The sequence below is a fragment of the Ammospiza nelsoni genome, chromosome 18, assembly GCF_027579445.1.
Source record: "Ammospiza nelsoni isolate bAmmNel1 chromosome 18, bAmmNel1.pri, whole genome shotgun sequence".
Lineage (NCBI taxonomy): Eukaryota > Metazoa > Chordata > Aves > Passeriformes > Passerellidae > Ammospiza > Ammospiza nelsoni.
In genome coordinates this window covers 1,660,515-1,728,756 of record NC_080650.1, presented here as the reverse complement: position 1 = coordinate 1,728,756, position 68,242 = coordinate 1,660,515, and the positions used below count along the sequence as shown (strand labels likewise).

Here is a 68,242-nt window from a genome sequence, read left to right as displayed (position 1 = left end):
GGTGACCCTGAGTGATGAAAAATTCCCCAGTGCAGAGAGGCCCTGGGGTGTTTTCCAGCCAGCCCCACTCCAGCCCTGGCACAGCAGGAGCAGGATGGCACCAGGCTGGCACTGACCTATAAATATTTTGCGAGCTGTCCTGCTGGCAGGTGGGCACAGAGCTGGCCCCGCCCGGGGTGAACCTGAGCAAAGCCTGAACAGTGATGGGCTTTCAGCACATGAATTACAGACCACGGGGTGAGAACAGCCTGCCTGATGTCCAGCAGGAAATGGAGCTGCACCAGCACAGCAGAAACGCTCCTGCACAGCTCCCCCAACAACTCCGGGAGAGTTTCCAAATTCCTGCACCATTAACATTTAAGGAATCGTCTCTGAACCCTGGCAGTGAAGCAGGGAGGAGAAACAAGACACTGTAAATGGATTTGTTCTGTGGAGGTCAGGCACTGAGGGGCTGCTCTGTTCTGACAGCAAAGCTCTGCCCCAGAGCACTCCAGCATTTCAGATTTTCCACCTGCACTCCAGCATTTCAGGGTTTGCACCTATTCTGTTGCTCTCTGACCACTCTCAGGCCCTGGCAGCACATTATGGTCCGCTGCAGAGTGGAGATGAGGGGACACAGAGCCCCAGGTGAGAGCAGCTGCTGCTTGTGCCCACCCTGAGTGATGGGCAACACATCCCAAATTCCTGGGGGCCACAATCCCCCAATTCCCTGAGGGACCAGAGCCCCCAAAATCCCACCAGGGCTGATGAAGGGGCTGCAAGCAGCAGTGGGGGTGTGGGTAGCACCAGCAGCCCTCACCCCAGCACAGATCCAAAATCAGCACAGCACAAACCCAAAATCCCTGCCTGCCCCTCCCTGGCTCCCCCGATGCTGCTCCAGCAGACACCTCGGTGCTGTGGGCAGGACAATAGTGCTGTGATTTATCTCCCCACACACAGCAGCCTGACATCTTCATTGGTGCCTGCAGCAGGCACAGCTCTGCACGCACAGACCTGGCAGGGAATTGTGCTCCTGCAGCACCCTGAGCATCCCGCACTGGGCAGGAATCACCTCCTGAATCACTCCTGGCCATGCTGCAGGAGCTCCCTGTGCTGGGTGCAGGGCAAGGCTTTCCCCTGGTTTTGTTCTCCAGTGCCCACATTTGAGCTTAGCCTGAGTGGAAGGAGGCAGAAATTGTTCCTTTTCAAACAAACTCCTTGGCCTCAGCGTTTAACACCAGCCCAGAAAATGCAGAGTTCTTCCCTCCCCTCCTTTAGTTAACCTGCCCAATGCTACACAAATGTAATTATAGTTACACATATACATATTATATATGTATATGTGTAACTATCATTATATATACATTATAATATGTCTATATTCATTATATAGACATATTATAATGTATATATAATGAATATATTTTATATATTATATAATATGTATAATGCATATATATTATAATGTATATATATGTTTTTTATATATACATAAAGCTATAATGCAATTATAGTTATAAACTCCTCATTCATTGTCCTCAGTCCCAGACAGAGAACCAGTTCTGCCTCCACTACCCTCTTGAAAATGCATGGATTTGGGGCTCTCAGCTGAAAAATCACATTACAAATGTTTTTTTCTAAGCCTGGGTCTGTCCTGTACAAGCCGGGCAGCACAACCCAGTTACACTCCAAACCATCCCATCACCTAAAAGAGAGTTTTCCACGGCCCCTGCCCCTTCCTACAGGCAGAAAACAAGAGAAAACAGTAAAAAGCTGCCCAAGAAGTGCCCCAGTCCCGGCTGAGCTGCCCCAGCAGGATGCACTGGCCCTGCCCAGCCCCTCTGGCTGCCCAGACACATCTGGGAGCCATTGGAGGGGACCAGGACCACCCAGAGCTTCAAAAGGCAGGATCTGCACCCAAAAGCCCCCGTGCATCCCAGCCCTTGTCCTGACCCAGCTGCTGATGGCCCCTCAGTGCAGAATGCTGCACAAAATGCTGCACAGGAGCACTCACAGCGCCAATAAATTGTAAATTGCTCATCTGGACACAGCCTGCTGCCACAGGGCTTGGAGCACTGTGGTACTGCAAGGAGCCCATGGGTTCAGAGTGTATAATTTTCAAGTTTACAGTAAGTTTAAGAGCATATAATGAGTCAAAATCACCTCCAATTAGTTCTTCTGGGACCACCCTGTGTGTGGGAGAGTTTTGCCCCAGCCTGATGACTCTGCCTCTGCTGCAAAAGGCACAGAATTGTGGAGAGCACGCTGGCAGAGGGGGCTGTCCCCTCTCAGGTGTCACAGACCTGGCCCTGCTCCTGCCAGCAGCAGCAGGAGGTGCCAGGGCAGCCTCAGAAAAACAGATCTGGCATTTGGAGGCAGCACAAAGCCCTTGTGTTCCTCTGCAGCCCAAATGTTTGCTGCATGTGCAATTCTCTCCGCTAACAAACCCAGGAGGGGGGAAAAAATAAATAAATCCTGAAAGAGTTTATGTGCACCCTCCTGGGGCTTGGTTTCAAGTCTAATTGCCACTCACACACATTCAATTCCAAGGGTTGAGCTCACAATTTCTCAGTGCAAACTGAGCACGGGAGGCAGAGGCTGCTCCTCTGTCCAGCCCAGACAGCAGCAGCTCCTGGGTCACACAGGAATGGTTTTCCCAATGCTTTTTGCTCCTGGAATGGTTCTCCCAGCCCTTTTTGCTCCTGGGTCACACAGGAATGACTTTCCCAGCCCTTTTTGGTGCTGAGGCACACAGGAATGGTTCTCCAGCTCTTTTTGCTGCTATATCACCCAGGAACGGTTCTCCCAGCCCTTTTTGCTGCTGTGTCAGTCCAGAATGGTTCTCTCAGCCCTTTTTGGGCACCAGGGATGGGGCTGAGGCTGCCCCTGCTGCAGGACCTGGATCCACTCCCCACATCTGTGAGGAGGGTGTGAGTATTTATACTCAGCACTATTTCAATAAATGCATAAAGCCTGCAAGCTGCTCAGCCCCACTGCTCAGAGGGGACCCCAAAAGTCTTAAAGCAGTGTGAACCAGGACTGGGAGCAGGAGCCCTGCACAGAAAATGAACAAGCAGCTCTCCCACACCCCCAAAACACCCCCTGTCAGGCAGGGCCAACCCTCACAGAGCCCTGCTCACCTCTGGAGGGAAAAATCCCATTTCTGATGCACACCCAGCGCTGCTGGATTTGCGGTTATCTGCTCTCCCAAGGCAAACCCCCCGGTCAGCCCAGCTGGAGCAGAGCCCACAGCTCAGCCCCCCTGGCTCTCTCAGTGATGATGATGCCCTGGCATCAATCACCAGGCACAGGAGCAATAACAGCTCTGGAATATTGTTGTTGCAGGATTGATGCCTCTTGCTGTGAAAACAAACGTCCCAGACCTGCCTCAACGTTCATTTTTGATAAATGATTCGACTTCACCTTGACGCGCCTGCAGCAGCAGGAGACCATTACCCTGAGACAATGTTTTATTCCATTGACATTATCTCTTAATTATAATGTGAGGGATATCAGAGGGAGCAGGAGCCCACCAATCCCTCAGACTGAGTTCCTGGAGTTTCTCCTGTCAGGGTTATCTGGGGGAGGTTTATTCAATGATCTGTCCCAGCCCAGCCTGCAAAGGGGACCCTGCCCCACCTCTGTTAACAAAATCTGTTTTTATCCAGCAGCAAGAGATTGCAGCTCCGCTTTCTTCCTTTTTCCTTTCCCTTTTTTCACATTTCCAGAAGCAAAGAGCTTTTCAGAAAGGCAGAAAGGTCACTTGCATATTTTAAACTGAGATTTTAAGCAAGATTCAAAAGGGATTTGGCATTTACTGTATGTCACTTAACATTCAGATGCGATTTTTGGAAGGGATCACAAACCTTATGCTTCAGGCGTTCTGCCAGTTGCTAACTGCTGGCAGGAGGTGAGTTCTGTGCTCACCTGGGCTATTTTGGGGGGATTTTTCCCCCCAGAGCTCAGCCCATGCCCGGGGCTGGGCTGTCAGCGAGTCTGATTGGCATTAATTGTTCGAAAGGCTTTGTTTTGCAAAAAACAACAACCAAAAAAACCCTTTCCCGACGCAGTGAATAAACAAGAAGGAGGGGAACCAAAGCGCTTCCCTGAATCCCTGAAGCACAGCGAGCATCCCTGCTCCTGTCCCAGAGCCCTGCAGAGCACAGGGAAATAAAATAAAATTTTAAAAAATCCCAGAAACGAACAAAAAAACCCCAAACCAAAAAAAAGACCAAAACCCCCCAAACAAATAAAAAACCAAAACCCTAAACAAGACCCAAAAAACCCCCCAACCCCCGCAAAAACTGTAAAACCCCCCAAAACACCAAAAAAACTCATCCTCCCAAAAAAAAAAAAAAACCACAAGGAAAAAAACCCCAAACCCCCCCAAAAAACCAAAACAAAACACCCTAAACAAAAAAACCCTAAACAAAAAAAAACCCAAAAACCAAAACAAAACACAAAACGTCAAAAAGAAAAAAATTAAAACAAACAAAAAGAAACAAAACAAAAAAACCCAAGAAACCAAAACAAAAAGACCCAAAAAACCAAAAAAAGACAAAAAAACCCCCAAAAAACCAAAAAAGAACACAAACAAAAAAACCAAAACAAAAAATTAACCAAAAAACAAACAAAAAAGACCCCAAAACAAAAAAAAAAAAAAATCACAAAAAAACCCCCAAAAAAACAACAAAAAACCCCCAAATAGATAAACCAAATAAACTAAAATTAAAAAAAACCAAGCCAAAAAAAACCCCAAACAAAAAACAGGCAAAAAAAATCCAAAAACAAAACATCCCAAAAAACCAAACAAAAAACCAAAACACCAAGCAACAAAAAAAAACCCAAACCGGAAACAAACCAACAAAAACCCAAAAACCCCGATCCAGCAAAGAGCATTTTTAATATTTAAAGCCAGGCAAATTAATTAACTTGCACGAGAAAATGACCCGGCCTTTTTTGGGGTGAGGTTTCTCCCCAGCAGGAAAGGTGAAGGTGCCAGCTCCGGCTGCCACAGCACCTGCGGGGCTGGGAGTGCCAGGAGCACTGGGCTGCCAAAATTCACCCAAAAAAAAAAAGAAATGCACCCAAAAGAAAAAGAAACCCACCCAAAAAAAAAAAAAAAAGAGAAACCCACCAGAAATAACATCCACAAAAAATCCACAAAAAAATCCATTAAAAAATCCACCAAAAAAAAAAAAAAAAAATCCACCAAAAATAATATACACAAAAAAAAAAAAAAAAATCCACAATATGGGGCTCCCCCCAACACCTTCACTCCCAGCCCCCAGCAGAGCAATTAGCGGCGCCCTAATGACAGGGCAGGGAGGGGACACCCCGGGCTGGCACTGGGGACATCCCAGGTCCCCGTGGCTCTGTCAGGGGCTCAGGGAGGGACAGAGCCCTGTCCCAGCCCACAGCAGCCCTCACAATCCAGCTGTGCCCTCAGCAGCTGGAAATGGAGCTCGGAGCTCTCCACAGGGAGCGTGTGTTGATTTGTCTCACGATTTCCATTAATTAGCAGGTAAATGAGATCCCTGCACACTCCTTGGGCCTCGTCTGTCGGGGCTCTGGCAGCTGCAGCCGTGAGCGTGCTTCCATCACGCCGCGCCTGGCACAGCATCCCCTCCTGCCTGTCCTCCCCAGCCAGCCCACCTGCTCCATTCCTCATCCTCCCCTGGAACGTGCCCTCAGCAGCTCAAAACCCATCCCAGGGCAGCCAGGGGGGCTCTGAGGCTTCAATTAGCAGGGGAAAGGACCTTGGAGCCTGGAGGTTGGATGAGTTTTTGGGTGAATGACAGCCAGAGGGATGAACTTGGGAGCTGGCACAGGGCTGAGCTGCTGCACACAACTCTGGTGCTTCATATTCCCCCTGGAACCTCTCCTGGAAAGCAAATTAACAGCACCCAGTGCCCTCCCAGCTGCTCTTAATTTGTAATTAAAGTCAGGCCACAGCTGAGCAATAGCAAGCTTTGAGGGGAGGTGATGGGAAAAGGGAATAATGTTTGATTTATTGCAAGGGAGAGAGCCCAGCCTGGCTGCAGGAGGGACTGGTGGCATCACACAGGTAATCCCAGCAGGGCTGGGCAGAGGCAGAGCTCCTCCTCTGTCCCAGGAAATTCCAGGGGTGGAAAAGCAAACTGAGCAGGGCAGGAGATGGCACAGGGCAGCCCCAGTTAATGAGGGAGGTTCTGGGGACACAAGCAGGGGTGAGCTGAGAGCTCTCAGACCGAGGCATGCACAGGCACCTGGAAAACACCAAACCCATCCCCAAACTGCATCAAATCATCTCTTTCATCACGGACCTATTCAGCACCATAGCTTCAGTGAAATTATTGCACACTACTCTCTAGGACAAGGCACGTGGACACAGGACACTCCTCTCCAGGAGAAAACACAATGCCTCAGAGATCCACAAACTGTTTCCACAAGCTCTGCTTCTCTCCTTTTGCAAGATTAGAATTTTACCATCCACATGGTTTTTCATGGCTGCAGAATCACTGCTCTAGTTTTGCAGTTGTATTTATAGCTGAACCCCCAGTCTTTCCTCCAAAGAAATTGAGACTTTTCCGTGAATAAAATCCCTCTTCCCCTCCTGACCCTGCAGCTCCTGCATGAGAGATGACAGCAGTAAAGACTCAGATTTTTTTAAAAGCTTGAGGAGAGCATCTAGCCCCACATGAACACACCCTTGGGGCCAACACACTCCCACCCCAAGCTGCAGCTCTGATTTAACCAGGAAGGATTTTTGGGAGCAAAGGGAGGTTTTGGACGACAGGGAGGGGTGGGATATGCTCTGACCTCACTCATTTACAGCCTGTGACATGCCCCAGTGATTTACAGGCACCAAGAGGGCCTGCAGCCCACTGGGCTCTCAAGGATTGCTTCACACAGGATGAAGGAGATCAAATGCAAATGGGTGCATGGAATGTGAACCTCTCCAGCCAGCCAGGGCTGCTAAACCCTCTGCTTTCTTTCACAGGGCTTTGAAATGGGGAAATGTAGCTTCAGATAATTTATTTGCTAGGGGCACTGAGGAGGGCAGGGCAGTATTTATGAGCTGAAGAAAATCCATAAGGTATGTCTGCAGGAGTGCTGCTCAGGTGGGGAGGGGGAATGTGATCCCTGCCCAGGGACAGGGGTCACTTCTGCAGAGCCCCCAGACCATTCCCTATTCCCATCAGGGCATGGGAATTAACCCTGTGAACATGGGAATTAACCTTGTGAGCACAGCATCACCACAGAGGGGGAAGCACCACCAGGAGCTGTCTGGCAGCTCTCTGCAGGCAGGCAGGGACTGTCCCCTGGTCTGTTTGGTCACCCACATGTGTCTCAGGACTTCCATCTCCAGGAGAAAACACAATTCCTCAGAGATCCACAAACTGTTCTCACAAGCTCTGCTTCCCCCCTCTTGCAAGATTAGAATTTTACCATCCACACGGTTTTTCACGGCTGTGGAATTCCTGCTCAAGTTTTGCAGTTGTGTTTATAGCTGTCCCTCCCAGTCTTTCCTCCAAAGAAATTGAGACTTTTCCATTAATAAGAATCCCTCTTCCCCTCTGTTTGTCACCCTCAGGGGATCCCCCTGCATCTCTCCAGCACATCAGGACCTGGAGCAGCCCTGCCATTGGGGGGGACTGAGTTACCGACACAGCAATTGCTGTTTGCCAAAGCAGAGCTCAAAAACCCTAATCATTAATTATTTTAGCCATCACTGAAGGTGCTTTTCCTGCTCCTCGTGGCATGCAGAGCTCTGGAACCACAACAGTCCCAAGGGAGACAGCTGAGAGAGAGGGGGGCTCAGTGCTGGAGCTGGGGCACGAATGCAGATAAGAGCCACGGGCTGGGAACCTGGGAAACACCAAATTCCAGCCCCGGATGTTCCCAGGGCTCTGCCCTGCTCGGGTTACTGCAGCCCTGGCCCCTCGCCAGAGAATTACTTGGAAAAGCAGAGGAAGCCTGCAGTGAGGGGAGAGGGTAATTCCTTGAAATGCTGTCTTTGGGGAGGGATCTGCAGCTGCTGGAAGTTCCTGCCCTGGAAGCTCAGCTCAGCTCTCTCCCCCTGATGGCCCCGGGCTGGCAGTGGTGGCACTTTGTGACACACCATGCCCAGCTCCTGGGCACCAGGGGAACCCTGTGTGTGTGGCACTGCTGGCTCAGGAGGGAATTTCCTGCAGGAACTGCTCTGGGAGCCAGAGCAGATGGAGGAGACAGAGAGCAGCTGGGTCACCTCGGGAGATGGGGATTTTACAGTGCTGCAAACAGGGTCAGGGAGGCCAGAAATGCAGCTGGACACCCCCAGGAACACTCAGGGGGATGGGAGGGACCACCAGGCTGGGAACCAGGCAGGCAGCCCTTGGGAGGTGCCTGATGAGGATTGTCTCCACCTGAGGAGAACCTGTGGGGCAAAGCCCCTGATGTGGTATCAGCTGCTGGGGATGCTCCCTGGCCCTGCAGAACCCAAAAAGCAGCTGGGCAAGGGCTGGGCACAGCTCTCCAGACACCACACATACCCTCAGCACCAGCTCGGACCATCAGCACCAAACCCGAACCCAGTTTATATCTGGGAAAATCAGAACTTACAAAAGGAGGGAAATAATGAACTTTATAAAAGGAAATTCCTCTAAAATAGCGTTGTGTGCCTCTGTCCCAGCCCCCAGGAACTGCAGGCTGAGGGATCAAACCTTGCTCCCCAAGGGGCTGAGAGCACCATTTGGTATCCATTTTCCATCTGGCTGCTCCTTTTTAGGAATGGTCTGTGGTGCTGCCAAGCACAGGGAGCAGGGACCTGAGCACAGCCTGAAACCCAGGGCCTGGGGTCAGTGGGACCCCCCTGCTGCAGTGGGGCCAATTCATCCCTGGGCGGGGAAGGGAAACAGGGGCTTCACACGGGGCTGCACTCTGGTTTGCCCCAACAGAACCAGGATTTGGGACACAAACATTCATGGTGAGGTGGCACTGGGGTGGCTTGGGAAGCCCTGTGCCCCCAGCAGCAAGGAGGGGGCACCCCAAAGGGATGGGCTGAGCCCCCAGCTCTCACTGCCAGGGCACCTCGGTAAAAACAGCAGCCCAAAGCAACAAGTCCAAGGGGTTTTGTTTCCCTTTTTGAAGGGCAGGAGAGTTTCTGGCAGCCCTGGGTGGAGGAACTTGCACGCAGCCAGGCTGATTCCCAGAAATGGCCCAGCCCTGACTCTGGTGACTGGCAAGGCAATAAAATGAAGCTCCTACATCCTCAAGAACAGGAGGAGGAAGGACATTGGGTCACACTCCTTCAATGAGGCATTAAGCACCGTGAAGTTTAACATCCAACACACCCCTGAGAGCCTCTGTTTGCTCTCTGCCACAAAAACACACCAGGACTCAACGCATGGGGGGATGCCCAGGGCAGGGCTCTCGCTAGGGGCGATGGTGGATCCTGCACCACAGAGAACCTCAGACAGCCTGGGAGCAGGGCCCAGGCTGCTGCACACAGCAGGGGATGGGTTTGGGCCGGATCCTGCACCACAGAGCCCTGGCCAAGGGTTAAACCCACCCAGCACAGGAGCACAAACCCTGCAGTGCCCAACACAGCCCAGGCTCCGCTCCAAAGTCACACGAGCTGCTTGTCCTCCCTCCAGCAACTCTCTCCCAGACAGAGAGGCTCATCGTGGCCAAACACTAGAGAAACCAGGTGCCACAAGTCACTGCAACTCCTCCAGGCACCTCCTGCCTGGATTTTGGTCCTGCAGCCCCACAAACCTGGATACCCTACAGCATCCAGGAAGGAAAACACTTCCCATCAAACACCACCAATAACTGCAACAGCCCCACATTGCTGTTTGGTTGTTTGTTGGTTTTTTTTTAAATAAGAAGAGCCCAAACCCTGCCCCAAGAGACCCAGATGCCCACAACCCCCCCAGCACCAGCCCCACTCACCACTCTGCAGCTCTGTGGGACTTGGTCACTGCTGGAGGAGCCTGTGCAGGAGGGCAGAGCCACAGCTCAGGAACAGCCCTGGCTACCATGGGGAGCAGCAGAGCAGCCACACACCAGAGCAGGAACTCACAGAGCCCAAAACTGAGCCCTGAGTGCCCAGCAGGGTTTAACCCAGCCCAGGTAACAAGGAACACCTGGCAGTGATGGTTTAACCCAGCCCAGGTAACAAGGAACACCTGGCAGTGATGGTTTAACCCAGCCCAGGTAACAAAGAACACCTGGCAGTGATGGTTTAACCCAGCCCAGGTAACAAGGAACACCTGGCAGTGATGGTTTAACCCAGCCCAGGTAACAAGGAACACCTGGCAGTGATGGTTTAACCCAGCCCAGGTAACAAAGAACACCTGGCAGTGATGGTTTAACCCAGCCCAGGTAACAAGGAACACCTGGCAGTGATGGTTTAACCCAGCCCAGGTAACAAAGAACACTTGGCAGTGATGGGCACAGGTGAAGGGGATAACACACAGATTTCTCCTGCTGCAGGTGGGGCACAGGTGAAGGTGATAACACAGATTATTTCTGGTGTAGATGGGCACAGGTGAAGGGGATAACACACAGATTGTCCCTGCTGCAGATGGGGCACAGGTGAAGGGGATACACAGATTTCTCCTGCTGTAGGTGGGGCACAGGTGAAGGGGATAACACACAGATTACTGAAGCTCTGCCCTGTCCCCCTGCAGCCCCCCCAGCCTGGCCCTCCTCTGGGGCTGCAGGAAAGTGAGATAGAGATGGATGCAGAGAATGGGAAATCCTCTGTGCTGCATTTATAAAAGCACCCCAGCCCCAGTGTGGATGGAGGGGGTTGTGTTATCTCTTTCCTCCCTTGCAGACGGGACAGTGGAGCCTCTGTCACACGGTGGGGGAAGTGACACCAAGCCCCGACAGCTCCCCGTGGATGATGAAGTGCCTGGAGGATGGAGATGACTCGCTCATTTCCCATGGCTGTGCCAGGCCGGGTGAAAGGCGGCTCCCACAGTAAATCGAGATTGTTGTGATGATAACTGAGCCTGTGGGGGCCAATTAACATCCTCGGGAGAGGGTGAATGACTCCAGCCTGGCCTGGCACAGGGAGGGGGGGAGTGTGCTGCACCAGGGGCAGCCCTGCACACCCTGTACGGAGGGAATTGGCAAGGGACAGTGACTCGGGCCAGGGACGGACTCAGCGTGTGAGAAGCATTTTAAAACGAGCTGGAGAATTCACAACCAGCCAACAAGGTGACTGAAGTACAGGGGAAAAACAACCTGAGTGCTGCTGCTGCGTGCCCATGGACAGACACACGGCGGGGTTTGGGACAGGGGATCAGTGCTGAGGATCCCTGACCGTGCCCAGGGCCCTCTGTCCCCCAGGATCAGAACCCCTGTCTCCCAGGATGAGACCCCCCTGTTCCACCGGTTACCGAGTCCCTCTGTCCCCCAGGATCAGTCCCTGTGTCCCTGTGTCCTCCAGGATCAGTCCCTGTGTCCCTCTGGCCCCCAGGATCAGTCCCTGTGTCCCTCTGTCCCCCAGGATCAGACCCTGTGTCCCTCTGGCCCCCAGGATCAGACCCTGTGTCCCTCTGTCCCCCAGGATCAGACCCTCTGTCCCCGCATCCGCCGTCCCCCCTCTCCCCGCAGTGTCCGCAGCCCCACAGCGCCCTCCGGTGGCTCCAGGCGGGGCTGCAGCGCTCCCCGAGCCGCGGCCGCAGCGCGCTCAGAGCGCGGAGCTCTGGTACTGCTCCGGTACTGCTCCTGTCCCGCTCCTGTCCCGTTATCTTCTGCAAACCCCCCAGAACACCGCCAGGGCTGCTGCTCAGAGCGCTGTTCCGTGCTTTATTCGTGCCCGGCTGCAGTTGGCACCGCAATGCCATCACAGCCTCCCACAGGAGCCCACCCATGCTGCACCCTCTGGTGTCCCACTCCCGGCTCCTGTGTGAGCCGCCCTTTGCCCATGGATACATCCGGATTCGAGGCCAGAGCGAGCTCACAGCTGCAGTTTAAGGATCACTCTCAGTGAGGATCTGAGCCACGGGGATAACCCGCAGCAGTGGCCACAAAAAGGGCTTGGTCAGTGCTGTCATACCTGCAAGGGACGCTTCAGGCATGGACAAAGTGCCACCTTTCCCTGCTGTGAGCTGGGCTCCATCACTCCATTCCCATGGGCAGGCAGCCCAGGCCCACTGCAGGGCTGGGACACGGCCAGCCAGGAATGCACTGGCCCAGAACTGGGTTTGTGTCCTGTGCTCTTCCTCCCCACTGAGAGGAAGGGAGGTCTAAGAGAAAAGTACTGCTTACCCCACTAGAAAATCACAGGGACAAAGGTTTCCAGACCCCATGAACACCTATGTCACACACAGAGCTACAAATCCTCTGCTCCAAGCCAGAGCAGAGATTCCCCACCTCTGTCTCATCCTTGCCAGATGCTCCAGCACTGCCCCCTTTGGTTTTCCCAAGCTCCTGGCTGGAAGTGGGCAAGGCAGGTGTGGTAGACCACTACAGGCTAGGCATTTTCCAAAAATATTCCTGGGCTTTGGGGTTCCTCCCCACCAAAGTGTGGCCCAAGACCACCCTCCCCCAGGTGAGATCCAGCCCCAGCTCACCCAAACACACCAGTTCAGAAATCTGCAATACTTTAATCAAACCCTACTTAAGGCCATTGTTACTTCCATGATTGCACATATTCCTGCTTCTCAAAAGCACAAATATCTTTATTAACACACCAGGACAGGGCCAAGCCTCCCCCTCCCTGTGGCCAGCCAGGGTGACCAGTGCCCCCCAGTGCCTCCCAGTGCCTCCCAGTGCCCACAGCCAGAGGAGCTGATCCCAGATGGCTGAGCAGGCAGCAGGGACAGTGCCAGGAGCTGAGTGACAGCTCAGATGCACCCTGAGCTCCTGCCAAGGCTCATCTCACACAGGCACCAGAGCCAGGAGAGATGAAGCAGCAGGGCTGAGAGCTGGGGTGGCTGTGGAGCACAAGGTCATGGCACAGAACTGGGGTTCCCAAAGGCACCACTGCTCCCCAAAACAGGCAGAGGCTGCAGCAACCCCAGGCAGGCTCCAGGTACTTTGGGAAGAGACATCACTGGAGTGACAGCCCCCAGAAATGATGTGCAGTACAGCCCAGTGACATCAAGTGGCAATAAAACTGTGAGTGGCTCCAGGACAGCGTGCCCCATTTGGGGAGATGAACAGTGGCTTTTTAAAAGATCACTAAATCCCATCACTGCTACCTATACAAAACTCATTTATTTTAAAGGCTGCCATTAAAGTGCCTGTTATCCCTAGCAGTAGGCAGTTTTAAATTGCAAATAACTTCTCAGATCAGTGAGCAACAATCTTCATTCCTTCATTCCACCGGAGAGAAGGGCAGTGGCTCAGGCTGGCCCTTGGGGACAAAAAGGGTTCTTGAACACTGTGTTGAGGTTTCTGGATGAGCAGGAATGCTGAGCAGCAGGACCATCCCATGGCTGTGCTGTGCTGTGCAGGATCTCTGCCGAGCTGCCCAGGACTTCACCTTCCAGAGGGCTCTGGGGATCTGAAGCAGTGTCACCTGCAGTGTGGTCATGTCCCAGTGGAGAGCTGTCCCGCCAGGAGCTGTGTCAGTGGGAAGGTGTCCCAGTGGGACCAGTGTCCCAGCAGGAAGGTGTCCCAGTGGGATCCATGTCCCAGGCTGGTTCATGCCTGGGCTCCGTGCTGCCTGGGGCTGTTGCTGTCCTGCAGGAGCTGTCCCAGCAGCAGGAAGGTGTCCCAGGCTGGTTCAGCTCCGTGCTGCCCAGGGCTGTCCTGGCTCACGCCTGGGCTCCGTGCTGCCCGGGGCTGTCGCTGTCCTGCAGCAGCGGGGTGCTCTCAGAGGAGGGGGTGGCTCTGGCAGGGGCTCGGGGGCTCTTCTGGGCAGCTCCTCTCTGCAGGGGAGGGACAGAGGTCACAGCCTGGCCACACACAGCAGTGCCACACGTCCCCACCCAGGCCATGCACACCCCAAACCTCCTGCAGTGGCCAAGGACCCATTTCTTCAATGGAACATTTCTGTACTTCCTTTCTGTACCTCTCACCTTACCCAAACCAGATTATCTCCATCCCTGCCCATCTGTACCACCACCCAAGCACCCAGCCTGAAGAGCTGTGGGACAGTCATCCAGATGGAAGGGACAGGGACACTCTGCTGAGGGACACAAGAGCCTGGAGAGCCCTAGGCAGGAGCTGCAGCACACACAGGCAGCCTCCTCCCCAGGATAATGCAGGTGCAGCCTCTGGGGAAGGGGGAAGGTGGTGCCTTCGGGCACCAGGATGGCTCCTCCTCAGCCAAACACACCTACAGAACGGGTTCACCACCCTCAGGGCTGAGCAGGAGCCAGATACACCCTCCAACAGACCACGTGGGCCCTGACCCTAATTAATGCAAGAACCTCAGGAGGAAGCAGCAGGTGACAGGACTGGGTCACTTCCTGCTGCTGGGGACAGGGACACCAACCTGGCCCTCAGCCAGAGCCTACTGCTGGCTGGGGACATGGATTGGGGTGTTGTGGAGGGACTGTGAGGCTTCTCTAACCCTCTGACCATTGCTGCTCCACCAGTGATACCACCAGGCACACCTGGAGACTCTTTGGGCATGGTGGCATTTGGCTGAAGCTTGGATTTGAGAATCCTGGAGGAATTTTCAACCTTATTGAGTCTAAAAGTGTCTACAGACCTCTGGTGAGGGGATGCAGTCAGGGCAGAATGGATGGTTAATATTCAAGAGTCACCTCTTCCAAGTTGAAGAACACTCCACCCTAACGAGGATCCCGAGCCAGGGAAAAATGCCAGCAGGACAACATGGATGAACCAGGCGCTCCAGACACAAATGCAGAAAGCAGGCACGTGGAAGGTGGGAGCAGGGACACAAAACCTGGCAGGAACACAGGGAAACTCTCCCAGCATGCAGGGATGAAGAGAGGAAAGTCAAAACCCAACTGGAACTGAATCCAGCCAAGGATGTCAGACAAGAAAGGCTTCTCTGAGTACCCAGGTAACCAAGGAAAGAGGAGGAACCACAAGGGCCTGAATGAGGCAGGGGACCCCAGAAACCAGGGGCAAGTCCAGAGCAAGGAATTTGAACCCTTGGTGGAAGAGGATGAGGTCAGAGAACATGAAGGAACCAAGACATGCACAAATCCATGGGCCAAGATGGGATGAGTGGGCTCATGTCACAGCAAGGCCATTCCCTGCTGTCTTTGACCAGTCCTGGCTCAAAGACTGAAGGAAAGCAGATCTTGAAAAGGATTAAGAAGGAAAATCTCAGGAGCTACAGAGCAGCCAGCCTCCCTTCATCCTCCAGAAAGTGATGCAGCAGGTAATTCTAGGAACCACTCCCAGCACATGAAGGACAATTAAACCATCAAGTGCAGCCCCTGGGCTTCACCAAGGGGGTGTGCTTGATCACCTGTGATGGAATGAGTGGCTTGGCAGACCAGGGGAGAACAGGGGTGTTGTCTACCTGCACTCCAGGCTTTGGGCACCATCTGCCATCAAAACCTTCCAGGGAAGCTGATGAGGTTGGGATTGTTTGAGCAAGCAGTGAGGGGGACTGAGAACTGGCCAAACATCCAGGCCCAGAGCTGAGTTGGAGGCCAGCAACCATCAGTGTACACCAGGGGTCAATCTGGGTCCAGGCCTGTTGAACATCTTTATTAATGATCTGAAAAACCTGGGGGAGTGGCTGGTACACCAGAGGGCCCTCAGCAGGCTGAGAAAGAGCCTGGAAGGAGCCTCATGAAGTCCAACAAGAGGATGTACAAGGATTTCGCTTGGGATGAACAGCCCCACACAGCAGCACACCCTAAAGGTCGCCAGCTCTGCAGCAGGATGGCAGAAAAGGACCTGAGGGTGAGCTGGGTGGCAAAGGCAGCCAGCTGAATCCTGGGCTGCTCTGAGAGTGTTGCCAGCAGCTCCTGGAGTGGTCCTTGCCCTCTGCTCATCACTGCAGGGGCCACACACGAGCACTGTGTGCAGCTCCGGGCTTCCCAGCACAAGAGAGAGATGGAGCTGCTGGGAAGAGCCCAGCAAAGGAGCACTGGAGTGATTTTGGGACTGGAGACTCTGATGTGAGCAGAGGCTGAGAGAACTGGGCCTGTCCAGCCTCCAAAAGAGAAGGCTCAGGAGACCTCAGCACTGGAAACAAGGTTCTGAAGGGAAGGTGTAAGTACAGAGCCAGGCTCTTCTTGGTGGTGTCCAGGACAAGAGCAAAGGGACACCTAAAGGGGATTCCATCTGCACATTAAGAAATACTTTTTTTTCCTTTTTGTTTTTCCTGTGAAAAGTGTAAAAACGAGAACAGCTGCCCTGGGGAATCTCCACTCCTGAAGACCTTAAGAGACATCTGGAGATGGTGCTGAGCTAGGTGACTCTGCCTGAGCACAGGGATTGGGGATGACCTCCAGAGGCCCCTTCAACCTCAACGACTCAGTGACTTTGTGCTCCTGTAATACAAACCCAGATATTTTATACATCAGAAATTCCCTCCTCTGGTCAGGGGAGGGATGACACCACCAGTGGACTGATCTCTGTTACCCCATTCAAATAAACTTACCTCTGGAGCTCAAACACTCAGAGATGGGGGAAAACAGGCAGGAAAAGTATTTCCCCACACCAATCCTACTGTTCCCCTGATCCCTGCTGACATTATTAGGGCTGCAGATCAGGTACACCAGGAGAAACAATAAGAGCATGTGCTTGAAACCTGGTTAAACACCAGTATTAAGACATCTAAATTGCCCCAAACAAAGCCATGAGACAGCATTGTTCCATCAAAGCTCGCCAGGAGGGCATGGCTGGGAGATGTGGACAGCAAAAGGTTTCATTTGATTGGTTTGGAGTGAAGTTTAATCACATCAGGAGGAGGGAAAAGCATGTTACCTTGACTGGGTACCCACCTACAGTCTGGCTTCCTGCAACACCGTCCCCTTAACTGGAGGCAGCTTTGTGGCAGAGGTGGCCTGATTTGCCTTATTACTGTCTGAGCTCTTTTTATTGCTACTCCAAAATAAAGAGCACTTTTCCTAGAAGACAATCAGTCTGGTTTATGGTTCACTCAGACATGGGTTTCATCAGGGTTCCAATTTTCAGAGGAGATTTGAGAAATCACTGTTCAACTAGAATCTAGTTATTAATGAAGATTTTGAAATTTAGATTAAGCTAAGTCCTATTTAGGATTTTGTTCAGTGTCAAGCCAGTTTTAAAATGGTTCTGTTTGCCTTTTGAAAGTGTCAGCACACATTATGCCACAATGGCAGGGAGCTACAACACCTGGGGGCATTTTACACCCAGATTATGCATTTTTAGAGCTGTGAGTCCAACAGATGCATTTCAAACTGGCTCCACCATAAACTACACTAAGATTTGAGTGTTTCACAGCACCTCATCTGCACTGGCCTCAGAAGCCAGAGGGAGACAGGACAGCCAGGCAGGAGCTGGGTCAGGGAGCCCTTCACGCTGGCAGACACGTGAAGGTGGGGACAATGTCCCTGCTCAGTGTCCCCTCTGACATCGCCTGTGGCTCCGGGAGGCAGAACTGTGCACGATTAGGCAATCAGAGCTAGATCAGCAACACTTCAATCAATCAAATGAGGAACACACCTTGGCTGCAAATCGCTGGCTTCCAGTTTACAACCCCTTATCTGCTCATTAGGTGGAGACGTTCATGTGTCGTTGTGCAGCTTTCTTAGAGATTTGGGAGGTCATTGAGGCTTTTTAGTCACTTTCCAGGTAGCCAGGCACTTCCTGCTGTGGATTTTTAGTTCTAACACTTCATGACTCTTTTGGCTGAGCACAGAAATACAGCTGGCTTATGCCTGGGCTTGGGATATTTCACAAGCAGATATTCAGTTGGCTTCAACGAGTACAAATCCAGCTTTTCTCCCTGACCCTTTCTAGCATGGCTAAACCTCTTTGATAGCAGGAATTAAGACTTGCACAAAGCAGGGTGAGGAAATGCCAGCTCAGGGCTGCACAAGGTGTTAGAAAGAGCTGCCCAGGCCCTTTTCAGAGCCCCTCGGCTCACCAGCAGAGTGCAGCCTGTGTGCCAGCCAACAACCACTGATGTGTGCTGAAGGGGAGCAGTTCACCCCAGAACCATCCTGGCAGCACATTTAGGGCTTGGTGCTGAGCTCTGGGCTCCTCCTGGGCCCTAGCATCACTCCCACCTGCAGGGAAGTGTGCGGAGGAACAAGGGGATTTGGGATCATGTGTTTAAGTCACTTAAGTAATTGTAGATTTGATTAAAATCCAATTAGGTGGAACTCCGAGAACCTGGAACTGTGTGAGGTGGGTTTGCATGGGTGTTCCAGGGAGGGCAGGAAGCAGCTGAGCAGAGGCAGCCCCTCACACAGGCTGCCCTCATCCTGCTCTCATCCCCTCAGACAGGCTGCCCCTCAGCCTGCTCTCATCCCCTCACACAGGCCGCCCCTCAGCCTGCTCTCATCCCCTCAGACAGGCTGCCCTCATCCTGCTCTCATCCCCTCACACAGACCGCCCCTCATCCTACTCTCATCCCCTCACACAGGCCACCCCTCATCCTGCTCTCATCCCTTCACACACGCTGCCCTCATCCCCTCACACACGCCACCCCTCATCCTGCCCCTCAGCCTGCCCTCATCCTGCTCTCATCCCCTCACACAGGCTCCCCTCATCCAGCTCTCATCCCCTCACACAGGCCGCCCCTCATCCTGCTCTCATCCCCTCACACAGGCCGCCCCTCATCCTGCTCTCATCCCCTCACACAGGCCACCCCTCATCCTGCCCTCATCCTGCTCTCATCCCCTCACACAGGCCACCCTCATCCTGCTCTCATCCCCTTACACAGGCCACCCCTCATCCTGCTCTCATCCCCTTACACAGGCCACCCCTCATCCTGCTCTCATCCCCTTACACAGGCCGCCCCTCATCCTGCTCTCATCCCAGAGCTGCCTTTTATCCCCATAACAGCCTCTTCACCTCTGCAGCTTTGGAGCCAGCCTAAGCCACCTGACTGCAGTGCAAAGCTAAACCAGCTTCCTTTGCTATAGGGTTAGGGTAGAAGTTAGATCCCCGCTTCCAGAACTAAAGCTGGCAGAGCTCAGTGTCACCAGATCACTGTGGTGCCAGAGGCACAGATCTGCACTGACTGTTTTGGCTGTTCCATATTCAGTCCTGACAGCTCAGCCTCACCCCACTGCCTGCCTCACAGCCGAGCTCCCAGCAGGCCTCAAAGGTCTTCACTTCTCAGCAAACCCAGACCCACAAAGGGTTTCCCATCTGAGGGTTTCATTTCCAGAGCTCTGTCACAGACATCTTCTATGAAAAATCCTTTCCTTAGGATTTTTCCTCCTGAGAAGCTGGGAGGCCTCAGGAACAAAATGTAAACAATGGTTATCTGCTACTGTGGAATGCAACAGGTGCATCTGGGATTGGGCTTATGTGGTTGTTTCTAATTAATGGCCAATCACAGTCAGCTGACTTGGACTCTCTGTCCGAGCCACAAGCCTTTGTTATCATTCTTTCTTTTTCTATTCTTAGCTAGCCTTCTGATGAAATCCTTTCTTCTAGTATAGTTTTAATATAATATATAATAAAATAATCAATCAGCCTTCTGAAACACGGAGTCAGATCCTCGTCTCTTCCCTCATCCTCAGACCCCTGTGAACACGGTCACAGACTCTTTGGAGCAGTTTGCACAGCAAGGCAGTTCCAAGGAAACACAGAATCTGTGCTGGGCTGAGGAGCAGCCACAGTGGCTCTGTCCCCTCTGCAAGAACACAGCAAGTGCATTTCATTAGCAGGCTGTGTTCAGACAGCTCCATCCTCTGGAGAAGGCTCTGTTCTGACTGGAAAAACGCTGGGAGCCTGCAGAGATGCAACAGCACAGACCTGCTGCTGCCTTCTAGGGAGACTGGCTTGATAAACCAGGATTGTTCCTCCATTAGCTGGGTGAGCTGAGAAATACCTGCTCCTCCAGGCAGCCACGTCCAACACTGCTGTGCACCAAAAACAATAGGAATGCTTCATGTTACCTATCTGCAGCCCAGTTTCTAGATGGCTCAGGAAGCCCTGTTGCTGTCTGCTAGCACCTGGCACCAGCAGGAGATGGTTGGTGGCATCAGCCAGTGTTTCCTCACACAGGTTAGATTGGCAGCCCAAACTGCATCCTCTGATTGAGTGTGATTTGACTGACAGCACTTCCCACAGGCACCTGCAGGGCCTTACCTTCCTCCTTGCCATGAGGAGAGCTGCTGAGACAAGGAGAGGGACACTGAGGCCAAGGAGGATGTACTGCAGGTACTCCAGCACCGAGGGCAGCAGCACCAGGTTGGTGTAAAACTGCTTCAGCACTGAGCCTTCAATGGATCCACTCTGCCCAAAAAAGCAACCTGTCAGTGGCATCTCCCTCCATCCAGGCTGAGGCCAGCTGAATGATTCCCTTCCCACCACCTCCCAGCATAAATTAGGGAAGTTATGCAAGATTCAGCCAGGCTAAAAGCTTTTACTGAATAGCAGGAGTCAGCTGGAGGCTGCACTCCCACGCCCACAGGAGGACAGGGATGCTGGCAGCTCTGTCCAGGGCCCCACTTAACCCCACATCTAGGGCAGAGCCAGAGATTTACCAAGTATAGAGCAGGGTTTGTTCAGCTCAGAGGGATTAATGGCATAGCCAAGTATTGAAAAGCCTTCTGTTGGTGCTTAATTAGTCTGGCTGTCTTAAAGCTTTATGCAAAGTGGAGTTTCCCCAGCACTGGGTGATGGGGACAGAACCAGGCTGAGGAAGGCAGCTCACCTCTGCAAACCACAGCAGCGGCAGGACCACGGGCTTAATCTGCCCTGTTTGACTGGGAGGGAAGAAAATCAAAAAAGAAACACAAGCTTAGGTTTATGGTTGATCAGGTCACAATTAGCAGCACAATTCTTCCTGAGGGGACACATCTGACACACTGACAGTGGCCAGGAAACCATGAGGGGGTGGCAATCCCAAGGTGAGCTGCTCCCACCTTGGGGACCAGGTGCTTCCCATGCAGGAGCAGAGCTTGTGCTTCCATGGGGGTTTAACTGACCAAGGACAGCAGGAAGTGCCATCCCAACACTGGGAGATGAAACTGAGTGCAGCAGAATGCCAAAGTTTCTGTCTCAGTCACCTGGGGGGCACCATGGGGCTGCCTGGGGGTTTGCCTCCCAGCCCAAGCAGCAAGAGCACACTCCCACCCTTGCTGGTATTTAACATCTGGCACCACAGTTTGGTTACAGAGACCTCTTGTTTGCTTTCACAGAGCTGGAAGTGCCTTGTGGACACAGGTTTCACTCTCTACCCCTCAGGCAAAGTGGGTTTTGCCTCATCTGAGAGGCAGCACAGTGGAGGAGAACAAGGTGAACCTCCTGCCCCACCAGGAGGAACAATCCCTCCCTCAGCTGTCTGTGAGGGACAGGGACACTGCCCCAGCTGAGCAAACAGGCAGCCACTCTCTGCACTGCTAAGGGATGAACTTGTGGCCACTGCAATGGATGATGTTTCAACAGGAGCCAGCTGGCTCCAGCAATGGGACAACTGCCCATGGCAAAGCTTTGCAGAGAGTAAACTCTGCAGCAAGCTCAGCACCAGCAGAGCTCCCTGCTCAGGGAGGGCAGATGGACATTTCTGGGAGGTGAGCACTTACATGATACCAGACACGTGCTTTATGTACAGGTTCAGCTGCAGCTTGATGGAGCAGTTCATGGGGATGCCCGTCATCTGCCGGGGAAGAGAACAACCAGTTCATCAGTGACTTCCTGGGACCAACAGACCCTGTCCAGCATTCCAAGCCCATGAAAAACATCACACTTCAAAGCTGGTCATGTTGACACCCATTAAGACATTGGTTTCTCATGACTCTGCAGTTTTGCAACACATTTTTACAAGCAGAGAATTTTTGTTGGACTGTCCCTGTTTGTAGTCAGCAGCCTACAGCTAGATAAAAATGCAGTTAACTGTACTGTTATCAGGAGATGTTTGATACTGTAATAAACTTAATTAGATTTTCATAACTACGATAAAAACACCAGTCAGAACCCAATGTTGAGATAACACACACAGTTTACCTCACCTCAAGAGGGAAACAGGTTTTTTTTTGCTTGAGCAAATATCACAGAACATTTAGAAAAACTGACCTCACACAACACAGGCTGTGGGTGGAAAATCTCAAAGTCCCTTTGCCATCAGCAGCTGGGACAGGGATACCTCAGGACAGCCCAAATCTCCCCTCTGGAGTGGTGACTTCACCCTCACACTGGGGGTACAACAGGAGGGGTGTAACAGCAGCAGTCCAGTGCAAGAGCAGTTCCAGATGGGCAGGCTGAGAGAAGGGAAGAAGCCAGCCCAAAAATGGAGGTGCCAGCCCAAAAATGGAGGTGCCAGCTTGAGGCACAGCGTGCTCCTCAGGCTCTGCCAGCCAGCTCTCATGGCAATGTGCACTGGCAGAGTTGGGGCAGAGCTGGGCTGCTGCCAGATACACCTCCTGGTGTTATAGGCCTGAGTCAGTGGAAAGAGTTTCACTGTGCTTATCAAAACAATTATGTTTATAATTAGTTCTGCAATTCTCCAGGAGCCAGGCTAATTATTCAATTAGTTTATGGCTTTGACATTTTTATCTGCACATGCCCTCGCCAGTCTTTGCACTCTGGAACCTGCTGGGATCAGCGCCACGAGAGCAGAGCGGTGCCAGCACTCGGCTGATGGCAGGGTCCCCCTGGGCTGGGCTGGTCCCTGGGCTCACGGGGGACCCTGGGGGGGCTCACTCACAGGGTGCACATCCAGGAAAAGCCCGTGCTGCTCCTTGCTGGGGTGCAGGCCTTCCACTGCATCCACCAGGGACGGGTCGGCGTTGTAGAAGTGAGGGTGGGAAATGAACATCGGTGCATCTGGAGGAGATTAAAGGCATCTTCAGCTGCTCCACACTCAACTAAAAGCTTTATTTGAGGTCTTTACCGCCTTGCAGTACTTGTTCTGAACACGCTTTTATAATTTCTCCTCCCAGCCAGTAATCTCCTCCCCCTCCTTCGCTGCAGGTTGTTCCACTGATCTGGGAGGGCTCAGGACCACCCACTCTGTCCCACCACCATGCCATGGTAACCCCTGTGCCCAGACACCAGTTAGGGACACGCTGGCCTGTCACACACACACTCAGTGTCCAAAGCTGACATTTAATCTGGGATCTGTGTGGGCTGCCTCCTCCTTGCTCCCCCAGCAGCCCAGGGGATGCAATGCTCCCACTGTACCCCAGGCATTCCCACAAATGCCAGGCTCTCACAGGGCTGGGCACTAAAGATCAGGCACAAAGGGTTTCCCCTCACTGCTGAGAGGTCTGTGGGAGTGCAGAGAGCCCACCAGTACTTCTCAGCACCCCAGCAGGCACTAGAGCTGTTTTTCCAGACAATCAAGCTTCTGCTGCATCTCAAATTTAATATAGGTCCACTGAGGAGAGCCAGGGTGGGGGAAAGGACTTACTGAGCCTGCAGGTGCTGACGTTCTGGATGCCAGACTGCATGCAGGGGCAGAAGCCCTCGTTGGGTGGGTAGTCTGTGCCGTTGGCAAAGAGGGTTTTGGGTGCCACGAAGCGGAAGGTGGGCACACCCTGGAACTGCCCCGACTCCTCGTACACCAGCGTCATGGACCTGCAATGGTTCAGGGGAGAGGGATCAGCATTGGCCAACAGGCTCCCAGCACAGCACCGGCTGCTTATCTTGCCTGGATAAGATGCAGTTGCAATGTAACTTAGACTTTGAGATCAAGATAAACCCTCAGCAGTGCTTCGGGGAATGAGGATTGAAACCTTTTGCTTTCCATGTTTTAAGCACATCTAAAGGGTTGGTCAGGACTAGTCAGGCAGAGAAACCACAGGCTTATAAGAAGTCTGTTTGCTATATCCAGGTGAGATTTGTTTAAAGGCATGCAGTAATCCCCAGGGCTGCTCTCCAAGAGATAATACCCACTTTATGCAAGCCCTGGCTCTGAGGTGCTCCGTTACAGGGCAGGGACACTGCAGAAATCTCTTTTGCAAGCCGACTCCAGCACCAGGACAGTGGAAAATTTCCCTGCATGACACAGCAAGATTTTTTTCTTCCTACTAGAGGCTGTTGATACTGTGCTGCAATATTGCTGGCCAGGTTTGGCCCGAGCTTCCAGGACAAAAATTGGCTCCCTTCACACTTGAGTGAGGCTTGCAGGGATCAGAGAATCACAGAATGGGTCACAGTGGGCTGCCAGGACAGCCTGGGCAGGCCAAGGGGATGCTCATTCCCACAGAGGGATGGTCCCTCCTCGTGCTGGGAGCAAGGACGGGGATTCAGGGCATGTTCAGCAGTTACAGGTGGGCCTCTTGGCTCTGCTCACTTCCCAGTGAAGAGGCAGAGCTCGCTGCAGCCCAGCAGCAGAGCAAAACCTTGGTGGCTGCCTCAGCATCAGCTGCACGGAGAGGCAGCAATGCTCTGAGCCCAACTGATGCGTGTGACTGTCCACAGAGGCTGAGGCAGAGGTCTGGGGAGGAGACACAGCTCTGTCTGAGAGGCTGAGCCACTTCCCCACAGTTCTGTGTGACAGGAAACTCCTGTGCCAGCAAGAAACCAAGCTGGGTTTCCTTCACTTCACTGGGAGCATGCTCTGTTCCAGAGGTTCCTGGAGTCTGACAGGAACAGGAATGTGTTTAAACTTCAGCTACAGGTAAACTTCCATGTAAACTCCTGGCTCCAGGTCACTCTGGTGTTTGCTGATGTCCCTTGTGCAGAGGAATCCCTGTGCTGATCCCAGCTCAGCTGTTTGTTCACTGCTCATTGTTCTCTGTTCACTTGCTTGTTTTGCAGCTCTATCTACAAAGCTGGAATTAGCATTATCTTCCCCAGGGTAGGGACAGGGGTTTTGTGCCTGCTTCCCTCCTTCCAGCCTCAGGGACAGGCACACAGGCCAGCTCTGAGGGGTGCTTTAAGCCCTGGGTGATCAGCTAAGGCAGAGCCTGGAAATGGTGGCATGAGTTTCCTCCCAGACAATTTCTCCAAGGGTTTAGTCAGCTGAAAGAGTTCTGCAGTTCCAGTTGCATTTCCCTCTGACAACCCTTACTTCTCCTTCTGACTGTCCACATCTTATCTAGATCAGATAACCACATCTGGTTCTTTTCTGCTGATTAAAGTGGGCAAGCTGGACATCTCCAGTGATCTGGAAAATATTTATGGACACCACAAGATGCTGACAATGAGACAACTACCCTGTTTGCAAAGCTCAGAGATAATGCAGACCCAAACTGAACTTTAGCTACCAAAAACAATTCATGAGGCCTCTGTGTGTGCAGGATGGGAGCAGCTGTCCTGCCACCCGCACGGGGACAGGCCGGCAGTGTGGCCTCACCTGCAGGCATCAGGGCTGTAGAACTGCAGGGAGGTTGGGGACATGAAGGGTGGCCACATCTCCCCTGCTGTCCCGTTGATCATGTTGCACTGGCTGCTCCTCCAGTAATCCACCTGTGGGACAGGGGGAGAGAGAACTACTCAGAAGGATTCCCTGCATGGAATGTCCACCACCCCACACTGCTTCCACAGCAGCACCAAAGTTCTTTCCCATCTTAGGCATATTTTCCATCCTCCAAGATTCTGTGAACCAAACAATTAATGGACAAGATCCCCCTGCCCCCAGAGCCTGAGTTCTACAGCTGATTTTAGTTAGGAGCACAATTCCACAAGGGAAGAGTAAAGCATCCTTTAACACCTTCAACACAGCCCACAGGAGCCTGAGATTTCAACCAATAGAGGCAACCAGCCCCAACAACACTGCAAGGGAGTGCAAGTGAAAAACCCATGAGGAGATGAATTTACTGCTTCCTGAATAGCCCCTTGCCACATGGCTGCCTCCTGGCAACTTGCTGAAACAGAAATTGCAGCACTTGAAGTCCTGTAGAAACTTTTCTTCACCCCAGAGCTTTCAGATGACCCTGCTTTAATCAGGCACTGCCCATAATTCAAGGTTGGCTGCCAGACTCTCACCTTCTTGAGCCCATTCCATGAATCCACCATGTGAACCTGGCTGATGTTGTTCATGCCCCTGTTTACTGTGAACAGCCCCGAGTTGGAGTTGTTGAACTGCAGAGAGAAAGAAGGAATGATTGTTTAATCTCCTGCACACAACACGTGCCTGACTCTGGGTGCCCCATCAGCTTCTGCTCAGCTCAGTTTCTGAGCTACCCCAAGATCAATATTGCTGGGATTTTCGCATTCCCAACCAACACTTACATCCATGAATAATCCAAACTTCCCCTTGAAAGGGAGCAGGCCAGGAACAATCATATTTATTGCATCTATCAGGGGGTCTTCGTAGCCCCACATGATCTCGCCCACGGTGCGGTTCATGAACGCCTCCTGCTTCAGGCTGGCCAGGGCTCCACTCAGCAAAAGCTTCAACAGGTCTGGCAGTTTTTCCACCATCACAGCTGCTCCCTGAGAAAGGAAACAAATGTCTGCAACGAGAGGCCCATCTTTAGCAAAGATGAAGCATTTTTGGTGTTAACCCAAATTGTTCTGCTGCTCCCATCCATAGCCCCAGAGGAATGCTCTGGACAGACTGAGGTTCTTCATTTGTTCCCAGTTGGGGAAGGAAGCAGTTGTGGGCTCACAGGCTTGATTTCCCCACAGGATGCTCAGATGAGGCTGCAGTTGCAGATCAGCTGCTCTGCACACTCTGGTTTTGGAACAGAGCAGCCTAACAGAACAATTAACACTCACAAAGCAGAAAATTGCATTATATAAGCTTAACCACCTCATTGCTTGATCAGCCCCAAGCCCTACAAGAAAGTGATTCAGTAATTCAATGCTGGCTATCACCACCCTCCCTGCAAGCTCAGAAGGTGGAACCCATCCAGGCAAGAAGCACTTACCATCAGCATGATGTTTGGCACCACAATGTACTCGTCCTCCGTGCCATTGGACAAGTGTGGCTGGAAGAAAAGCTGTCGGTACTCCAGGTAGGAAACGGTGTCGTTGTCATGGAATGTGATATTTGTTTTAACCCTGTACTCCCTGCAAAGAGATGGCAGATCATGGCAACCACCCCCAGGCAGAGCCCCTCAAACAGAATGGGCTGCACAGGCCTGGGCTGGTGCTGGGGGAGACCAAAGCCCAGTGAGGAGCCATTGGGCAGCTGGGGAGGCAGTGAGGGACAGATATAAACCAGATATAAACCCTCCCACCCCAGCCAGGGTTAGGGTCTGCAGTGTAGGAACAGATATAAACCAGATATAAACCCCCCACCCCAAGCAGGGTTAGGGTCTGTCAGGAGAGAGCAGCCCAAGAGCCACGCATCCCCGACAGGTTGGATTCTTGCAGGCACAAAGTGTTCTTTCCCAACTCATTACCCAAGAAATTGAAGGCAAAACAGCAAATCCCCTCTGTTGCTTCACCCACAGTCCCTGTAAAGCCCAGGCACAGCAGAGAGGTGCCCAGGCACGCAGAGCCACAGCACCGACACACCAAACAAGCTGCACACAGGAGAGGAGCGGCCAAGGTGCCCCATGTGCCACCAGGAGTTTGCTCCCAAGCAGATGGGACGGCTCCTGGGCTCAGGGCAGCCCCCACACAGCATCATGGCCCTGCTGCTCCTCAGGGCTTCAGGCCATCCATGTCCTGCACACCGCCTGATGCCTTCCAGCTTGCATGATTTCCACATTCTGTACTGTGTTAGTGTGTATTTCTGAACTCCATATGAAGTGTCAGCAGCTCTCCTCGCAGCTCAGTCCCACAGCACAATCCTTTGCCTCTCCTCAGTCCCACAGAACAATCCTTTTCCTCTCCCCAGTCCCACAGAACAATCCTTTTCCTCTCCTCAGTCCCACAGAACAATCCTTTGCCTCTCCTCAGTCCCACAGAACAATCCTTTTCCTCTCCCCAGTCCCACAGAACAATCCTTTGCCTCTCCTCAGTCCCACAGAACAATCCTTTGCCTCTCCTCAGTCCCACAGAACAATCCTTTGCCTCTCCTCAGTCCCACAGAACAATCCTTTGCCTCTCCTCAGTCACTCTCAATCCTTTTCCAGCCCCAGAACCAAGGACACCACTGCAGCTCCAGCCCCAACAAGTGCAATCAACAGGGAATGGAGAGGAGCAACCTGGGAGGGTGGGACTGCACAACCTGGAGCTGGAATTGGACAGTGAACCTCAATATGGAAATGAACCAAAACTTATAAAAGTGTGAAAACTCATTACATGTCATCCGGCTTGGGTGTAGCCCTGGCTGGGCTCTTGCACTGCCCAAGGTGCATCCTTTGAAGGCCTTTTAATAAATCTCTACTTTATTAATTTAACTCTGTCCAGCCTCTGTTCCAGGGAGCCTCTCAAGGCACCAGCCCAGTGCTCTGGACTTTAGAGCTCACACCACAGGAGCATCCCCAGCCCCATGGCTGCAGGGCTCTGTCCCCAGCATCACAACCCTGTCACTGCTTCTGGAGGAGCTGAAGCTCAGCTCACCAGCAAAAACAAAGTCCTCCACTGTGGAGCCTCTGTTTTACAGCCCACATTAGGGAAGGGCACTAATCTTGCTCAGCAGGAACACAAGGACACTAATAAGCTTTGCCCCTTTGTTTATTCTTATTTACAGCAAGTGAAGCTTTTCCCCAAGCCAACAAAGAGATGCAGTGGAAACATACAGAACCCACAGCGGGGGACCTGGCAAGGCCAGGGCAAACAAGGGCACATACATACTGCAGGTGTCCCCTCACACTGCTCAAACAGCTTTGGATTAACCAGTAAGCTTCCCACATGAGCTTGCTTAGGCTGCTGTTCAACCTCACCCCACTACTGCAGGTACTAATATACTGGAAATCACTGCTCATGGCAAGTTCACGCATTCAACTCAGCATCAATCACTTTGAGGTGCTGAGAACCACCTGGGGCTTCAGGCAGCATCCTCAAACAGGCCCAGCCCTGCTGTGTGTGGGCCTGACCCAGTGCTGGTGCTCCACGCTGGCTCCCATGAGCAGAGCACTCATTTTGGGCATGTTCAGGTATCATGTTAGATAAGGACTTAGGCTGGCCCATAAATTTGATATTTAGGCGACTCCAGCTCAGGAGCTGGGCTCTTCAATGCACAGTGAAGATAAAAGAAGAGCACTCTGAAGACAGGGTCACCCACCACCACACCAACACCCCTCATACCCACATTTGGGCCGTATCAGCCCAGGTCTGCCTGCCCAACAGGCCCCAGAAAAAGGCTGAGCCCCACAACTCAGTGGAGCACCCACCAACCTCCCTGTCTCAGTGGCCAGGGCTCCTGCCTTTGTCTTCAGCAAGATCAGAGCAACTAGAGCACATCTGGGTCCCTCCAAAGTCCAGAGCACATCTGGGTCCCTCCAAAGTCCATTGCCCCTGGGCTCTCAGTGAGGCTGCTGATGCCATGTCCTCCTGCCAGAGGAGCCAGGCAGCAGGCTGGCAGGCAGCACAGGTCAGGCCCGTGCCAGGCTGGGGCACAGGGGCACCTGACCTGTACACGTAGGTCAGACAGACAGAGGCCAGGCCCGTGCCAGGCTGGGGCACAGGGGCACCTGACCTGTACACGTAGGGCCCACGCTGGCTCAGCACTGGCTTCTCTCCCCGCAGGACCTGCTTGGGGTTCAGCACCTCGAAGAAATGCACTGACAAGTAGAAGGGGACAGGGATGTCTTTCCACATCTGGAAGGAGATGCTGCTGGGGTCGATCCTGACGTTCTGTAAGGCAGAAGAAATAAAGGGACACAACATTTGGGCTCTGTGGCTGCAGGTGAACACATCCACCCTCGGCTCAGTGTAAGGCACAGCTGAAGGTGGCAGGCACAGATGCTCTCCAGAGGATCCAGGTGTTTTCGGCAGACAAACCCAGCTAGATATACAGTGAGAAATCCTGTGGGTGCAGAAGCATCAGGTTTATGCTTAGAAGCCAGGATGTCTGCTGGTTTATTTATTCAGGCTTAACTTTCCTAATCCTGCCCACAGGGCTTCCGAGTGTTTGATGTGCTGCAGACTGGGCTCCGAATTATTCACTACTCTGCACGTTTTAGTTGTCTGTCCCAAAGGCCTTTGCTCGTGGCTTTGGCAGCTCCATACAGCTAAGAGCCAGCAGGGAGAAGTGGCACAGCTATCCTCACAGCTGCCTGGGTACCAGCAGGGAGAGCCCACCAGATTGCCAAAAGGAAGATGGAGAACTGGGAGGGCAAAGCAGCACAGCCCAGGACACCCGTGGCTGCTCTCAGCTGCCAGCCTGCATTGACTCACAGCTGATGATGAGGCAGGTCAAAGGCAAGGCACAATCCTGCTCCCATATCACTGTCCTGAGTGCTGGGAAATGCCTGCAGGAGCTCAGAGACACCCTAAGCCCTCCCCAGCCCAGAGCTGCTACAAGGGCACATCTCCTGCACTCCCTCCCTGCCTCCAGGGTGCTGCAGGAGGGCAGGAGCCTGTTCCTTCTTGAACACCCACTTTGGATGGGTTCCACCCTAATCTTTTCTCCTGGGAGCAGAGATCCATGTCCCTGCTTAGGTAACCCAGGCAGATTATGGAAGTGGGGCTGATCCATGAGCAGGAGGAGGGATGTGGGCTTTGTGCTGGTGCAGCTCAGCAGCTCCTGCTCTGGAGCAGCTCCATCTCACTGGGCACAAATTTGCTGACACAGGGGGTTGAGGTGCCAGAGGTTTCCCCACACCACCTCTTCTCTCTTGAGGAATTTTATGGGAAAGCCGAGCTACCTGTGAGCAGCAAGCCCCTGCAAGCCCCTCATCCACCCCAATCCCTGGGAACACATCTCCACAACGCTGTGGAACCCATCTAACCTGGCAAACCCTCCCCACCACCACATGCTGCTCTCATTTTGCCAGCCTCAAGGATTTCAAGGTAGAAAGGAGCAGTAATAGGGCAGATTTTTATTTAGTCTGCTTTACGACCCCAATTCCCAAGCATAAAATGGATTTATGACCAAGAACATCTCATTCCTTTAGTTGCTTGTTCTGTCTCGCACTCCCTTGACCACTTGTTGCAGATGTATTTAGTTTTGTAAGAAGCACCCAGTCAGATGGAGCTACATCCCAGCTCCCTCCCCACCTGGGCTCACCAGCTCAAGGTACTCCTCAGGTGCTCCTAAGATCCCCAAAACGGGGTAAAAGAGCTTAAAATTAAGCTATTTTTAGGTCAAAACAAACACGGTCATATGTCTGAGATAAAAACAGAGTATTTGTCAACCAAATGGCTTGCAAAGGGTCACTGAGTTGTTTGACCCCTCCTGACCAGGCTGATCTTTGTTCCTGGGGAACTGAAAGGAACTGGTTACTGCCCATCAGCTCCAGATGGGGCCAGGACCATGCTGCTCCTGCTCCCAGGACAGCACCTGAGCTCCCAAGGGGAGCAGAGCTCATGCAGCCTCACTCACTGTGTGCAGGTCTGTGCCATTCCAGATGCTCCCAGAAAAGCAAAATTCCCCAGGTTTTGCAGGGCCAGCCCCACAGGCAGCCCAGTGCAGATGGGGCAGGCTCCACGCTCCCTGCTTTCCCTGCAGGCTTCACCCAAAGATATCCTGGTAACAACCACCTGTCCATAGGTAAGTGCTTTTCCATCAGGATTCACCATCCTGACAGAGCTCAGGAGGCCAGGATGGGCAAACCAGCCTTTACCTGCCCAACCCCAGCCCTTCTAGCTCCTCTTACCCACACTGAAGACCAACCCCGGAGTTTCAGCAAGGACCTGAATGTTTCTCATCACCTGTCATCACTCAGTTATTAGGCTGGATGTGAAATGGAAAATAATGAACGGAGGGTAATTTTGTGTCATGTTGAAGATGGGGAGACCAAGGGCTTGAGGTGAAGGGAGGAAAAACAAGGGTTGATCTTTTTTTCATCTTCTGTTCTCATTGCAAATTATTAGAACTTAGCTAATTAGGTTGAAAAAATCAGGATTAGCTAAAAAGAGGGCAGAGAGGCTTTTGCACAAAAAGTGTCATGTCTGTCCTGCAGGGGCCATTCAGCCTTTTATTTGCAGGTACCAGTTCCTGATGTGCTGAAGCTGAACAAAGGCTTTGTGCTGTTTAATGCACAGGGCTGTGGGCTCTGCCCTTGCGAGGGGTGAGTTTAAGTAGGTCATTTTCGGCACAGCCTTTGCGCCACACGCGGCGCCAGCCATTGGCTACGAGCTGTTTGTTCACCTCTTTCATCAGAAGCAAATTTTCAGGGGCTGACCTGGGTAGGTGGAAGCTTGGAGAAAGGCCAAGGCACGGAGCACATCTGCCTTGGACAGGGAGAAAAAGGTTTGGCTAAATGTGGGGATGAGCTCTACATTACAGCAGGTGGGACAGGAGTGCTGCTTCATAAAACTGTGCAGAGTTACTGAGCAGGGCAACAACTCCATCCACAGCCCCACATTCTGGGGACAAACCCTCTTCAACCTCAGGACCTCTCCTGTGGATAAAACAGGTGTTCAGAGAAGCAACTCTTCAGGATTTCAGTCTAAAGGACTTCTTTCTGAAGGAGAGAGGATAACTGGGAGTTTGCTCCATGCACAGGGATCCTCTGGAGAGCTCCTGTTTCCAGCCGGGAAAGCATCTCACGTGTAGCCCGGCAGTGTGCTCATCTACTTATGAAAGGAATGACTGGTGCTGCAGGTAGAGGCAGGAGGGAAGGGGAAGTGTCGGTGCTCAGGGTGATGCTCTGCCAAGCATCCCCAGCTAATCTCAGCGATGCAAAGCTACCCAGGGCTGCTTCACCTGCTCACTGCGGGCATATTTGCTGCCACCAAGGGTGGAACACCCCAAACCGCATTTGCCCAGAGGCTGCTCGGAGCTGCAGCAGCGACGCTGCCTCTTCCAGCGCTCGGCTCTCCGGAGCACACTGCACAAGGGAAAGGCTCAGCAGCCCCAGCCCGCAGCGCACCGGCCCCGGCCACCGACAGCACCGCCCCGAGCCCCGCACCGCACCGCACCCCTCTGGGCCCCTGCACCGACCCCGCTCCGCACCGCATGCCGCACCGAGCCGAGCCGAGCCCCGCAGCGCACACGGCCTCCAGCGCACCCTCCAGCCGCACTTCAGCGACCCCGCACCGCCCGCACCGAGCGGAGCCCCCGCCGCGCCCCCGCGCCCCGCTGACCTTGATGACCTGCTGCCGGACGATGAGCGGCCCCAGGAGCAGCAGGCAGCCCCCCAGGAGCGCGCAGGCCAGCCCGGCGAGCCCCAGCCCCACGGACAGCCTGCGGTGGGCCACGGCCATGGCGGGGCGGAGCCGGTACCGGGAGCGGAGCGGGCCCCGCCGCTTTATGGATGGCCCCGCGGCCCGGCCCGGCCCGGCCCGGACGAGGGGGCGGGGCCGCGCCGGACGGGGCGGGGCTGGCGATTGAGGCCACGCCCACAGCCACGCCCCCCCCGGCGGGAGGCGCGACGGGAAAGGGAAGGCGAGCGTCAATGTAAACCCGTGTGGGAGCACGGGAAAACGGGCACAACGGTAAAATACTGAGAGGAAATGTATAAATAAATACATAGACAGATAAAATATCGCTCAGTCATGCAACTGTAGAATAGAGTGGTTTGCGTTGGACGGGACTTTAAAGATCATCTCGTGGGCAGGGACACCTTCCACTGTCCCAGGCTGCTCCAACCCCATCCAACCTGGGCTTGGGCACTGCCAGGGATCCAGGGGCAGCCACAGCTTCTCTGGGAAATATGTCCCTGTGCCTCACCATCACCACAGTAAAGATTTTTATCCTAATATCTGATCTAAACCTATTTTTTACAGTTTATAAGCCATTCCTTCTTGTTCTGTCATTACATGCTAGACAAAAAATACATAAAAGTGCTTGTGTTCATGTGTATATATATATATATATATTTCAGTTTGAAGTCATTCCTTCTTGTTGTCACTAGACAAAAAAAAAGACATAAACCATGTTTCTATTCATGTGTATATGTATATATATGTATGTCTTGCCTGAGGAGTAAGCATCCATCACCCATTAACCTGCCTCTGTTTTTCTGTGTAACCCAACTCTGCTTTTCCAAAAAAACTGAGTCTTTTTTCCATCTTCTGCATCTGAACATGGCCTGGAATAAAAACCTTGCTGAGACTCATCCCCAGAGGCATCCAGAAGGCAGCAGAAAATAAAGAGTCCAGTTTGTGACAGCCCGTTTTAAATCAATGATGTACAACATCCCATTGTCCCAGCTGAGCAAACACATCTGGCAGCTGGAGTGGTTCCACCTGCCACACTCTGTCCTGCACAGAGAGGGGACAATCTCATGGCTGCCACCAGGCAGGGCCCAGCACAGCACAGGACCTGTCTCCTGCCATGGCCCCCACCTCGGTGGAACATTTCCATTTGTATCTTTACACTGAATTGGGTCTTTTTTTTTTTTTCCCTTCTAAACCTTTTACCCTGATAGTTGCCAGTTTAATTACCAGATCAATTAACCAATGTCTCTGTTCAATCCTGGCTGGTCTCTGGTGTGGGATGGGCCCCCTCTCCCAGCAGCAATGCCTTCAGAACAGCACAAAGTAGGCACTGGATTTACTTTTACTTTTTTAAGACTTTTTTTTTACAAAGAAACACAGTGAAAGGGATTTTTTTTTAAATCCCCAGTTTTCCCCATAAAATCCAGGAGATTCCCTGAGGCGCTGCAGAGAAACACGACTGTGAGATCATCTCTGGGAACGGCGTGTTCTGCCGTGGTTTGAACAAAACACCCTTAAAGCTGACAACAGGCTTTGCTGTTCTCATCAGATTTTGCTGTTGCATGGTTGATCCCACCCCAGCTGTGGTCTCTGCTCACGGGTGCTGCCTCTGGAGCGCTGGCACTGCCACACTGAGCCCTGAGGTTCCTCAAACCCTGCAGAGGTCACAGAACTGTAGAATGTGCTGGGCTGGAAGGGAGCCACGAGCCAAAAACCTGCACAGACCAGCTCCAAAATCCCACCATGGGCCTGAGAGTGTTGTCCAAACTCATCCTGGAGTGTGGCAGCCTGGTGCTGTGGCCAGCCCCAGGATGTTCAGCCCTCCCTTTGTGGGAGAACTTTTCCCTAACACCCATTCCAACCCTCCTGGCACATCTTCCCACCATTCCTGAGTGCTCAGCAGAGCTGACCCTGCTCACGAGGCCACAGCACAGGCTTCTCCTCCAGGCTTGCTGCTCTGCCTGCTGCAGCCTGCTCCAGGCCGTTACAGCATTGGGTTTTTAAATAGGACATTGTAAAGGTTTGTTACTGAGACATTGAAAATAAAAGGATTTCCTAAAGCACGGCTATGTAGTCATTAGTGGAGGCTTTGACATTATCAAACACCCTGTGTCCTCCTGCAGCTCTCCCCAGGGGCAGTCAGGTGCCTTCAAATCAGAACCACGTGCAGTTATGCTCCCTGCATTCCAGACAGGCTCCCCTGCACTCGTGTTTCAGATGCTCACTTTGGGGATTCTGCTGCCCACATATGGCCAGCTGCTCCCTGCAGTTGTTGGGGCTCAGCCCAGGAGCCAGGGCAGCGTGGGCAGAGCCCGGGGCACTCCTGTGGGGGAGAACAGGATGTCCAGGATGGCACAGCACCAGCTCCCACCCACACGGGATTCGGCTCTTTAGCATTCAAATGTTTCCTCCAGCACAGCACAGACCTTAGTGCTCTGAATTTGCTCTGTACAGGCCGGACTAGCGAAAGGAACTGGTGTTACTGGAGCCACACCCTGCTACCCCACCCAGGCAGTGCAAGATCCCTTTGGGATCCCTTTGGGTCCCCTGAACCAGCCACCAGCTAAGACCCTTCAGCTCCCACCGCATCCCCTTCCACAGGTGAGCCCGTGTCACCACTCCTGGAAAGAGCATTTCTGTGTCACTCTCCCTTTCCCTCTCCACACACCCAGCACAGCCATGGTTAACTCATCAGCCCTGCTGCAACCCCCACAAATACTTCAGAGGCAACTTCCTTTTTGCCAGGGCTTCTGCAGCACAGGAACTGCTGTGACAGCTCAGCTCAGCAGCATTTCCATTTGGGGCACAGCTGGAATGAAGCACATTCACGTTTCCAGTAGGTACATCTGAAACTACTGCTTGCTTAATGCCATTAAGCTTGACAAAAAAACAAGTCCACCCCGTACCTGATGAGATCAGCACTTCCCACCCCACGGGCTGCAGGACCATCCTGTCACCGAGCTGGAGCTGCGGGATCACCCTTTGATGTTCCTCCACTAATCCCAAAATAAGGGCAGTTGCTGGGCAACCAAGAGCTATCTCAAAGCCCTCTGACTGGGGAGCATGCACAGCTCCCCAGTGCACATCCCTGCTTACACAACACCACAGCTGCACAACATCTGCAGGCGGGCACTGAGCTGCAGCCAGGTATCAGAGCACTTACACAACCCCAGGAAAAGCACGGCCGAGGGATTAGCTACAATCACCAAGAATGTGGAAGCCTTGCTTGCATAAGGCAGTTTTGCAACCCCTTTGTCTGTGGAAAGCTACGTAATTATTGTTTATTAGAAATCTGGGGTTGGGCAATGTCACGAACGACTGCTCGTGTAACATGGGACACAGACTTTTACAGATGCAACAGCTTTATTGGAATGAACAAGTGCAGGGAACCTTTAATTGGAACAACTGCCGGTTCAGTTCCCACCCCGCAGGCGCAGGACAAGGTGCAGAGTTGACTCCTTCTGGATGTTGTAGTCAGACAGGGTGCGGCCATCTTCCAGCTGCTTGCCAGCAAAGATCAGCCTCTGCTGGTCAGGAGGGATGCCTTCCTTGTCCTGGATCTTGGCCTTGACATTTTCAATAGTGTCACTGGGCTCGACTTCAAGGGTGATGGTCTTGCCCGTCAGGGTCTTGACAAAGATCTGCATCCCACCGCGCAGGCGCAGCACGAGGTGCAGGGTAGATTCCTTCTGGATGTTGTAGTCGGACAGGGTACGGCCATCCTCGAGCTGCTTCCCTGCGAAGATCAGCCTCTGCTGGTCAGGGGGAATGCCCTCCTTGTCCTGGATCTTGGCCTTGACATTTTCAATGGTGTCACTGGGCTCAACTTCAAGGGTGATGGTCTTGCCCGTCAGGGTCTTGACAAAGATCTGCATCCCACCGCGCAGGCGCAGCACAAGGTGCAGGGTAGATTCCTTCTGGATGTTGTAGTCGGACAGGGTACGGCCATCTTCCAGCTGCTTCCCTGCGAAGATCAGCCTCTGCTGGTCTGGGGGAATGCCCTCCTTGTCCTGGATCTTGGCCTTGACATTTTCAATGGTGTCGCTGGGCTCGACCTCAAGGGTGATGGTCTTGCCAGTCAGGGTCTTGACGAAGATCTGCATTTTTCCCTGGAAAAGGGAAAACCCGCCGTGGTTTAGGAACCGCTTCCCGCATCCGGGGCTGCGCCCCATCCGTGACGTCACAGAACAAGCCCCGCCCACATCCAGAGAGGCGGGGTCTCCACCGCTTCCCCTTCCCGCCCGAGGCGCGCGCCCACCTCCATCTTGCAGCACCGCTGCGCCTGCGCGGCCGCCATTTTCCCAGTGGCCGCTGGGCCCGGCCCTTGCCCGCCACCGCCTCGCGGTGCGGCCGTTGAAGGGAAGGCAACGTTCCCAGCCCTGCCCCCGCCATCACTGTCCGCCATCGCCCCCAGCCGCGGCTCCTCAGCGCACACACCCCTCCGTTCCACACGGACGCCCAGCCCGTATCTAGGCCCTCCCCCACCCTGTTCTCACCGCGGCACGCAGCTCGGCCAAGCCGGCACCACAAACCTCACCCAGCGCCAACTGCGCCACGCATCCCTCCGCTAGGTGCTTATATGGCCCCCGGCGCCCCGCCCCCGCCTTCGGATCACTCCGCTGCGCACTATTTTCCTCGCGCCGCGCGCCTCCGCTCTCCGGCGTTGGGTGAGGGGGCAGCGCGGCCGGGCGGCGCGGAAGGATCGGCGCCTCGTGTGGTTGTGCTGAGGCCTCCGCGCGCGGGACGGCGAGCGGCGGGAAAACCCGGCCTGGAGCCGGCGGAGCGGGGCCGCGGCTGCGCCATCTCAGTGACCCCAATTAGGAGACATAGCCGCGCGTTAAAGTAGAAAAGATAAAAAGTTTCATTACGTTCAGGGGCTTAAACACTGCAGTTGCGCCCCTGGTTGATAAACACCTCCTTGGCTTCTGCCCCTAGGGCAAGGTGAGGGCCAGCTCTGCCTGCGGCCACACCGTGAGGGGGTTCCTGAGGGAAGGAGTTCGTGGCTTTATCCCGAGGGACGCCTCGAGTGTTATTTCTGTGTGAGAGAACCCAAACTGCACAGCAACTCCAGGCTGCAGCTGGGAACAGAATGGAGCTTTGTCTGCAAGATCCAGGCAGTGCCGTTCGCTTTGATTTGCCCACAAAATCATTCATTTGGCAGCTCCCAAGGAAAGTGGAAGGGACACTGATAACACCCAAGGCTGCTCACCAGGAGGAAAGGAGCAGGGGTCCGGGGAAAGCTTTGTGATTTGAAGAAAAGTGCCTGTGTCTGCCTGCACATTGATGGGAATGCTCTGGGGAGCTCTTTGGCCTCTGCTGCTTTGTTTTTGTATTAACACCACAGCTGTAGTGATAACAATCTCAAAAAAGCCCCACGGAAGTCTTTTGGTTACTTCTCAGTGCTCAGTGGCTGATGCTGTGAATTGGGATTGTACAAATATCAGAAATTGTAGAATCCTTGCAGGTTTAGGTCTTTCCTCAGCAGAAAGTGAATAATAATGTTAAGCTTAATAATGTTACGCTTGTTCTTTTAGTTACAAGGTGAGCGCTTAGGACTGGTCAGAAAGTCATCAAAAAAGCACATGGGAAAGTGTTTTGTGAGGAAAAGTCTGTTACTGCATGCCAGTCACTGCCAGTGACTGCCAGTGACTCTTACATTCACATGCAGGGCACATTCCAGAAGTGTAGCTGCCAGGGAGTAATTTACAACAGGGATCTTCACACTTAGCAGCGCTGTGGCCAAACACTGGCTCAAAATAACAACTGGAAGTAAGATGAGTAAATAAACAGCACAAGGAGCTTTCCAGCCACCATGGCTGGAAATGTCACTTTGCATTTGTCAGCGGGCAGCTCCTGCTGCTGCTGGTAACCAGGCAGTGAGAGGGAGCACCTGCCCCTGAGCTGTGTCCATCAAAGCTGTCTCAAGCAGGTTCTGCGAGGGCTTTGGTCTCTCTGGACCAAACCTCTCAGCTGTGCCATGGTTCCCAGCCTTACCAGCCCCACAGAGTTTCCCCATGAGACTGAGGGGCTCAAAGCAGGGCGGTTGTTTCCCTGAGAGCTCAGGGCTGACAGGGCAGCAGGGTGAGTGGGCCCTGCAGAGCCAGGAGAAGCTCCTGAGTGTTCAGGAGTGCAGCCAGCTGTGGTGTCCTGGCTTCTGTCCTTCCCCTCTGTCTCTGGGAATGTGGAGCAGAGCCCTGTGCTCCGTGTGGCTGCAGGGCTGCATGTCTGCCAGGCTGTGTGGTGTGACAGTGTCAGCCTGGCATGAGTGGCCTCTGTTCCCCTGCATTGCAGGGTTTGATGATTTGTGCTTCTTTTTGGGCCTCTTGTGTCTCATAATCAACAGATGGGATCAAAAGCCATGTGTGTTTGCACAGGCCTGAGGAGAACCAAATGGAAAAAAAAAAAAAAACCAAAACCAAAAAAATCCGCACTTTGTGCTGCTGGGAAGTGCCACTGTGGGCCCATTTCGGCCGCACGGTCCGTTTGCTGCTGCCAAGCGAGACTCAGGGACTTTGACTGGATAAAACATCACCAAATAAACGGGAAAAAGAGCAGCAACCACGTGGAGACGCCGGGGATTGAACCCGGGACCTCATACATGCAAAGCATGCGCTCTACCGCTGAGCTACGTCCCCCTGCCCGCGCTTCGTATCCTGCCCGTCGGCCCGGTCCGTGCTGAGCCCGCCCCCGTGCGGGGAGCGGCGGGCACCGAGCCCCGGCAGCCCCGGCAGCGCTGCGGTGTACAGAGCCTGGTGCGATCCGCAGGCAGCCCTCAAAAAGACAAGAACGTGCTGGTTCGCACACAGAAAACCGAATGGTTTTGCTCCGTCGCAAATCAGAGAAATCCGTGAGGAAAAAAATAAATTAAAGGACTAAAAGAGTTAGCAGCCTCCCCGTCGGGGAATCGAACCCCGGTCTCCCGCGTGACAGGCGGGGATACTCACCACTATACTAACGAGGACACCTGTAAACAGTTTTTCCGGAGGCCAGGCCATGTCCGAGCGGCGGCCGCAGGTGCTGCTCCATCGCCTGCGCCCTTCGGGAAGCGGCTCCTGACACCAAACTCCCGCACGCGGGAGGGCCTGCGATGGCACCGCCTGAGCCGCCCGACGCAGGGACAGCATCCCTCGCTCCCTCCGCTCGGCAGCAAAAGGAACCGTTTTGATGGTAAGGAGAAAGAAAAAAAAAAAAACAAAAAAACAAACCCACAACCAAAAAACAACCCCCCCAAAAAAAACCACTCGTAAAAACCAAAACTTTCTGCCGAAACCCGGGATCGAACCAGGGACCTTTAGATCTTCAGTCTAACGCTCTCCCAACTGAGCTATTTCGGCGGGCGAGAGCGCCCTCGCTGGCCGTGGCTACGACCCCGCCCCGCGCCCCCCCCGGGCGCTGCTGCCCGCCCTCCCGCACGGGTCCCGCTGCCCGGTACCGGGGCTGTGCGGGGTTTCGCACCTTCCCGCGGCCATTTCCACCCGGAGCATCCCATTTCCGCAGCGGCGGGGTGTTCCTCGCGCACCCCGGAGCACTTCGCTCCCGTCTCCTGGCGCAAAACACGGCTCTGCCGGCTTTGTCCGACCTCTCCGGCGGCGGTTCCACGGCAGCGTCGCAGACAAACACCTTCGCGGGGTCACCCACAAAAAATAGCATCCGGAGACAAAATTGTCTGCACCTCCCCGTCGGGGAATCGAACCCCGGTCTCCCGCGTGACAGGCGGGGATACTCACCACTATACTAACGAGGACGGGTACATCATCAGCTCTTTTGCCTCGCTTTATAAAGGTATCGTCCCACCTCCGGCGGAGCTGTCGCTGTCCCGCTCCCCTCCAGCGGCCGGGGCGCAGCGCGGGACTCGGGGGACCCGGGGTGACAGCGCTGGCATCACGATGTCACCGCCGGGCCCGGCCTGCGGCCCCCGGTATTGCTGTATACACTGTGAGCGGCCGCTGTTGCAGCGCGGGGATGTAGCTCAGTGGTAGAGCGCATGCTTTGCATGTATGAGGCCCCGGGTTCAATCCCCGGCATCTCCACATTTTGCCCCTGCCCTGCAGGCTGGTGCTTTTTGCTTTTTTCGGCTTTATTTTCGAGAGGAGCCGAAATTTCCCAATACACTCCATAACTGCCTGTTTATTTTCTTCCCTCCCCGCAGCAGAGTGTGCAGACTTGTGCTGCAATTCCTGCTAAAGAAAGGAGCCCTGCCAGGAGCCCCCAGCACCCTCCTGCCTGGGGACATCCCAAACCCAGTGGTGCTGAAAAAAAAAACCCAAAACCCCAGTGTTTGACTGAAAACACACCGAGGGGCTACCTTCCTTCTGCCTGCAGATCTAAAGTTGCTGTTTCTTCAGCTCTGGATGTTTTTAATGCTTGCTTGTGCTCTGACATTGCCCCTGAGGCATGTGGGAATTATGGACACACTGTGTGGGAATTATGGATACCCATCCAGCCAGCTGGGCTGCACCAGTTTCCTGCAGAACACAGGAACCCGAGGGTCCCTGTCCACACCTTCTCCTGCAGCAGTGTCACAAGCAGCAGCCCATCGGCACAGTGTGAGCACTGGGTTTACCAAGCCCAAAAGGATCAGGTGAAGGGGAAGGTAAACTGAACCTTCTTCCCTTCACTAATTAAACCATTCCTATCCCAACCCAAGACTTTCCTCATTTTTGTGTTCCTGCCCTGAGCTGCTGCCCAGGTTCTGTCTGACACCCATGAGGATGTTCCTGCACAGCTCTGATATTCTGCCCACTGCAGCATCCCTCACAGAAACATTTCTCCCATCCAGACCAAGAATTTTACATATTTATTACAGTTCATATGACTAATATAGTCCAAAGAGAAACTTCAGGTTTAAAAAAAAGAAAAATCTCCATAAAATACAATGGATAAAATTATCCAAACATTAATATTATGAAACACCAGCCAAACAGCTGGCAGGGCTTCTGGGAAAGCAGAATAACAAAAGATATTCCTACAGCTGGTGAGTCCATCAGTTTCAGATTTCCAAGGAAAGCCCTGGAAAGCTCTCCAAACACGCTGGAGCCAAGGAGTCCATCAGCATCGAGGGTCACAGGGCCACTGGTGGCCACTTGAGGGCGAGCTCCTGGTGCAGGGCCTCGGGCACCCACTGGCAATAGGCTGCGAGCAGATCTGCGGGGGAGAGGAGAGACGCTGAGTTTGGCTGGAAAAACCCCCTGAGGGATCACCAGATCCACTGGAGACAGGGCCAGCACCCGCTGCAGGAATGCTGCTGGAGCTTGGATGCTGCCAGGCACAGGTGGCAGCACCCACAGGAATCTCTGTGCCATCCCTGCAGCACCTTGCTGCTGCTTCTGCGAAGGAATTCTTATCATCTGGCACCCCAATATTGAAAAAAATCCATTTTACCAGGAAAAAACCCTTCAATATATCCATGGACAGTACCACCATAGTCTGTACATTTTAACTGTGGTTACAACTACAGAAAAAAAAATCTTAGTATACAAATAAATGTTGCTTTCTGAAGTGCTTTGTGTCATTTTTCACAAGAATCAAGCACAGGGCACTCCTGCTTCTAGTAAGAAAATAGAAATATTTTAAGCTTAACAAATTAACTAGTCCATTTTTTGAAATTATAATTCAGTAGTTCTCAAGGCACCCCACTGACGTGACTGATAATTAGGCAAGCAGAACACTCACATTTGGGATTTTTCTTCCATGCAGCCACCAAAGCATCACGGTTATCACAGTTTTCTTTAACCAGAGCCTGCAGGAGGGCTTCTGTCCTGGGCTGAAGTCTGAATCACAGAAATGGAGCAGTAAACCAGTGCTCATGAGCCCAGCAGAGCCCAGCAGGCTGCGTGTCCTGCCCTGCCCTCACCACCCCAACTCTCCTGGGACACAGCTTTTCCTGGTGAGGAAACTCATTTTCCCAAGACCACAATCTCCACCACCCTTCTCAGCACTGATTATTTTTTATTTAGAAAGGAAGTGAAAAGTGTTTGGTGGAGAAAAGAACCTGAGGTTTGTTTTTAGCCACTTACTTGGACCATGTCTTCAGCATTATGAGGGGGCTGGACAGCAGGCACTGGCTGTAAGAACTCAGCTTTTTAATGACCTGGAAGATTGGTTACAGCAATTATATAATGAATAAAGTGAATTAATTGTGATATGATAACAACCATCAATGAACTTGTGCTACTGCATATTCCATGTCATATCCTCCATCACCATCTCCTCCTATCCCTTGTCCATAATCTTCTCCTGACTTGCTGGACAATTCTCCTGTCCCATACTAGACAAACACATGGGCTATTGGCTTTTTTTTACTTTGCAAAAACAGCACTTAAATTTGTGGATGTCTTTCACTGAAATACTGATTTTTCCTGATTTGTTTTTGTGTTTTAAAGATCCCTTCCCCACCTCATCAACCACAACAAACTCCTCCATCCACCAACAAGTGACGAGCAAAAACTGAAGCCATAAGGTTCATCTCCTCCAAAAACTGGGCTAAAAAATTAATGATTATATCATAGAAGTGGTGCAGGTGGAGCACACTCACCTTTCCTTCCAGCAGGAACCTGGCAAAGTGTTTGTAGCGCTCGATCCCTGGGGGAAAATCAACTTCCACAGCAGGGAGCTGCCAGCCCACCCGGTCTGCAAACAACACACAACACCCAAATCTCCTCCCTGCTCCCCCATTGGGGCACCTGGCCAGGACAGAGGGGAGGGCACTGCCAGCCTGCACAGTGCCCATCTCAGTGGGAAATGCAGTATTTAAATTCTGCAAACCCCGTGGATGTGCCCATCTCAGTGGGAAATGCAATGTTTAAATGCTACAAACCCCATGGAGGTGCCCATCTCAGTGGGAAATCCAGTATTTGAATGCTACAAACCCCATGTAGGCATCAATTCAGTGGGAAATCCAATGTTTGAATGCTGCAAACCCCATGGAGGTGCTCACAGCCCCTCTCTGGGCCCTCCTGGCAGAGGCAGGAGCTCCAGGGACACTTAGAGAAGACACTGGGGAGCTCCAGGGACACTTAGAGAAGACACTGGGGAGCTCCAGGGACACTTAGAGAAGACACTGGGGAGCTCCAGGGACACTTACAGAAGACACTGGGGAGCTCCAGGGACACTTACAGAAGACACTGGGGAGCTCCAGGGACACTTACAGAAGACACTGGGGAGCTCCAGGGACACTTAGAGAAGACACTGGGGAGCTCCAGGGACACTTACAGAAGACACTGGGGAGCTCCAGGGACACTTACAGAAGACACTGGGGAGCTCCAGGGACACTTACAGAAGACACTGGCTCTGTGGCAGCGCACCCGGCCCGTGCCAGGGCAGTAGGAGGGAGGGGGATCCTCCAGAGGCTTCCCAAAGTGGCAGTAGGGTGGCAGCAGGGCAGGGATCCACTCAGGCTCCACTGCAGACACACCTGGGGAGGGAAAACACACCTGCATGCAGGTTTGCTGCCCAGGGCCACGGCTCACTGGCAGCCCCAGGGGTACAGGGACGGTCAGGGTCTGATCTCCACAGATTTATTTGTCCTTAATGCTTTTCAAACTTTTTATGTTGTAAAATATCTGTTCAGAGATCAGCAGCAGGCAGCTGTGGTTGGCAGGGCTGGGGCAAAGCAGGTATTTCAGAAGCTGAGCTTTGCTCCAGCCAATTCTGCCAGGTAAATAATAATTAAAAATGCCAATTTATCTCCTGATCCAGACCTAGGAAGCCTTAAGGATCCAAATCCCAGGAGTCACTCAGAAAGCACAGCACAGGGGGAACTGCCAAGGCATTGTGAGCTGCTCAGCAGGGCTGCAGCACCCACAGCACTCACCTTTCATGTAGAGCTTGGTGGTCTCCACGATCTCCTGGTACACCACAAACTCTGGCAGCTCCTTGAAGAGGACTGAGCTGGGGTGGATGAACACGGGGTCCTCCAGGAGGGCAGTCTGAAAGAGGCACAAAGATTGAAGCAGAGCAAGAGCAGTGACTGACAATCCCATGTCCTCACTGCACCTCATTTCAGGTGTGCATCTGTAAGCTTTCCTGAAGTGAGGGAGGTTTTTAATAACCCCATCATTTTCTGCTCCACCTTCTCTGCAGACACCGAGCAAGATGTCTAAGGGTACACAAGGTGAACTCAGGGTACTTCTCAGCCCTTTTGTAACATTTCCTACGTGAACACCAAGAAATGGCACCACTGCAAACTCCAGTTCCACAGAGAGGAGCTGCAGGAAGGCAGCAGACATCTCAGAGCTGCACCCAGCCACACACCTGGGCTGGCACAGGTTTCTGCCACAGGGGAGGAGGAACTGAGGCCAGGCAAGCTGCTCACCTTGTAGGCATTCTTCCACTTGTCATCCAGCTGCTCCTCTGCCTGAACCCTTCTGGCCAGGTGATCCCCCAGCCCTGCCAGCACGATCTGCCTCAGGTAGGTGACCTGAGCTTCCGTGGGGGGCTCCATCTTGGGGTCCACGTAGAGCCCAGCGTCCCTGCACACCGAGTTCACTGCGGGCACACCGGGTGAGAGGGGGGGCAGCAGGACAGGGACCAGCTCAGTGAGGCTGTGCAGCCCCCAGCACAGAGCCAGCACAGCATTTCCCCAGCTCAGTGAGGCTGTGCAGCCCCCAGCACAGAGCCCACACAGCATTTCCCCAGCTCAGTGAGGCTGTGCAGCCCCCAGCACAGAGCCTGCACAGCATTTCCCCAGCTCAGTGAGGCTGTGCAGCCCCCAGCACAGCATTTCCCCAGCTCAGTGAGGCTGTGCAGCCCCCAGCACAGCATTTTTCCAGCTCAGTGAGGCTGTGCAGCCCCCAGCACAGAGCCCACACAGCATTTCCCCAGCACAGACGCCCCCAGCCTCTCACCTGCCGTGGTGAGCTGCCCTCGCAGGCGCCGGATCTCCAGCATGGCTTTGTGCCTCAGCCCGTTCTGCTCACAGAACTCCCGGGTGCACCCAGAGTACTCACAGGCCCCCACTGCTCCTGGGGTGACACAGGGGGTCAGGGCTCCTCAGGGAACCATGGGGACAGCACTGTCCCAGGCAAGGAGTCATTCAGGGCTGCTATTGTATTAGTGGGGTGTCCCGATGAAGGGAGGAATGATAAATCTGACTCCATGTTCTTAGAAGGCTGATTTATTATTTTAAGATAATATATACTATATTATATTATACTATATATACTACGTTATATTATACTATCTATACGATACTATATATACTATACTATATATACTATGTTATAATATACTATATTATATATTATACTATATATACTATATATACTATACTATATATACTATATATACTATATTATACTATATTATATATTATACTATATATGCTATATATACTATACTATATATACTATATATACTATGTTATAATATACTATATTATATATTATACTATATATACTATATATACTATACTATATATACTATATATACTATATTATACTATATTATATATTATACTATATATGCTATATATACGATACTATATATACTTCTATTCTATTCTATTCTATTCTATTCTATTCTATTCTATTCTATTCTATTTCTATTTCTATTTCTATTTCTATTCTTCTAAACTATACTAAAGAATACAGAGAGGATATTCACAGGTACTTACCTAACATCACCATGAGGTCCCCCAGCTTCTGCATGGGCCCCTGCCCAGCCCAGACCTTCTGCATCTGCAAGAACCTGGCTCTCCTTGCCTTCAGCTGGGCTGCCTCCTCCTCACTGCCTGCAGGCCTGCAAGCAACCAACACAGGGCAGCACCTGTGAGAGCTGTGCCAGGCACAGGGTGACAGGGACACAGGGTGACACTGTGACACAGGCAGGCTCAGCCACTGACCTGTCCAGCTCCTCGAAGAGCTCCCTGACAGTCATGGCAGACACGATGGTGATGGTGTAGGGCAGGCACTGCTGCTGCCTGCTCAGGGCCAGCATCTTGGCATAGCGAGGGGCCACGGGGAAAGTGGCCATCACCCTGCCCAGGGGACTGATGGGGCAGCTCAGCTTTGCTGCCAGCTGCTGCTTCAGCCTGGGCCAGGGAAAAAGAGAGCTCATGTCATGAAGTAACTCTAAATTATAAGTTTGTGCTCCCCGCTCTGGCAGCCCAGTTAATTTGAGGTCATTTCTCAGGTTTTATGTGCGCTGGTGCCAAAGGCCAGGGGAAAGATTCCTCTTGCTCCCAGCTCAGTGTTTCCCTGCCCACACACACCAGGGCCGGTGGATCAAACAGAGGGCACCAGAGCTGAGCTGGTGGCAGTTTGTGAGCCACAGGACAGCCCTGGGTGTGGTGGGAGGGCAGCAGCAGCACAGCAGAGCCCACAGTGCAGGGCATCAGTGGGGGGCACTGGCATTACCTTCCTGTCATGGGGGGCTCCTTCAGGGCACCCAGGGCTATCAGCAGCTCCTCTGCTGCTGCCAGAGCTTCCGTGGGAGGAGGGGTTGGGAAGGGGAAGTTGATGACCTAGGGAAACAAGAGCAAAGCCCCTCAGCCCACAGTGACACAGCATCCCAGGGTGAGCACAGCCAGGAGCCCTGCAAGGCAGTGGAATCCTCCCCTCTGCTCACGTGGGACCAAGAAAAACACTCAGGATGTTTGCCAGGAGCGAAAGGAAAGGACACAGAATGGCAGGAAATGCTTGGAACAAGAACAGGAGGAAACAGGAACAGCAGAATCACCCCCAGCACCCACTGACTGCAGGCACCACCCAGGGCAGGCTGCTCAAGGGCTGGATTTGAGTGTTGAGATCTCTGAAAGTGCTCCCGTATCTCCAAAACACAGACCCTGCTTGGACAGGGTTTTTTTTTAACCTCTAAGAACATAAGAAAGCATTTACAGCTTGAACAAACATGTCTGTTAAGGCCTAGAGGAATTCAGAGCAGTTTCTGCAATGTGCAGACCCAAAATGGACTCTCAGGATCTGAATTTCTGCCACAAGGCACAGCTCCAAGCAATGGCAATAAAATACATTTCTGTTTGTTTCTGGCTCCTAAGGGCAACCACTTTAATGGGTGCTGTGGTACAAAGCCCTTTCCAACTCACCTTTTCTATATTTAATGCCTTCATTTGCAGAATCAAGTCTTCCACTGGTCGCTTCGTTATTTCTGGAGCAGAAAATTTCTCAAAGTCCATGAAAACTGCTGAAGAGTATAACCTAATGGACCAGAAGTGTTATTAGATATTTAAATGAAATTTTAATTCAAAGGATATACAGGAAAAATTAGCAAGGGAATAAAAAACCAAAAAGGCAGTCATGGATAGTATTTACATCATCAAATCATTATTTACAGTTGGGGCATTTGCCTTATTCACAAGTTAACTTGGCTCAGAGTTAAATCCACCTGGCCATAGTGAAATCTACCCTGACCATGAAAACAAGAGTTTTCAGCAAGAGAAATGCAGGAGGGCTGCAGCCACACCTCCAACAGGACTGCTACCAACACCCTGACCCACAGGGTGTCAGGTTGTGTTCTGACTCTGCCGGTGTTGTTTTGATTTACTGCATCGTTTTTCTTTTTTATTTTCTTCCCTATTAAAGAACTGTTATTCCCTGCTCCCATATTTTTTCCCTGAGAGTGTCACAGACATATTTTATGAAAAATCCTTTTGTTAGGATCTTTTCTCCTGAGAAGCTGAGAGGCCTCAGAAATGAAATGTAAACAATGGTTATCTGCTGCTGTGGGATGTAACAGGTAATGGCCAATCACAGTGCAGCTATCTCAGCCTCTCTGGTCAGTCACAAGATTTTGTTATCATTCCTTTCTTTTCCTTGCAAGCCCTCTGGTGAAACCTTTTCTTCTCTTCTTTTAGTATATTCTTTTAAATATTATTTATATATTTTTAATAGCATATTATTTTTAATATATAATTTTATTTTAATATAATACGTATCATAAAATAATAAATCAGCCTCCTGAAACACGGAGCCAAGGTTCTCATCTCTTCCCTCATCCTGGGACCCCTGCGAACACCACCGCATCAGAGCCCCTTAATTTAAAACGCATAACAAACTGGAAGAGGGAGGGTTTCGGGGTTTACATTTCCTACTATATATTTTTAATAGTATATTATTTTTAATATATAATTTTATTTTAATATAATACATATCATAAAATAATAAATCAGCCTCCCGAAACACGGAGCCAAGGTTCTCATCTCTTCCCTCATCCTGGGACCCCTGCGAACACCACCGCATCAGAGCCCCTTAATTTAAAACGCATAACAAACTGGAAGACGGAGGGTTTCGGGGTTCACACTTCCCACTCCAGGGGAGGCTCCTGCGTCCCCCAGCGCACTCCTGGCAGCGAACGCAGGGCCCTGCGCGGGCCAGGGCTCACCTGTAGCAGTGGCCGGGCTCGGTGCGGCCGGCGCGGCCGGCGCGCTGCTGGGCCGAGGCCTGGCTCACCCAGCACACCCTGAAGGACGAGACCCCCGTCACCCTGTCGTAGCAGCGCCGCTTCTCCCGGCCGCTGTCCACCACGTACTTGATGCCGGGGATGGTCAGCGACGTCTCGGCCACGTTGGTGGCCACCACGCACAGCCTGGTGCCGGCGGGAGCGGGGCGGAACACCTGCGGGACAGGGCCGGGCGGGAAGGGACAAGGAAAGGGGCAAGGAACAAGGAAAGAGACAAGGAAAAGGGGGCAAGGAAAGTGTCACAGACATATTTTATGAAAAATCCTTCTGCCAGGATTTTTCCTCCTGAGAAGCTGGGAGGCCTCAGGAACGAAATGCAAACAATGGTTATCTGCTGCTGTGGAATGCAACAGGTGCATCTGGGATTAGGCTCATGTGGTTGTTTGCAATTAATGGCCAATCACAGTCCAGCTGTGTCAGGACTTTGAGCAGTCACAAGATTTTATTATTTACTTCCTTTCCCAGCCTTCTGATGTCTCCTTTCTCTTTTCTTTAGTATAGTTTTAGTATATAATTTTCTTTTAATGTATTATATATCATAAAATAATAAATCAGCCTTCTGAAACATGGAGTCAAGATTTTCATCTCCTCCCTTGTCCTGGGGACCCTCAAACACCACCATAGGAAAGGGGCAGGAAAGGGGGCAAGGAAAAGGGGGCAAGGAAAAGGGGCAAGGAAAAGGGGCAGGCGTGGTCTTGGATGGGCTGCGAAGGTATGGCAGTGTACATGGCAGTGCAAGGGGAAGGCAGGAGTCAGAGCACAGCCCTAACCCCCTGTCTCCAGCTCTGAAGCTCTTTGTCCAGCTGGGTTAAGCCTCAGAAATGACCCCAGGGGCTGCAGGAGGAGCCAGGATGGATTCAGAGACCCTGCAGGGCTGTGGCTGATCACCTCTCCCACCCTGCTGAAGGGACACGTCAGGGACACCCCAGCCCAACCTGCCCACTGGGCCATTCCAGCTGGCAGAATAGCCCAAGATGGGAATTTTATCTCTCTTGTGATTTCAGACCATGATCACTGTTATCTGTCAGATCACCTGCTCACTGTGACAATAAATCCTTTACCTTTGCCTGTTTCTCTGGTGCCAGCAAGGAGTAGAGTGGAAGCACATACAGGGGCAGGGACGAGTCAGATTTCTCATCTGTGGGGAAACAAACCAGCACTGCTCAGCCCCAGCAACATCTGCACAAAACCAGGAAAGCAACTGGTACAAACTGATCCCAGTAACTGGGACTGGCAAACCCGAACAGCTTTGCCATGACACTGCTGCTCTGGCGCCACAGCTCAAGTCACTCCTTTCACAGGGACAGGGATTCCCTCTTTCCCACGTGCCAAACCTTCTCCTGAGTCTCCATCTCCTAAGTCCAGGTCAAGATCAGAGCCTGCAGCATCATCATCACTGTCAAAGTCTCTGTCCTCATCTCCTTCATCTGGTGGCACCACAGAGTAATTGTTCAGATCAATTTTGGGGAGTGTCTGAGAGAGGGAGGGAAGGTGAAAACAGCACATTAACAGGGGGACACAAGCAGCACTTTGCATTGCTGTGGAAGCAAAGCTGAGACAAGGACTCACATTTCTTAGGTGCAAAATAAAGTATTTCCAAATTAGACATTTTTTAAATTGGAGGCATTGCAAAAGCATACAATGCCAAATCCCATTCCACCTCTATGTATTGTCATTTATTGTAACGCTCTTAGAAAGAACTGGCCTCCTAATCCAGATATGTCAAACAAATGTTCAACAGTTTCTGTCAAGATGCGTTAGTCTGAGAATTTAATCTCTCTGTCAGATCCAGTCCAAATTTTGGTTAACAAACGCTAAGATGAGGAGCAGCCAGCAAGTCTGGAGCTCCTTGCATTCGAGTTTGAGTGGTCAGAACTCTAAATCTAAACCAATCTCCTGCCCATGACATGCAGAGTTTCAGCAGCATTCTGCAGCAGTGAGAGCAGCACTGAGGGGACACCTGTGGGCTGCAGGCAGGGCTGGAGGAGCTGAGGGAGGCACAGCCACAGAGCAGAGCTGCTGCAGGGAGGCTCCTGCTGCCTTTCGGGGGAACTCTGCCCCTCACACATTACCAGGACTCTCCTGCGCTTCCTCGAGCTCTTGAATTTCCTCATTTCTTCCACTGAGTCTTCCCTGTCATCCTCTCCTCCTGAAAACAGCAGTGGAACACTGTGAGCTGGGCATGCTTTCCTCTGGGGAAAGGTGGAGGGGTCTGGTCCCACTCCCACCCTTCTGGGAGGCACAGTGTGGAAAAAGCAAACTGAAGGCAGAGAGAAGCTGCAAAGGATTTTTTCCCAAACTCAAACCAGCACAAAATTTAACATCAGTCATGGCAATCACCCAAAACTTCCCCCAAACCTTGTATTTTGTGGTTTTAAAATAAAAGTTCTTATTTTTAGATGCAAAGCAAGCTCACTTCTCAGCAGGATAATTTGAAGTTTAAGTTTCTACAGCATTACCTGCAGTGCCGCTCTTTTGGTACGGGAATGCTTTCCTTAATCTTCTACACAGAGAGTGAACTTCTGCCTGGCCTGTTAAAAACACCAAAATCCCACCTGCAAGAGGAAAGAAAAAAAAGAAAAAAAAGAAAAAAAAAAGAAAAAAAGAAAAAAAAAAGAAAAAAAGAAAAAAAGAAAAAAAAAAGAAAAAAAGAAAAGGAAAAAAAGAAAAAAAATCAGCAACAAACCCCAAAACTTTGGGCATGTTCAGTATGAGCAAAGTGAGAGGTCTCAGCAGTGAAGCTCCCTTACCTGCAGGCAGCATCCGATGGATTTTGCACACCTTCCTGAAGCACTCCCCACTGTAATCATCCAGGGGGGTTTTCTTGTTGAAATGAACAGTCACAGGGAACTGCCTTGCATCTACCTGCAGAGCAAACACCAAATAAAGGTATTAATAGAAATAAATAAAGGGTTTGTGTGCTGTCCTAACTCCACACAATCATTACAGCCAGAAAAGCTCACCCGTATTTCTGCTCACGTCCAGGGTTTGGTACCCTACAAAACACCAAACCCACAGAAATCACTGCTGTTTGCTCCACCATAAAACCAGGCTAGAAACGAAATCTTTCCCCCCTTTCACCTCCTCAACTCAGATTGAGGCTTTCTAGTTCCCCTGAACCATAACTTAAAAGTTTTTCAAGATAATCAGATTCTGCCAGGGCGGTTTTCTGATAAAGGTGGAAAGAAAAACACCAAGTCCCAAAAGAAACAATAGCCTAAGCAAAATGACTGTTTTTAAATGGGTTATCTGAGGGATTTCAGCACCAGCTGGAAAGACTGGAGTGCCCCTGCTTTGTCGCTGGTTTTATAGAGGCTCCCAGGGAGGGGACAGTACCTGGATGACAGGAGGCTGCACAGAGAACAGCCTGGTGTTGGCAGTGAAATCCTCCACACGCAGAGTTGCAGACATGATGATCAGCTTCAGGGGCAGCCCCTTCTGCAGGGACACACATCTGTCACCCTGTGCCCCACAGCTCCTCCCCAGGGCACCAATAAACACCCTGCTTTCCCCCAGGCTGCTGGAGTTCAATTAGCTGCACTGTAATTCTCAAATGAACTGGATTCTGCCTGAAAAGTCACCTCTTGGTACTGATCTGTGCTATTTCCCCCTTGGTGCAATCTCTGTACCTCCTCAACCATACAGAAAGAGAGATGTGTTAACTGAGTGTGATTTCTGTCAGATTTCCTTGGAATTCCACACCACAGAGCCTCCTCATGTGGAACATCCCCCCAGCACATCCATGTCCAGAGCAGGAGCCCTGCCCCTCCTGATGCCCTGTGCAGGCTGCCCTAGAACAGAGACTAGATGGAGTTAAAGAATAAAGCAGGGATTTCATTAGAACGCCTGAATGGATGCACATTGGGCAGCACAAGAGCCCAGCCAGGGCTGCACCCAAGATGAACCAAAATGGTCCCAAAATGAACCCAGGATGAACCAAAATGGTCCCAAAATGCCCCACGGGTCATGGGGTCTCTTACTTTGATCAGTTCTGCTCCATTTTCATCTTGGAGTTAACTGTCCAATTATTCACATTTCATTCATAATTAATTCATAAGCTTTAGCCCAGGCAGTCCCACCCTGCTTGTTTTTCTCTCTCCAGCCCACGGTGTTTGTGCTCCTGGGGCTGAGATTTGGATCATTTGTGCCCAGCTGGAGCAGGAATTGTTTTGTCTCCCTGCTCTGTGCACAGAGCTCACCATGCCCTGATGTGAACCCAGACCCACACCCTAAAGCAGCACAGAATGTGAAAAATAGAATTAAAAAACAGAATTAAAAAAAAAACAGAATGAACCCTGAGGGATGGCATCACCTTGTTCCGGAGGGGCACGATGCGGGACAGGAGGCCTATCAGGATGTCAGTGTACATGCTCCTCTCGTGGGCCTCATCAATGATGATCACTTTGTACTTGGAAAGCAGAAAGTCCTGAGGGGAGAGATGGGTTTCAGCACAGGAGGCCCCAGCAAGGATATGTGAGTCAGGACACGCCACAGGCACTGAGCCCATCCCCAGCTCTATTCTCACTCAGTTTAATGCACTCACCCTACACAAGACAGCCTGGTTCCCAAGCCTCCCTCTTGCTCCCAAGATAACCTAATGTTTAGGGGCTTGGGCAGGAACATCAAGGGTGGAGATGAAACAAATCCCTGATGCTGAAAGGGATTCTAATTTGAAAGACTGGCAACAAGTCCACATAGGCCTCTCTTCCCAGCTATACAAAAAATTCCCTTTTTTAACCCTGAGGACAGCAAGTTACCTTCTGGATCTCCTTGAGCAGCACACCATCAGTCATGAACTTGATCTGCGTCTCATCGGTGACGTTCCCCTCGTAGCGGATCTGATAGGAAACCACCCTGTGGGGAAACACCAGGAACAAGCACAGAGTCCTTGTCGCCCACAGGGCACCTCAGTGCCACCCCCCAGCGAGGTCCCAAGGCCTCCTGAGGCTCACCTGTGTGACAGGTTCATCTCCTTGGCCACCCTCTGGGACATGGACACGGCGGCCACGCGCCGAGGCTCCGTGATCCCGATGATGCCCCCAGAACTAAAGGGGTGAGGGGAGGAAAAGAGGAATTGTTTTCATTAAACAGAGCAGCAGACCCAAAAAATGACAACAGGATTTCTCACTGATGGCTCTAGATTAATGGCATCAGTCACACAGCCTCAGTCTTAGTTAGAGTTGGAATGAAAACACAGTCAGGGAGCTTTGGGATTCCCTTCGTTGTATCTGTACTGATCTGAAGATGTGTGAGTTACAGCCAAGTTTTTCCCAAAATGCTGTCCCTGCAAATAAAATCCAAGTCCTACCTGGCATACCCAGCCTCATAGAGGAACTGAGGCACCTGGGTGGTTTTGCCACTCCCTGTCTCTCCACATATGATCACAATGGGATTGTCATTGATGGCTTCCATGACCACTTGCTCTTCAGCAAGGATGGGGAGCTTTAGTCTTGCTTCCTAAACAGTGCAAAACACACATTTTAGCTGCATTGTTTCTCACTCCTTTTTTGTTTTCCTCGGGATTGAAACCTGTTCCCTTCCTCAGACCATAAAACCCACAAAGGAATTCTGCAATCCCATGACTCAGAAATCTCTGAAACAGTCCAAACCACACAAACATGGCTGAGAACCAGAGACATCAGAGCAGATTCCCAGCAAGCACAGGGCAAGCCCTGCACTGTAATTTGTGAAATTTCAGAGTCCCTCGAGTTTCTTAATACAGCACTTCAAGGGAAAACTCATTTCACAACTGCCTCATCTGCTGGGGCTGGTGCAGAGCTTTTCCTGTTCCTGCACAATGCCCTGCCCACAACAAATGGGACAAAACCACTCAGCATAAGGTAGAGAACAGCAGAGAGCTGAAAGGGACTTCAGAAGATTTTCTAGCAAAAGACAATAAAGGACTGTTAACAGATTCTGGATGTAAAACTGAAGGTAAATGCTAATACCCTGAAACAAGCTGAGCTTTCCTGCTGCTGGCGCAGAGCTGAGTGCACCCAGCTGCCGGAGCCCACCATCCTCCCCAGCCCCTGTGACAAACTGCACTGTTCCCAGAGGCTCACCTGGATCTCAGGAGTCCTGTGCACAGGGATGAACACTGCAGGCTTGCAGGGAGCCCTGCTGGGGGCTGCCTGGGGCTCTGGGGCTCTGGGACCAGTCAGAGGCTGCTCGGCCCCTGCCCTGCCCACTCCTCCCTCTGCCTCCTCAGCAGCACCCGCAGCACTGCCTGAGGACTTCTCAGTGTCCTCTTTCTGCTCTTCCTCCTCCTCCTCAGAGCTGCTGGGCTCTTCCTCAGGCTCTGACTCTGAGCTGTGCCTTCTCTTGTTGGCACCGCTGATGCTCCTGATCCTTTCAGGGACATCAGTCCTTGGCTCCTGAGTCACCCTGGAAACAAAACATCCACCTGTGAGCTGTGCTCTGGCACCTCAAACCAGACAGGACTTCCCCAAAAACCAGATCTCCACTCCTGGAGGTTTTCACAACTCTGCCAGGTAAAGCCTTGGCTTTGATTGATGGATTTGTATCTAAGCATTTTCTATCCTGGGTTTTTTATTCATTTCTTCTGAAGGATAGAACTGCTTTGTAGTTTAATCTACAAATGCAGCTCTTGATAAATCCATCTCTTGATAAATCCAGCAGCTATGGTCAACATCAGCAGATGTCTTCCAGCACAAGAAAGTAAGTGTTCATCCACCAATTTTGCAGTTTAGCACAATTGCTAAAAGCCTGCAGATTGTGTCACCCTCCTCATCCTCATCCCGCAGGAAAGACCAAGAAAATAATTATCCCATTATCAGATAAAAATACCAAATTATTTAACTCCATCCATTCTGAAGAACCTGTTTATACCAAGAAGAAGAACAACAACTCAAGGGAAAGCTCAGGATGGTGCTGTTCAAACAGAATGATCAATTGCAATGGTTCCAGCCCACAATCCCTTTACCTTTTAGCCTGAAACATGCGTCCCCCAGTCCCCAGTTTGGAAGTTGTGTACAGGAGTTTCATTTCTGCCTCAGAAGCCTGCACCTCATTCAGCTTGCTCAGCAGCTCAGCTCTCTGTTTGGGGAAAACAACCAAAATCAGTGCTTGCTTTGACCAGGAAAGGATTTCATGGCAAGATCTGAGCATTCCAAGGTGTGCTCTGTGCTCTGGCAAATCCTGCTGTGCAGCTGGAAAAGCTCCTGGGTCAGTCCTCCCTGATTTCAGCCCTGTACCAGAGCAAAAACAGAAATGGGGACTTGACATCAGAGCAGTGAGCAGCTCAGCTGCACCCCAGAAACAGCAGCAAAGGAAAAGAGATTGGATCTGAAGCACTGGAATGAGGCCTGGAGCAAAGGGAGCCCCAAGTCCCTGCCCTGGGACATGGCATGGCAGAGGTGTGAGCCACAGGGTGAACCTGCCTCAAAACCAGAGCTGCTCTGAGAGTCATTGTCCAGGCACTGACAGGAGCAGGGATTCTGCCTGGAAAGGTTTTACAAAGATAGAAAAAAATGTGTTTGCATGCTGAAAATACACAACTGGCATTTCAGAAGCACTGACAGGTCTTGGGGTGCAGGGAGGTTTGCAGCAGCTCACAGCACCCATTCCACAGAGTGCTTAAAAAATGAAAAAATACCACTGCCTGCCACTAATGTATTCCACAACACTTGTGCAGAACAGACCCTGGCCCCACAGAGGATGCATTCCTGCAGCCCCTGAGAGGGCAGGAGCGCCTTCCTCCCCTGGAGCTGCCCTCAGCAGCCCCTGGGTGCTGCATCTCTGCCCCAATGCCCAGCAAAGGGGGGGCTGCAGCTGCTGCAGCATCACCCCAGCACCTGCACACCCCTGGGATTTCACACCTCAGGCACCCCAGACAGCTCACACCCCTCACCATCCTCATCATCACCCGCCCTCCCCACACACCAATACCAAACCCTCATTTTAAGAGAATTTAAGAATTCAAGATTTGAGAAGCTGCTGCTGCCAGAAACAGCAACATACCTGCTTTTTCTTCTCCTTCTGCTCCAAAACCTTCTGCAGGTTTTTCTTCTGTTTCTTGCTCAGGGGTTTCTTCTGCTGCTGCACAACACATGGGGCTTTTTTCTTCTTGGCTTTTTTTGCTGGCAGGACCAGGGCATTGCTTTGGTCAATTCCCTTCAGCGTTGCTCCATCTGAAGGAAGGGTTGCATTATTCTCCCGTGCCAGGTGGATTATTTTCAGCACTCTGCTTAGCAGGCTTATCAAGCACCAGGCCAGATTTAGCTGCCTCTAACAAACACAACCCTCATGCCCAGCCAAGAGAAAATCCTGCAACATCAGCAGGGGCAAAAGACCTCGAAACTGGGCATTCAATAACCCTGAGCTTTCTATAGCCCTGAGGGCGACTCTCCAAGATTTATGTAACAATATTATGCAATCTTTGCCTTTTTACTCAATCCCTCAGGGTCAGGACACAGTGTGCCCTGGGGTGACTCCTCAGTGTCCTGCTTCACCCGGGCACCAGCGGATTTTAATACTAAAAAACCGCATTAACAGAGTAATAAAAATAGAATAATGAACGTAATTTTTTTGAAGTAATGCCTTTTTTTTTGAAGTTTGAGAAGGCGAATGTTTAACATAAGAGATATGTTTAGTAGCTGTTTTAATAAATGATGGAGCCACTGAGTGATTGGGAAGGGCCCCAAGCACAACTCCTGAGCTGCCTGGAGGCAGCGCTGCTGTACCAGAGCTGATCGGAGATCACGGAACCGGGGAATGGATTCGGCTGGAAAAGAGCTCTGAGCTCACCGAGCCCAGCCTGGGACCGACCCCAGGGTGGGGTGAGAGGCACACGCAGGGACGGGAACCCACCGCCTCCCCGGGCTTAAAACAACAACAACAACGCTTCTAACTAAAATAGAATAAAACACAGCAGAGCAGGGCAGCAGCTCCGGTCCCTTCCAGCGCGGGTGTGCCCCCAGCGAGCCCAGCCCGGCCCGGCCCGGCCCGGCCGCACCTCCCAGCTCCAGCGGCAGCTCCGGTTCAGCGGCGGGCGGTGTCCCGGGGCCCTGCGACTGCCGCGCCCTCCAGTTGTGCCGCCGGCGCGCTCGGCCCATGGCGGCGGCGGGGACACGGCCCAAACGGGCCCGGCCCGGTACGGTACGGTACGGCCCGGTACGGTACGGTACGGCCCGGTACGGTACGGTATGGCACGGCACGGCACGGCCCGGTACGGTACGGCCCGGTATGGCACGGCACGGCACGGCACGGCCCGGTACGGTACGGCCCGGTATGGCACGGCCCGGTACGGTACGGCCCCACGTGCGGCCCGCGGTGCCACCACTTCCGGGACACAGGAGTCTCGCGAGAAAGGCGGGAAAGGGGCGGGGAATGGGAGCGATAGGGCGGGAAATGGGCGGGGAAAAGGCGGGAAAGGGGCGGGAAATGGGCGGAGAAGGGGCGGGAAATGGGCGGAGAAGGGGCGGGAAATGGGCGGAGAAGGGGCGGGAGCGGGCGGGATCATGCGCGGGGCGGCCCCGCGGGATCGGGACCCCTCAACCCATACCAGGACCCCCGATCCCGCCCCACCCCATCCCACCCTACCCCTTCCCTCACATCCCGCCCCATCCCATCCCATCCCATCCCATGGATCCCATCCCATCCTACCCCTTCCATTCCATTCCATCCCACCCCACCACATCCCATGGATCCCATCCCATGGATCCCACCCCACCACTTCCCTCCCACTCCATCCCATCCCACGGATCCCATCCCACCCCACCCCTCAGAGCCTCGGCAGGCACTCGCAGCTCAGTGCAAAGTCTCAGTAAACATTTATTCGAAGCTTTGCCACAATACCTTAAGTTGATTTGTGAAACTGGTCTACAAATACTGAACTACGGAGTACATGGTTTGGATGGTCCGATAAAGGAATAAATAAAGGCATGTAAAGCTCTGTAAAAAATAAGTCTGGTACAGTTGTAACTACTAACAGTATTACCAGTAGGATCTCGTATGTGTCTAGGATCAGAAGTGAACACACAGCATCTCTTCAGACCAAATCGTTTTTACATAAACAATTGTACAAACTGAAACACTGTAATCATGAAACCTGATGTACAAAACAGGATGTGAAATCACTACCATCACTGCCAACAACAAGGGCTACCACAGCAAACAGAACTTCTGAATAAAAGGAAAAGATCGGTTTTTACATGTGCTGTCATCACAGGTCAATGGAATTATCCAAGTTTAAAATACATGCGGATACAATAAAACCTTTTATTTTCCAACCCAGACAAAGAGAACTCATGGTCACTTAACGCCATTAGCTGCCAAATACGGATCAGTATGTGAGGCAAACCACACTTAAACACTTCTACACCACCGAAGAGCTAAGGTTGATACTGGTCTATCCACAGCGACGATGCAACGAGCCTCGAGAAGCAAAGCATGACGTGAAGGACGCGCTAGAAGCACAGCACTGAGCCACACCAGGTTTGTACACCGCACTCTGACACCCAAAAACCACTGGGAAAGCGTCACATCCCACAGCACACATCGGGTATCTACAGCTGTGTGCGTCCGGAGGAGCCGCCCTGCCTGAGCGGGAAAACTGCAGGATTGCAAAGGCTGGGTCCTCAAACAGGCAGGTAAAAATCTTCAGGAATGGGAAAAGCACTACAGGATTGCAAAGCTGGCTCCCAGAGCAGGCAGGTGAAACCTTCAGGAATGGGAAGAGAACTGCAGGATTGCCAAGGCTGAGTACCAGAGCAGGCAGGTGAAAAGCCTCGAGAGCAGGAAGAACCCTGCAGGATTGCAAAGGCTGGGTCTTGAAGCAGGCAGCTGAAAACCTTCAGGAATGGGAAAGCACTGCAGGATGGCACAGGCTGGGTCCCAGAGCAGGCAGCTGAAAACCTTCAGGAACGGGAAGAACCCTGCAGGATTGCAAAGCTGGGTCCCAGAGGAGGCAGCTGAAAGCCCCTGGAACCCCGTGGAGTTCCCAATCCCAGCAGCCAGAGCCCATCCTGGGCGCTTGTGCCCGCTGCTCACACAGGGATGGGTTCTCCAGCGGCCACAGGAAGGTCCAGGAGCAGGTCCAGGTCCTGTCCTGCAGGAGCAGCCAGGTGGGACTGTCCCTGTGTCACCTGTGCCCCAGCAGCAGCTCCCAGCAGGGCACCGTGGGCATGGCTGTGGCAGAGCTCCATGAAGTCACAGCAAAAAGCCAAAGCCACCAGGGTTGTCCCATGCCATCCCTGCCCTGGCCAGGTGTCACCTGCTGAGGGTTGTCCTGTGCCACCCTGCAGGTGTCACTGCCAGGGCTTGCCCACAGGTGACACAGAGCCCTGCCTGTCTCTGAGATGCTCTGTGGGATACAAAAGCATTGCAGCCACTGGCACGGGTTTCTAAAAAACAGCAAAATCCTCCATGGATAAAGTAGATGGCCCAGTATGGAAAATACTTGTAAAAGGTATTTACAAAAGTCGAAAGAGATTAAATACAATAATACCACATTCATGTCCCCAAAAGCGCTTTCACTACAGTGCATGTTTAAAAATACAGAGCATTTTTAAAGTATATATTTATATATGTATATATATATATTGAAGATTAGATTGTGCTTTAAAAAAATCATTACTTCTGAATTTGACTAACGTGAAAACTGAGTGCTGGGAAAAATACTGATTAAAAATACCCAATTTTATATATACTGCTTTTCACATAACATTTTGCTTTACATGGGATGCAAGTAAATATAAAAATACCATTTTTCAAGCAGCAGGGTGATCGAAATAAAGAGTATTAATATAGGAGGGCTGATTTTACAAAAGTAAGATAAATGATTAGACAGGGAGAAACCATAATCCAAATTAACTTTTATATAATACTTTCAAAGAAGTCTTTATCATAGACACCTCTTAATATACAAATGTTCAGTACTTTAACGTTAAATATGGATTACACAAAATACAATCTATGCAAACTGACCCAGGCACATTGTCCTAAGAAGGCAATGGAGCCACTGACACGAGCAAGGTTTGCAAACTTTGGTCCTCAGGTCTCACATTTGGCAAAACACATCAAGACCTGACAAGCTTTTCTAGTCAATTCCTAATTTCCAGGTTGGCATTTTAGCCCAGTCCTCTGTGCCCAGGGAGAACTGAGTCTACAGGGAAGACTCTGTAATACTATGGAAAATGAGCTGAAAAAAGGAATTTACTGTCATTTACATTTTCAGCTTGACTGAATGGACTATTTGCTGCCATAGTCCCTATCTGATCACAGGAATGATTTTAAGTTGTGATAACCAGTTATTTAACAACTCTAAACTTGTTAACAACTGGGGTGCAGGGGGATTTACAGGTGACATAAAAAATTAAAATGCATTCCAACCGTGCCAAGTGCATATGAACTTCAACCGTGTTGAACAGAAGTGATCACCAGGAGTAAAGGCCATTAACATGGATTTAAAAACAACCCCCATGGAAATGCCACACACAGACAGACCCAAAGAGGTTCAGGCAAGTAACACACACATTCCAAGAAGAACATTAAAACTTCAGCATAAAGAGAAAAATAAACTCGCCCCACAGTTACATTCAGTTAAGCATCACACCCAGAAGCTTTGCCCAGTGGAGGACAAGCTGTGCCCAGCCTGTCCCACTGGGGCTGGCACTGGCAGGCACACCTGGGAACCTCCTCCTCCTCCTCCTCCTGGTTCCCTTGCTTTGCAGCCAGGCCCCATCCCAGACCAATTTTTTGTTGCGTTTTTTGATGCAGCTGTTTGATTGGACCCTATGGGATATGGAATGCTCCAGCTGTGCTCCATCCTACCCCTGGTGCCATCAGAACTGTGCTCATCACCAGGGGCAGGTGCTTCCCTCCCTCCTCACATCTGTGTCCTTGCACGCTGCTGTTTCCAGGTGAAACCACATTCCAGGCTCCCTTCCCTGAGCTTCCCTTTGTTTCAGTAAACCAGCACAGCCAGTGATGCCCTACCAAGTAAGAAACACAGAAATCCTGCAAAATAAAAGTTGCTCCAAAGCTCCACTGCTTTGAAAGAGAACCGTTTCCTACACCCTCCTCCTAAAGGTGACTCGCCTTTCCCAAAACCTAACGAGGACAGAGACTTCAAGCAAAAAGCTCCTATAAAACTATTGGAATTTTAGAAAAAAATCCAGATCTTCCTGAAGATAATTTATTGCCGCTGATTGGTCCTGAGAAAGCTTTTAGCAACAATACATTTGCACGTGTTTTAACTGCTGCCTTTTCTGAGAAGGTACGTGGGTCCTGAGATTAAAAACCATGTTTTACTCTATGCACTTAAGCTTGGAAAATGCTTCACTGTGCAGATCAAATATGAATTACAATTTGTCACGCTACATCTTCCTTCTGTGCCAATTTATTAAAGCAGATTTCCTTCCAGACACTAACAAATTAAAGTTCTCGGGATGAAATGCAATGATAAAATGCCACACGTGTGCTTCCTCACATTGGACTGGCATTTAAGGACTTCAGATCTTCCTTCTCCCTCATTCCCCACCTCCTGTTAAAAGCTATGGTGTGAATTTTTTGGCCTGGATACCAGAAAATTCCTCATCTGATACTCTATGAAAGGCAACTTCAAGGCAATGAAATAAGCCAACAAAAACATAAAAACATTCACAACTCTGAAGAAAAAATATGGACCCACAGCAGTTACTTCTCAATGGAAGTGCTTGGTAGCTTGAGATTTTTTTTTTCTTTTTAACTGTTAAAGTGTCAAATTTGCATATGTTTAACTCAATTTCAATATCTGAAAGACTACTCAATTTGCTTTTATAAAAACCTTACAAAAGATGTTTTTAAATGCTTGTAAAAGTAAGCGTTTATCTACTGAGAAAATTCTAGTACTGGATAAAACTCTGAATATACAGCTGAATTTTGTAAATGTTTTTTCTTTCTCCTAGAAGTCTAACGGCTGAGTGTTTAACCTAGATAAATTAGTCTTAGACACGATGAAAAGTTATAACTTTGCACACTTTTTACCATGTGATGTTTTGTTGCTTTGTAACTTCGGATGAGACAGTGCTTAGGGTTTTTCCAGAGCTGGTGTTCAGTGGTCAGCGGGGGCTGGCTCATTGCTCGGCGCCCCTGTCCAGGTTCTCAATCACCCTGGAGAGGCGGATGTTCAGCAGCCTGATCTGGCTGTCCAGGTGGTCCATCTTCTCCTCCAGGCTGCTGTTGCTGTTCCTCCTCCAGTAAAAGCCAACGGGACCCGTCATGAAGTAGACGGCCACGACGAAGCAGAGGGGCAGCACGGCGTGCTCGGGGTCCCCCTCGTACTTCTGCAGGATGTACACACAGGACAGGGTGAACAGCGCCACCCTGGCGATCCAGAAGAAGCGGCCGAACAGCATGTGCAGCAGATAGAAGAAGAATCCGAGGAACAGAGATAAAAACCAGTAGGCCAGCAAAATGGCGCCGATCAGCAGCAGGGCGCGCGTCGGGTTGTTGGCAATGGCTGCTGGGCTGAAATAATGAGTCAGGTTGGAGGCTGGAAAACAAAGGGAAATGAACAGGATGTTAATGAGAGTGGGCTGGAGGTGCACGGGGCAAAAACACACAGAGCACAGCTCCAAAGGGTCACATCCCCACAGCAGTGGGGCAAAAACAGGCACAGCTCCATCCCCACAGCAATGGGGGAAAAATATGAGCACAAATCCAAAGGGCCAAACCCCCACAGCCCTGGGGCAAAAACAGGCACAGCTCCATCCCCACAGCAATGGGGCAAAAACATGAGCACAAATCCACAGAGCCAAACCCCCACAGAAATGGGGCGAAAACACAGAGCACAGCTCCAAAGGGTCAAACCCCTCCAGCACTGGGGAAAAAACACAGGCACAGCTCCATCCCCATAGCAATGGGGCAAAACATGAGCACAAATACAAAGGGTCAAACCCCCCAGCAGTGAGGCAAAAACAGGCACAAATCTAAAGGGTCAAACCCCACAGTAGTGGGGCAAAACACGAGCACAGCTCCAAAGGATCAAACCCCACAGCAATGGGGCAAAAACACAGGCACAGCTCCACTCCCACAGCACTGGGGCAAAAACATGAGCACAAATCCAAAGGGCCAAACCCCCACAGCAGTGGGGTCACAGCACTGCTTTCTAAAGTAAAGGGTAAAGCTGGTTCACCTATTTCTAGATGAACCTTCCTTCAAATCACTGGCTCAGCTCCAAGGATTCAACTGAATTCATTCCAGGAAAGGTGGTAAAGGCTCTTTAAAGACAAACCACTCTAGAGCCTGAGGTCAAAACTCATACTGGGGCTACAGATCCTGCTTTGTAAAAGTGACATTCTAAAGGCTCTCAACTGCACCTTTCATTTCTCTAGTCCTCATTGATTTCTCTGCACCGTTCCTGGCTGTGTGAATCCATTTAATGACGGATTCACCAAGGAACCAGCCGTGCCTGGTAATTCATTCTATACACATCCTGTAGATACACAGACAGAAATGGAATGGTGGGGTTCAGTCTCCTTGTTTGAAGATACTAATAGGAAAATCAAAGCCATGTGAAGCTGAGAGACACACCACTGATGGATGTTCAAGCAGCATGATAAAATGTAACTGTTTTCCCATTTGCTTGTAAACACTGATACAGGCTGAGACAGTTCAAGGGTGAGCAGGCATCAACTTACCATCAATTCCAAGAACATCTAACAAATCAGTCCATATTCTCCAGAATGTGTCCATTAATACATCCACCCCATTCACAAACCTCTCTGTCAACCTTGAGAAAAACTGAGAAATAAAATTGAAAATTAAAAAAAAAATCCTCAATTTCTAAAGTAACACTTTGAGACTTATTTTTCATGAGTAGAATCATAATTCATTAGGCAAGATTTGCAGATTATTTTGTAGTCCTCATGGGAAAAATTGTAAATCTGATTTTTTTAACTCTGTGAATCATGAATTTATGCGTTGCAATTATCGTTATTGTAGGTATTTTGGCATGTAAATGCACATCTTGGCAGGATTTTAAAATGCACTTTATTGGCTTTACTATCGTTTTGAAGATTAGAGATAACACTATTACCAACAACTGGCAAAGCTAACCAAAGAATTCCTTTCATCGAGCAACTGAGAGATGTCCCCAGCATCACACGCAAATGTCTCAGGTGTACTCAGAGGTCAATCCAAGAGAATTTATGTCAGCCTGAGGACAGCAGGCACAGAGGAATGAATGCACGCCTGCTTCCCTGCCAGTTCCGCTGGCCCCACGAGCACAGGATGCTCTGCCCTGCAGCCAGAGCGATTTCAGCTCCTCACCCAGCGGCCCGGCCGCCTCCCCACCTCACACCACCTCTGTTTAAGCCTTTAGCTGCTATTTCCCCCCGCTTTCCTGCAAGCCCGGCCTCCCGGTTTGCTCCCCAGAGCAGCGCTCCTGAGGTGGCTGACGAGGCCACGGCCGGTCCCGCACCGAGCGGGGCGATGGGGACGCGGGGCTGCGGCCTCAGAGCCGCCCGCTCAGCGCCGGAGCAGCGAGGCGAGGGAGCCGGAGGGGAGAGGGGGGCGGCGAGCGGCACCTCACCTTCTGCAGGGCCCGCACGTTGTCCTCGCCGAAGAGGCCGCTGACGCCCTGGTAGAGGCCGCTGGCGGCGCGGCGCAGGCTGTTCTGGCGGTCGGCCCCGCGGCTCCGTGCGGCCCGCACGCCGGGCCCCGCCGCGCCGAGCAGCAGCAGCAGCAGCAGCAGCAGCAGCGCCGAGCCCCGGAGCTGCACCCGCCGCGCCGCCGCCATGGCCGCCCCGCCGCGCCCGCCACAGCGCCGCCCGCCGGCCCCGCGCCGCAACCGCGGCCGCCCGGGCGGGGCTCCCGCGGCGGGAGGAAATCACGGGGACGAAGGGCCCTGAGGGGAGAGACCCGAGAGCGGCCCTGAGGGGAGGGACCCGAGAGCGGCCCTGAGGGGAGAGAGCCGAGAGCGGCCCTGAGGGGAGAGACCCGAGAGCGGCCCTGAGGGGAGAGACCCGAGAGCGGCCCTGAGGGGAGAGACCCGAGAGCGGCCCTGAGGGGAGAGACCCGAGAGCGGCACGGCGGGGCTGGGAAAAACGCGTGGTTTATGAATGGTCTTTCGCAAATACTCAAATAAATATTATATGTGTTGTGTTAGAAAGTTATGTTCTATTAATTCTCTTAAGTAGTGTGTTAAATATAGTTTTAGGTTGTAGCAAAATGTTAAAATAGAAGCTATGCTATGTAGGATGCTTTTCTTCTAAAGAAAGGACTCACACTGAGACAGCAGCCACAGGACACCTGAATCTTTCAGAGAAAAAGAATTTATTGCTCCATTATCAGGAGACACGAACTTCTTCCCGCCTCGCTCGGTCAGGACGATGCTGTCAGCATTCAGAGGAAGGAGCTGACACTGCCCAGACAGAATCCCGTGTTTGAATGGAAATTACGCATCATGGATGAGGTGTATGAATATGCAACAGGTTATTGTTTTTAAGGGTTAATCCTCTGTTAACGTGGGTCCTTCTTCGGGCTTGTGCTGCCCAGAAAAAGGTACCTGGACATCCGTAACTCTTTATTTCTATTGTCTCATATTGTCCTAATTCAAATTGTCCAAATTATTATTACTCTAATTGTATTACTATTTTTATAACCATTTTATTACTATTAAAATTTTAAAACCAAGTGATTGGCGTTTTTCACAGGGTCCAACCAACCCCACTCCTCCACCACACACACACACGGCTAGAGCACTGTGCCTGGTGCCACAGGGTTAGATTTTATAGTTTTGAGGTTCTGGGCTGCTTTAAGGTGTAGTTGTGAGCTTCATATTAGTAAGATAAAGCAATTCCATCTCTATCTGGGGACTGAGGATAAATGATCCAAATCTCAGGCCCAAGAGCAGAAACAATGTGTAATGAAAAGAGAAAAACAAGCAGCATGGGACTTAATAATCTAAAACTATAATTGCAGAATTAACTCCAATACGTGAATGGAGCAGAATTTACAAAAGTGAGAGATCCCCTGACCAGTCATCTTTTTTGTGATCATTTTTGGGTGTAGCCCTGGCTGGGCTCCTGTGCTGCCCAAGGTGGATCCATGGAGGCCTTCTAATAAATCCCTGCTTTATTCTGTGGCTCTGCCTGGCCTCTGTTCCAGGGCAGCCTGCACAGGGCACCGTGCCCAGCTCGGGGCTGCTGGGTACAGGAGAGATAAGGAGCTGCTGGACAGGGTCCAGCTGAGGCCACGAAGATGATTTGGGGTTTGGAGCATCTCTTATGAGGAGAGACTGTGGGGCCTGATTTTATACTCCATGTTCTTGGCGTTTAAACTGTGTGGCTCAGCCTAGGACTGCTAGCTGAGTAGATATTTAGAATATAGGCATCTCTGCCATGGCCCTTTTCCCAGTTTTAGTCTGGCCAAAGCACTTATTTTCACATTTAGCAGAACAGCCTGGACATTTCAGCATTGTTTTCTATTTGGCCCTGGAAGGCTCGGGCCCATATTCAGGAAGGTACTTAGGATTTGATTTCAGCAAGATATAGATGCTTTGTACATTTATAAATTTTGCTTTCATTTAAGATTTGCTGATCTGTTGTTACCTGTGTACAGTCTGAAGCCTCATGCTCTCCCAGAACAGGTTGCTAACTGATGATATTTTGGAGGTTCTTAGGAAGTTTCTGTCAATTCCACGTTGTGCTTATCCTCTGAGCACACACTAAATGTGGGCTTCTGGGGCATTTCTTGCAAGTTACATCATACA

The 68,242-nt window shown here is 51.6% G+C and overlaps 4 protein-coding genes and 5 non-coding genes across 16 annotated transcripts; 1 reads left to right on the top strand and 8 right to left on the bottom strand.

Moving 5' to 3' along the window:
• Positions 1-13,157: 13,157 nt before the first annotated feature.
• SCARB1 (scavenger receptor class B member 1) lies at positions 13,158-33,241 on the bottom strand. 3 transcript variants are annotated; one of them, XM_059485356.1, is made up of 12 exons: positions 33,040-33,241; positions 29,486-29,643; positions 26,823-26,964; positions 26,182-26,385; positions 25,936-26,031; positions 25,304-25,416; positions 23,414-23,580; positions 22,709-22,827; positions 21,588-21,661; positions 20,717-20,768; positions 20,149-20,295; positions 13,158-13,832 (listed from the first exon to the last, which is right to left on the bottom strand). In XM_059485356.1, the coding sequence occupies exons 1-12, from the start codon at positions 33,157-33,159 to the stop codon at positions 13,719-13,721; spliced, it is 1,506 nt and encodes a 501-aa protein (XP_059341339.1). In that variant the 5' UTR covers positions 33,160-33,241; the 3' UTR covers positions 13,158-13,718. The 3 variants fall into 3 exon arrangements, with proteins under 3 accessions (XP_059341339.1, XP_059341341.1, XP_059341342.1); XM_059485358.1 differs by lacking the exon at positions 13,158-13,832 and adding an exon at positions 15,482-16,388; XM_059485359.1 differs by lacking the exon at positions 13,158-13,832 and adding an exon at positions 16,463-16,967.
• A 3,217-nt stretch (positions 33,242-36,458) lies between these two features.
• Positions 36,459-37,827, bottom strand: UBB (ubiquitin B). 6 transcript variants are annotated; one of them, XM_059485058.1, is made up of 3 exons: positions 37,647-37,827; positions 37,093-37,223; positions 36,459-36,864 (listed from the first exon to the last, which is right to left on the bottom strand). In XM_059485058.1, exons 2-3 carry the CDS (start codon positions 37,215-37,217, stop codon positions 36,528-36,530), a joined length of 462 nt encoding a protein of 153 aa, XP_059341041.1. In that variant the 5' UTR covers positions 37,218-37,223; positions 37,647-37,827; the 3' UTR covers positions 36,459-36,527. The 6 variants fall into 6 exon arrangements, with proteins under 6 accessions (XP_059341041.1, XP_059341042.1, XP_059341040.1 ...); XM_059485059.1 differs by having other exon boundaries at positions 37,652-37,808; XM_059485057.1 differs by having other exon boundaries at positions 37,611-37,677.
• Positions 37,828-39,677: 1,850 nt separating this feature from the next.
• Positions 39,678-39,749, bottom strand: TRNAA-UGC (transfer RNA alanine (anticodon UGC)). The gene has a single exon. It is a non-coding gene; the product is annotated as a tRNA-Ala (tRNA).
• Positions 39,750-40,003: 254 nt separating this feature from the next.
• TRNAD-GUC (transfer RNA aspartic acid (anticodon GUC)) lies at positions 40,004-40,075 on the bottom strand. Its single transcript has one exon. It is a non-coding gene; the product is annotated as a tRNA-Asp (tRNA).
• Positions 40,076-40,375: 300 nt separating this feature from the next.
• Positions 40,376-40,448, bottom strand: TRNAF-GAA (transfer RNA phenylalanine (anticodon GAA)). Its single transcript has one exon. It is a non-coding gene; the product is annotated as a tRNA-Phe (tRNA).
• A 338-nt stretch (positions 40,449-40,786) lies between these two features.
• On the bottom strand, positions 40,787-40,858 carry TRNAD-GUC (transfer RNA aspartic acid (anticodon GUC)). The gene has a single exon. It is a non-coding gene; the product is annotated as a tRNA-Asp (tRNA).
• Positions 40,859-41,072: 214 nt separating this feature from the next.
• TRNAA-UGC (transfer RNA alanine (anticodon UGC)) lies at positions 41,073-41,144 on the top strand. Its single transcript has one exon. It is a non-coding gene; the product is annotated as a tRNA-Ala (tRNA).
• Positions 41,145-41,888: 744 nt separating this feature from the next.
• DHX37 (DEAH-box helicase 37) lies at positions 41,889-58,684 on the bottom strand. Its single transcript, XM_059485157.1, has 27 exons — positions 58,502-58,684; positions 57,508-57,677; positions 56,471-56,583; positions 55,590-55,911; positions 54,836-54,984; positions 54,480-54,572; positions 54,285-54,381; positions 53,840-53,953; positions 52,864-52,965; positions 52,278-52,392; positions 51,987-52,082; positions 51,600-51,676; positions 50,862-51,000; positions 50,589-50,665; positions 49,450-49,682; positions 48,155-48,266; positions 47,469-47,575; positions 46,955-47,143; positions 46,727-46,851; positions 45,960-46,076; positions 45,428-45,600; positions 44,927-45,041; positions 44,390-44,527; positions 43,649-43,743; positions 43,131-43,204; positions 42,787-42,884; positions 41,889-42,258 (listed from the first exon to the last, which is right to left on the bottom strand). Exons 1-27 carry the CDS (start codon positions 58,599-58,601, stop codon positions 42,176-42,178), a joined length of 3,423 nt encoding a protein of 1,140 aa, XP_059341140.1. The 5' UTR covers positions 58,602-58,684; the 3' UTR covers positions 41,889-42,175.
• A 611-nt stretch (positions 58,685-59,295) lies between these two features.
• Positions 59,296-66,273, bottom strand: BRI3BP (BRI3 binding protein). Its single transcript, XM_059485498.1, has 3 exons — positions 66,062-66,273; positions 65,169-65,271; positions 59,296-64,021 (listed from the first exon to the last, which is right to left on the bottom strand). The coding sequence occupies exons 1-3, from the start codon at positions 66,266-66,268 to the stop codon at positions 63,603-63,605; spliced, it is 729 nt and encodes a 242-aa protein (XP_059341481.1). The 5' UTR covers positions 66,269-66,273; the 3' UTR covers positions 59,296-63,602.
• Positions 66,274-68,242: the final 1,969 nt, after the last annotated feature.

Excerpts from the sequence above, each read along its gene's own strand:
- SCARB1 (XM_059485359.1), bottom strand. The coding sequence starts at position 33,159 with ATGGCCGTGGCCCACCGCAGGCTGTCCGTGGGGCTGGGGCTCGCCGGG. Across the intron at positions 21,662-22,708 it reads TTTTCCTGGATGTGCACCCT|ATGACGGGCATCCCCATGAA; the intron begins GTGAGTGAGCCC and ends CTTCCCCGGCAG. Across the intron at positions 20,769-21,587 it reads AAGCACGTGTCTGGTATCAT|TCAAACAGGGCAGATTAAGC; the intron begins GTAAGTGCTCAC and ends CTTCCCTCCCAG.
- UBB (XM_059485055.1), bottom strand. The coding sequence starts at position 37,217 with ATGCAGATCTTCGTCAAGACCCTGACTGGCAAGACCATCACCCTTGAG.
- DHX37 (XM_059485157.1), bottom strand. The coding sequence starts at position 58,601 with ATGGGCCGAGCGCGCCGGCGGCACAACTGGAGGGCGCGGCAGTCGCAG. Across the intron at positions 54,985-55,589 it reads ACAGGACTCCTGAGATCCAG|GAAGCAAGACTAAAGCTCCC; the intron begins GTGAGCCTCTGG and ends TGCACTGTTTAG. Across the intron at positions 43,205-43,648 it reads GGTTCCTGCTGGAAGGAAAG|GTCATTAAAAAGCTGAGTTC; the intron begins GTGAGTGTGCTC and ends CCAATCTTCCAG.
- BRI3BP (XM_059485498.1), bottom strand. The coding sequence starts at position 66,268 with ATGGCGGCGGCGCGGCGGGTGCAGCTCCGGGGCTCGGCGCTGCTGCTG. Across the intron at positions 65,272-66,061 it reads ACGTGCGGGCCCTGCAGAAG|TTTTTCTCAAGGTTGACAGA; the intron begins GTGAGGTGCCGC and ends TTTATTTCTCAG. Across the intron at positions 64,022-65,168 it reads AGATGTTCTTGGAATTGATG|CCTCCAACCTGACTCATTAT; the intron begins GTAAGTTGATGC and ends TTTGTTTTCCAG.